We start from the raw sequence: 60,948 nt of genomic DNA, 5'->3' as shown, positions 1-60,948 counted from the left end.
GTGTGGGCGGATCACTTTGGTCAAGTCGGTGACCAAGGGTGTTGCAATATGGGGATAAAGATTGTCCGACTTGCTCCTATATGTGGACCAGTGGAAGCTGCTGAGGGAGAACGGCTCATAATAACGTCTGGAATCGAGTAAATGGAATGGTATCAAAAACATGGTTTTCATGGGCTTGATACCATTCCGTCCATTGTACTCCATTCCAGCCATTATACTCCATTCCGGTCATTATTATGAGCCGTTCTCCTCTCAGCAGCCTCCACTGATGTGGACTGCATGCACTTTACAACAACCATGTGACCAAAGGTCATGAAGTTTCGTCTGCAGTTTACTTACATTTTCTGCAGTTGCTCCTCACCTGCTGCAACCATAGCCTGCATTGAGCGAGGCACTATTTGTTAACTAATCATTGGAATGTTTGTTTGACCCACGCGAACGGGAAGACGTGAATGAGATAGGAAGCAACTTTGCCGCGATCAAAGATTATCTATTATATTGACATTATAACCGAGTGACCGCTCTAAAAATGGAAATACATGTCATCAATGATTGAAGGCAGGTGGGCGGAGGAGAGATCAGGAGGAACCACTCTAGCCAATGAGAGGGCACATAAGCATGTGAACAACAAGCACAGCTAACGTGTTTTTCTCAAAGTTGCCGGAAAGCCATGTGCATCCAGTTATATCAGTACATGTGTGCCAGCCTAAACATTACGAAACTTCTGTTCGATCAAATAAGTCTCACGTAATTCAACACTCTCTCATAGACCTCCATACAATACAGAGCTTATCTCACGTGGACAGATAATGGGTGGAGTAAATCCTCTCGCTTCACCTCTTCCTCTCTGCAGCGATTCATATGTATAAAGTGGATATGTACAAATGAATGTGATATTTGAGTCTCTCTCTCTCTCTCTCCCCAACTGAAATATTTACAGTTTGTGTGATATGGGGATTGAAGGCATGTTTAGTTTGACATTAAAAATAACTTTTATTAACAATGGCAACACTGCCATGTTGCACTGAGCCTTACTGTTGGAAAACCACATCAGTGTCCGACTTTCGTCTGTAGCAGATGCACCTCCCCCGACTTCCCTTCAGCTTATGTCTACAGTCGATTGCTTCAGCCTTACCACTCAAACGCAGCGTGTGTGTGCGTCCCCCTCACGTGTGAGGCGTCAGTGTTAAAAGAAAGATTGTCTATTATAGTGACAAGATAGTGAAGTGACAATGGAAATACATGTCCTCAAAGATGGAAGGCAGATGGGAGGAAGCGAGATCAGGTGGGACCATTCTAGTCAACGAGAGGGCAGATACATGTGTCAACAGGCCATAGAGCTAGGTTGAAGACTCATCTTTGTATCTGTGCCATGGTTTCCGTTAGCCAGTAATTGCCGGCTTCTGGCCAATAACAAAATTGCAAAGCCGATAAATAGAATTGTCCGGGCAAAGGAAAAAATACCATTGTGAAATAATGCTTTTTAGCCTATTCATTGATGTAAATACCAGTCGATGTAAATACATTTCAACGGTCATGCATCGTGTTGTGAAATTAAATTGGCGGTGTGTATATTCGTTATGTACCTTATTTATCACCACATACATATACAACATACATATACAGAGCCTTGGAGAGAGAATCTGTCAGACAGCTCAATAGCTGCTGCCACAGCTCCTCAAATAGCTATTTCTTTTCACTTGGAGTGAAAAGTGATTTTATAAGCCCAATCTTTGTGAAAAAAGTATAAATGTAATTGCTTGTTTTGATGGCCATAAAAAGAGCTACTATTTTTTTTTCTCAACTTTTAATTGAAGCATGCTTCCCCATTTGCCATTCAAATACAACGGAAGGCAGGCTTCATCAGCGCGTCACACACCACGTTGCAATAAGCTGGAGGCAGTATGCATTTGGAAAACATGTACTTAATTGTTTGAAACCTTAACTTTTTACTACATATTATGAGGCATGTTTTACATTGCTTCAAAGTAGTCTTGGCAAAATCCAAGCATATTCTTAGAAACAATTATTTTTGGAAGATACAGTGCCTTGCAAAAGCATTCAACCCCCCATTTGTTCAAATTTTGTTGCATTACAACCTGTAATTTAAACCTGTAATTTAAACCTGTAATTTAAATGGATTTTTTTGGGGATTTCATGTCATGGACTTACACAAAATAGTCCAAATTTGTGAAGTGAAATGACTTTTTTTTAAGTGGTGTGGTCATATGTATTCACACCCTTTGCTATGAACCCCCTAAATAAGATCTGGTGCAACCAATTACCTTCAGAAGTCACATAATTAGTTAAACAAAGTCCACCTGTGTGCAATCTAAGTGTCACATGATCTGTCACATGATCTCAGTATATATACACCTGTTCTGAAAGGCTCCAGAGTCTGCAACACTACTAAGCACGGGGCAGCACCAAGCAAGCGGCACCATGAAGACCAAGGAGCGCTCCAAACAGGTCAGGGACAAAGTTGTGGAGAAGTACAGATCAGGGTTGGGTTATAAAAAAATATTCAAAACTTTGAACAACCCACGAAGCACCACTAAATCCATTATTAAAAAATTGAAAAAATATGGCACCACAACAAACCTGCCAAGAGAGGGCAGCCCACCAAAACTCACAGACAAGGCAAGGAGGGTATTAATCAGAGAGGCAACAAAGTGACCAAAGATAACCTGATTGGAGTATCTGTCCATAGGACGACCACTTTAAGCCGTACACTCCACAGAGCTGGGCTTTACGGAAGTGACCAGAAAAAATGCATTGCTTAAAGAAAAAAATGAGCACGTTTGGTGTTCACCAAAAGGCATGTGGGACACTCCCCAAACATATGGAAGAAGGTACTCTGGTCAGATGAGACTAAAATTGAGCTTTTTGGCCATCAATGAAAACTTTGTCTGGCGCAAACCCAACACCTCTCATCACCCCAAGAACACCATGTTTTTATCAGCAGGGACTGGGAAACTGGTCAGAATTGAAGGAACGATGGATGGCCCTAAATACAGGGACATTCTTTTTTTTAAAATTTTTTTTTACCTTTATTTTACTAGGCAAGTCAGTTAAGAACAAATTCTTATTTTCAATGACGGCCTAGGAACAGTGGGTTAACTGCCTGTTCAGGGGCAGAACGACAGATTTGTACCTTGTCAGCTCGGGGATTTGAACAATGAGGGAAACCTGTTTCAATCTTCTAGAGATTAGAGACAGGGACGGACGTTCAACTTCCAGCAGGACAATGACCCTAAGCATACTGCTAAAGCAACACTCGAGTGGTTTAAGGGGAAACATTTAAATGTCTTTGAATTGTCCCAGACCTCAATCCAATTGAGAATCTGTGGTATGACTTAAAGATTGCTGCACACCAGCGGAATCCATCCAACTTGAAGAAGCTGGAGCAGTTTTGCCTTGAAGAATGGGCAAAAATCCCAGTGATTAGATGTCAAGCTTATAGAGACATACCCCAAGAGACTTGCAGCTGTAATTGCTGCAAAAGATGGCTCTACAAAGTATTGACTTGGGGGGGGTGAATAGTTATGCACGCTCAAGTTTTGTCTTATTTCTGGTTTGTTTCACAATAAAAAATATTTTGCATCTTCAAAGTGGTAGGCATGTTGTGTAAATAAAATGATACAACCCCCCCCCAAAAAAAAATATTTTAATTTCAGGTTATAAGGCAACAAAAATGCCAAGGAGGGTGAATACTTACGTACACCACTGTACTTCCATATGCCATTGAAACCAGTAGCCTATTTATCTCCTGTTCTATTGTTCTTTCTTTCATTGTCCAGTAGCCAAAGGCACAATCCTAGTCATATTAGCAACCCATGCTAGTTGTTGCATCTTTAAATCTCCCCTCTTTCGATATTTTTTTATCTCTGTCACATGAAACCGCTCGCATGTATGGTGCACTTTTGACAATGGTGCTTTCCCACTAATTGCATAATGGAATGAATATTCATGAGTAGCCTACTGTCTTCTGTGCATTGCTACGTTTATAATGTAAAGTAATAATAGTTTATCTTAAGCTAAACATTCTGATCTGTTGCATCAGACTCATTGCTTTTAACTTATTTTGTTTGCGTCGCCTAGGCCTACTGGTTGTATGAATTTGGGATCTATCATCCCACAACTGTCCCAGAGTCTGTTTGGAATAGACCATTTCTTTCTCGACAAGCTGACCAATAGAATATGATCCTTTTTCTACTATAGGGGGATAGTAGATTGACATAGGCTAGTGATTTTGCGGTTCGTCACTCGTCTTGTTGGCTGAGGAAAAGCACACGTGGACAGTTATTCTAGCATCTTCAAAGTGTGCATCGGAATTCAGTAAGAGGAATGCAGGACGTTGCATCCTCGACTTGCATGTTCTGTTAAGAGGCATTACCATAAAATGCATGTCATTTCTGTCATTCTGAGCGCCATTGGTGGAAGCCCTAATCAGGTCAATGCATATGGGTTGTACATTTCTAAAATATCCAGTAAATAAAACTGTTATTCTTCGTCATTGACTGATTGCTTCCAACTCATAGGAATCTCCACCCAGTTCACTAATTTAACATGTTTGAAGCCCTCAATGGCAATGCTAAAATGGGTTGTATCTGAGTCCTCTATCTATCTCTATGACAACAGGGTTGCCACGTGCTTCCATGTATATCAGTGCATGCGTAACAACCTAACCATTACGAAACTTCTATTCGATCAAATTAACTACATTTAACACTCCCTCGTTGACCTCCACACAAAAATACAATTATTTATAACTTGTTATTTGTCTGAGCCCATATTACCTTTTTCTAAACCTAGTCATAGGTCCATATAATAGAACAGACTAGATACTTTACTGACCATTTTTCAATGGAAATTAATCATTTTTCTGTCACAATACTCAACCTCACACACACAGCAATAAGGCAGTAGAAATTGTAGGGCCTAGGACATTTGTTTAAGGGCACAATGGCAGTGATTGGTGGGCTATCTTGGATGAGAGATCATCAGATTTCCTGTTGCCTGTTTAGTTTCCATTTGTACCTGTTCCAGAGGTGAAAATAAAGAACAATCTGTTGTTTAACACGTTATGAGATGATATAAAGACAGTATGGCTGTCATACATGGTTATGACAAATCACACAATATATACAGTACCAGCCAAAAGCTTGGACACATCTACTCATTCAAGGGATTTTCTTTATCTTTACTATTTTCTACATTGTGGAATTATAGTGAAGACATCAAAACTATGAAATAACACATATGGAATCACGTAGTAACCAAAGAAAGTGTTAAACAAATCAAAACATATTTTATATTTGAGATTCTTCAAAGCCTTGATGACAGCTTTGCACACTCTTGGCATTCTCTCAACCAACTTCACCTGGAATGCTTTTCCAACAGTCTTGAAGGAGTTCCCACATATGCTGAGCACTTGTTGGCTGCTTTTCCTTCACTCTGCGGTCCAACTCATCCTAAACCATCTCAATTGAGTTGGGGTCGAGTGATTGTGGAGGCCAGGTCATCTGATGCAGCAATCCATCACTCTCCTTCTTGGTCAAATAGCCCTTACACAGCATGGAGGTGTGTTGGGTCATTGTCCTGTTAAAAAACAAATGATAGTTCTACTAAGCGCAAACCAGATGGGAAGACGTACCGCTGCAGAATGCTGTGGTAGCCATGCTGGTTAAGTTTGCCTTGCATTCTAAATAAATCACTGACGTTGTCACCAGCAAAGCACCATCACACCTACTTCTCCATGCTACACGGTGGGAACCACACATGCGGAGATCATATGTTCACCTACTCTGCGTCTCACAAAGACACGGCGGTTGGAACCAAAAATCTCACATTTGGACTCCAGACCAAAGGACCGATTTCCACCGGTCTAATGTCCATTGCTCATGTTTCTTGGCTCAAGCAAGACTCTTCTTATTATTGGTGTCATTTAGTAGTGGTTTCTTAACAGCAATTTGATCATGAAGGCCTGATTCACACGGTCTCCTGAATGGTTGATATCTGTTACTTGAACTCTGAAGCATTTATTTGGGCTACAATTTCTGAGGCTGGTAACTCTAATGAACTTATCCTCCGCAGCAGAGGTAACTCTGGGCCTTCCATTTCTGTGGGGATCCCAATGAGAGCCATTTTCAACATAGCGCTTGATGGTTTTGCAACTGCACTTGAAGAAACCTTCAGATTTCTTGAAATGTTCTGGATTGACTGACTTTCATGGACTGTCGTTTCTCTTTGCTCATTTGAGCTGTTCTTGCCATAATATGGACTTGGTATTTTACCAAATAGGGCTATCTTCTGTGTACCACCCCTACCTTGTCACAACACAACTGATTGGCTCAACCCCATTAAGAATGAAGGAAATTCCACAAATTAACTTTCAACAAATCTGTTAATTGAAATGCATTCCAGGTGACTACATCATCAAGCTGGTTGAGAGAATGCCAAGAGTGTGCGAAGCTGTCATCAAGGTAAAGGTTGGCTACTTTGAAGAATCTAAAATCTAAAATATATTTTGATTAGTTTAACACTTGGTTACTATATGATTCCATATGTGTTATTTCATAGTGTTGATGTCTTCACTATTATTTTACAATGTAGAAAATAGTAAAAAAAAGAAAAAGCCTGGAATGAGTAGCAGTGTCCAAACTTTGACTGATACTGTATTACAGCATCATAATGCATTATACAGTAAAATGTTGCCAGAAAACTAAAATGGCTCTACAAATAAGAGTCTAGATTCCTGTGTAGACCTGCAACAACCCTACAGCAGCAAATGACCAAATGTTCACCCCCAGCCCAGCATGGGCTGTCAGCCTTGAATGGTGATCTAAACGTTTATTGGGCAGTTCATAAATGAAGCCGATTTGATACCACAGGGCTGAAGTAGGCTGACTGGTCATTGTAGTGGTAATAACATTGTGTCAGCAACTAACTAATGATAGGTGTTGAATGCATGACCTGGCTATGAACTTTACTCAGAAGAGATATCGATAACGTTATGACTAGTCGACTACCTTGACTTTTTAGTGTGTGCAGCGTGGCTGGTTGTGTAACGCAGGGCAGGCTTTGTGCAGGTGGAGATTGTCTGACGAGTAGAGAAACTTGAACTCGCAAATATTGGCTTTGTCCAGAAGAAGTGTGACACCCACAGCTCTGAGAATACATGAAGTACTACTCAGCCTGTCTGTGTAGAAATGGGGAAAGTATACTGCCTCTACCTCACAGTTCAACCAAGGTGTATGAATTGAAGAACAAACTGAAGGTTCAAAAGATTCGGAAAATTGAAGTTTAATATGAAGTAAACTAAAAACGTTTGGTATCAAGACTTAATCATTGATGTCTTTGGATATAACATGTCTAAGCACTCAAAAATGAGTCAGTGGTTGGAACCAGTGAATATTGGTATATTCCACATAAGACGAGGGATGTTATGCACCCCAAAATCATAGGGGGACCAAAGCACGTGAGGATGGCTGGGGGGTGGTCCACAGGGGGGCTTTGCCTCCCCTCCATAAATTGGAGAACTTAGCTTTTTTCAAACACCTGAAACAGATTTGTCCTGCAATCTAGAGCCATAATTATTCTGCTTAATTCTATGTAAAAACAATTAGATATATATGTAATTCTGCATATCTAAGCATATCTCTTGATCTTGAAACTAAATGTGCTTCTCTGCATCGTCACAAAAATCTGGGTAAAAGATTGAAAGGAATGTCTTATTCAGTATTTAATTATTGCTTGCTTTTCGAAAGTCTACCAACCTTAGCATGCTAAGATAGTTAGACAAGCTAGCTACTCTAACTTTATCGCCTGAAATGGCTTCTAGGTAGCTAGTTATGAGGTTGGGAGACTGTGAACCTATATGGAACCTATCCAAAGCCAACTTCATAAAACTGCGAAGTGGCTAGTAGCATTACAGAGTCCTTTTATTTTTCCCCCCGTTTTTTTTACAGGACAAATCTAAGGGAGTAAGGCACGCCTCTGCATAAGACAGTGCATTTATTGGGGGTGTTTTACCAGAACATTATGGTATGACATGATATACTGTCTTTGGATATCTTGAGTTCTCAGAAAGAGTCCATGGGGCCATAGCTTCCTTATCAAGACAGTACCATGAATATACATTATTGAGTCCCGTTGATTGGTAACCATCAATCATATCTTGGAAAAGGAACACTGTTTTATGGATGGGCCAGTGCAGAGAGCGTGGTGTGTCACAAAAGTACAAAGTTCCCCTGGAATGGCTATTCTGTGTCTGTGGTGAAGCAATCACTGGTGCATGTTCTAATCTAAATAATGTCTTGTGGAGACATTTCATAAATGCAAGAGTTCTGAAAGTCAAAGAATATTTAAATGAAAACAAAGCGTGAGCATTGAATTGAATGTAATGGAGGACAAATAAATATAAACTAATGTGAACAAATATGATTAATTATTTAGGTGAGTTTACCCTAGCTACGGACAGATCTGGGACCAGGCTACAGACAGATCTGGGACCAGGCTACAGACAGATCTGGGACCAGGCTACAGACAGATCTGGGACCAGGCTACAGACAGATCTGGGACCAGGCCACAGACAGATCTGGGACCAGGCTACAGACAGATCTGGGACCAGCCTACAGACAGATCTGGGACCAGGCTACAGACAGATCTGGGACCAGGCTACAGACAGATCTGGGACCAGGCTACAGACAGATCTGGGACCAGGCCACAGACAGATCTGGGACCAGGCTACAGACAGATCTGGGACCAGGCTACAGACAGATCTGGGACCAGGCTACAGACAGATCTGGGACCAGGCTACAGACAGATCTGGGACCAGGCTACAGACAGATCTGGGACCAGGCTACAGACAGATCTGGGACCAGGCTACAGACAGATCTGGGACCAGGCTACAGACAGATCTGGGACCAGGCTACAGACAGATCTGGGACCAGGCCACAGACAGATCTGGGACCAGACTACAGACAGATCTGGGACCAGGCTACAGACAGATCTAGGACCAGGCTACAGACAGATCTGGGACCAGGCTACTGACAGATCTGGGACCAGGCTACTGACAGATCTGGGACCAGGCTACAGACAGATCTGGGACAATGCTACGTTCAATACCAAACAGTTAATTTAGCCTCACTTCCAACGCATGTATCAACTGGTAACCACCACAATACCTTCAGCTACATATCCACATGGCGGCAGCACCACCACAGCTACAGATCATGCACTGAGTGGACAAAACATTAGGAACACCTCCCTAATCTCCAGTTGCACCCCCGTTTGCCCTCAGAACAACCTCAATTCGTCCGGGCATAGACTCTACAAGGTGTGGAAAGCGTTCCACAGGGATGCTGGCCCATGTTGACTCCAACGCTTTGTGTCAAGTTGGCTGGATGTCCTTTGGGTGATGGACCATTCTTGATTCACACGGGAAACTGTTGAGCGTGAAAAACTCAGCAGCCCTGCAGTTCTTGACACACTCAAACTGGTGCGCCTGGCACCTGGTACCATACCCCGTTCAAAGCGACTTCAATATTTTTTTCTTGCCCATTCACCCTCTGAATGACACACATACACAATCCATGTCTCAGTTGTCTCAAGGCTTAAAACTCCTTATTTAACCTGTCTCCTCCCCTTCATCTACTCTGATTGAAGGGGATGTAACACGTGACATCAATAAAGGATCAAAGCATTCACCTGGTCAGTCTATGTCATGAAAAGATAATGTTTTGTACACTCAGTGTAGATTACCTCCGAGCATTATCATCAGCTCACACACAATTCAACCCAGCATGCACTGCAGCATTTACGTAGACCTAGTGGTAGGCCCACACATACTTTATGAATAAAAAATACAACTATTAATATAGTAAATGTTTTCTCACACACTTTCCATCATGTTAAATATTTTATTTGATAAATAAATCATGAACTATTAACATGATATAATAATAGCAATCATATTAGGCTAATATATTAAACAGCATTGTAATTGACTTGTGGAGCTGGAACTGTGCTGACTGACACCATTGAGAATGTGTTTATGGTAACACTTGGCACTATGCAAAGTGTTGTCAAATCAACAACCACAGCTTGAAGCTGGATGCATTGGTTAATGGACATTTTGTATGTGACAGGTGGCAGTTTGCCTATTCAAATGAAGCCCATATGAAGTCATTTAGCTATGCAATGGTGTTGACATAGAGCAAGTTGGCAGGTGTTCTCTTGAAGAGTGCAAGGTGTTGTAATGGTCACATAGGTAATTGCTGGTTTAAACAAAAAGAGAAGTGTTTGCATACAGCCTAGGCCTTTAGAGACCTGTTTCAGTTCCTTTATGTGTGTGTCTCTCTCTCTCTCTCTCTCTGTGTGTGTGTGTGTGTGTGTGTGTGTATGGAATAGTTGCGTTAGAAGGGAGATACATCCGTTTAAGCCATATCCCATTGCAGATAATGAGCGCTGTAGGTTTACCCTGTAAAGCGTCCTGCCTTGATCGGGTCAATAATGTTGCCTTTTCCCTACCCGCAGCCTATGTTCATGTCGTCCAGTGGTTCTCTCAGTCTCACGCGTGATTACCCGATTTAGTAGCATCATCATCTAAACAGACAATGCCGGCCCACCCATCCCATCCATCCAGTCATGTTCAACCCCGGCAGCGTCCATGGTATGGTTCGATTGCCTCACCACCGCTGCTAGAAGCGCGCCCACGCTGGCGTGCGCCATGATTGGCCGCAGTCCCTGTCGGTCATTTTAGCATCCCCCTACCGCCCCTCTGCCCTGCACGTCTGTGGTGGCATCACAGAGCACAGACCGGCATATATGACATACCATAATTCGTGGGGTTTGTGGATGCATGCCAGAGCGAGCTAAAAGCAGATTCTGAGATACCCTGGACAGTGCACATATAGCCCACCTCTCTCTCTCCAGGGTAGCGTGCCTCACAATCTCAACGCTATTTGACCTTCGCGGTACAAATTACAGGGCTTTCTACATCCAGCAAAAAGAGATGGTAAGCACACTACACATATCGCCTATACTGTCGGCATTTTGTATGGGCGTCAACTGATGTTTGACACAGGTGACAACACGATCGAAGGGAGATAGACTACCTCTTGGGGAAATAACTCTGATTCGTGTGATTGTCTGAATTTTCAATGAATTATTGGAAGTCTTGTGTCAGACTTGAATTAGAGGCACTATCAGTGTTTTTATACTTGGGAAAGTTAAGTAACAGCAAGGAATGTGCAACTGATGATGGTCAGGCGATGGGAAAGTGCAAATTGCAAACTCAATAGTTAGCTACATAATTATTATGCCGGAATTGATTTTGTTCACTGCAGAAGGCTAAACATAGAAATATATATTATCCTATATTGTATCATGTTATTGCATGGTGCAGAGATCATATGCATTTTAATAATACATGTATTACTATGTGCAGTGTGCACACTATGATAAAACCTAGAGCTGCGCTATTAACCCGGTTATTTTTCGTTTTAAACATCTAATTGAGCAATGTAGGTTCAATTATTTGAATCTCATTTCTTTCTTTTTTTTCTGTGCACTCATTGCACAGTTTCTCTAGATCAAGCAAGAACTTTGCGATGTTGTAGGGAGTTGTAGTTTCTAACAGGCCAATATTCTACATAGTTTATTGCAGAAAACGTGGTAATTAACTACAATGATCATAATCCATTGTGTGCCTACTTATCTGGTCTGTGTTTCTTTTAGCCTGCTACATAAAAGAAACAAGAATGAGCCATCAAGAGGGATAGAGAGCAGTTGCATCGCAAGGTATCTCTACCTGAAAATACCTGATCTAAGTGATTGATAGTTGGTATTCAGCAGTCATAAAAGTATGCCTTATTTACTTTGAAGAACTACTAAAATAGTGATTTTGTCAGACAGCATAGGCAGCAGTTGTATAGAGATGAGGTGATGACTTGGAATTAAATAATTTAGTCATCAAATAAAACAAATGTAATATCAACAACAAGTGAAATATTTTAGTAAAGTAATGTGTATAAATGATGGTTAATAAGTGATAAGCAGTAATGGGCAGTCACTACCATCATGGGACTTTTATTCATTGTTTTATTCTGTGTTGTTACAGCTTTCAACCCACATAATGCGTAGTGCATTTATTAAAAAAAATTTATAATCGAAACCGAAATCGAAACTGTCATTATTTTTAAAATAATCGAACCGAAACCGAACCGACCTTAAAAAGCACTAATCGCTCAGCACCATTTAATACCTACAGTATTCAACCCTTTATTTTTTCAACGTCTATAGAGACGTTGTCTTTTTTCACTTCGTCAATACCTCGCAATGTCTGGCTTGTTGGTCCCTTTTAGTAGAGTGCTTGGGTCAGCAAGAACCAATTATGTTCTTTAAAGAGGAAATCTACAGTTGAAACAATAACAAAACAAGCTCCCCGCTACTGTTTCAGTAAAAAGCTGAGGGACGGGGCTGGAGAAATGTAACCTGTTAACAAACCCTGTTCAAACACAACAATACTTCCAAATCCATCTCAATGATTTATTGAACTTTGATAGTTAACAAGAGTCAGAGTTGCTTGAAAGATGCTGTCAGCCAGGAGCTGAGAAATCAGGAATTACAAAGCTGCTCTGGGCTATTAAGATGCACATAAACCCCACACAAAAATTCTTCCTTTTCCTCCAATCCCAGTTAATCCTAAACTGGCCCTTCTGGCTTGACCACAAATCCAGGTTTTTACCAATACCCTTGCCCATTTCATTTCTTGATCGTAAATATGAACTAACAAATGGGGCTAACGACAACCTTGTCAATGCCAATAGGGAAAATCTTAGAGGAATACTTTACTTAGTGTAGGGAGGGATACTGTACTTAGTGTAGGGATGGATACTGTACTTAGTGTAGGGAGGGATACTGCACTTAGTGTAGGGAGGGTTACTGCACTTAGTGTAGGGAGGGATACTGTACTTAGTGTAGGGAGGGATACTGTACTTAGTGTAGGGAGGGATACTGTACTTAGTGTAGGGAGGGATACTGTACTTAGTGTAGGGAGGGATACTGTACTTAGTGTAGGGAGGGATACTGTACTTAGTGTAGGGAGGGATACTGTACTTAGTGTAGGGAGGGTTACTGCACTTAGTGTAGGGAGGGATACTGTACCTAGTGTAGGGAGGGATACTGTACTTAGTGTAGGGAGGGATACTGTACTTAGTGTAGGGAGGGATACTGTACTTAGTGTAGGGAAGGATACTGACAATCTGAACCAAAAGCTAGTAGTTATAACTGAGTATCTGTTTGAAGCCAGGTAAAAGAAAGACAAAGAGTAGACTGAAGACAGCCAGGTGACGATGTAAATGATTGGAAAACAACAGAGGATAGGTTTATAACTACACCTACTACACAACAAGCTAGTTCTTTGAGGGCAACATATGCATGGGTACCAAAATGTATGAAAGTTACTTTTCTCACAGTCTTTCGAGACTACTCAGCTGATTTGGTTCTGGATGCTGAGATTACATTTCTCATTGATATATTACAGATGTAGGATCTTAATTTGAGCAAGTTTGATACAACAGGAAAATAATCCTGCAGCAGCAGGAAATGTGAATTATTATGTGGATTATAATTAATGGACATTTTTCATTGGGGAAAATCAAATCTGTAATTTCAAAGAGCAAATTACAAACTACAGAAGCCTTTTTAACCTCAAACACTACAAGTTTGACATTTCCCGCAACAGGGTGATCAAATTAAAATCCTACATCTGTATTTGAATAAAACAGATTTGTTTTTTTCCCCCATAATGCTCAAAAGTCCTTGCGGAACTGTGATATAGCTTATCAACAATATGAAAGATGGTTATCCATAGTAAATAAAAAACAATATTTCCAAGATTTGCATGTGCTCTGGCTGTCATCGCTGGCTCTCTAACTAAGTAGCCAGTCATGTATGTCTCTCTGTTGGCCCATAGACCTAAGGGATAGTTTAAACTCTCAGCTCAGTTTAATGAGATAAGGGACACAAAGTGCCCCTGGACATGTACAGGACAGGAGATGCCAATATGGTGGCACCAAAGAGCTGAGGACAGGTCACAAATTGTATTTGTCTCCTCTGCGTCAGAAACCCAACACCCCATAGCGTATCAGCTTTGGTCTGTGTCGGCCCATCTCCTAAAGAAGGTGGAGGTAGACTGAAATGTCAATATGGCCCCTACCGCTTGTTCCCCCCAGGTTGCCCTTCCGACATTTGTTACTGCAGAACGCGGTGGCCTGGATCAATAAACAGTAAAGCTCTTGGAAATGGGGGACAAATAGAGGAGAGGCATTTCCCCTAGTGACCTTTTCTCCAGTGTCCCAGTGAGAGAGAGAGAGATGGAGAGAGAACGAGAGAGAAAGAGATATAGAGAGAAAGAGAAAGACAGAGAGAGAGAGAGAGATAGAGATAGGGAGCAAAGAGCAACACACCACTCCCTGACATTATGTATAGGATACCGGTTACTGTGACTCAACAAATATTGTGTTGGCTGACCAACATATACAATATAAACATAAGCCACTTCCAACACCTTGCTTACCACCTTGCAGCAAAGGCATTTAGCCAGAGACAATAATATTTGTAAGAAATAGTCAATTTGACATTTAGCAGACACTATTATCCAGAGTGACTTACAGGAGCAAATTAGGGTTAAGTGCCATGCTCAAGCACACATCAACAAATTATTACCCCACTTAGTCTGCTCTGGGATTCAAACCAGCGACCTTTTGGTTACTGGCCCAATGCTCTTAACACGCTTAACCGCAAGGCTACCTGCCACCCAAATTTTGGCAATTGCTTAATAATAGATCGGATTTACAGTATTAAGTGCTTTTCTAAAAGCCAAAGAAGCTTGAAGAACAGGAGACGTCATTGAATCTGATATAGACCACTTCTGAGATGATTTTTGATGCATTAGAGGACCTTGTTTTATTTGTAATTCACTGCATAACTGCATCTAAAATCCAACTGTTTACATGAAAAGTGGCTCTGTAATGTGATAAATGGGCTCTATAATGTGATAAATGGGCTCTATAATGTGATTAAAAGGCTCTATAATGTCATAAATGAGCTCTATAATGTGATTAAAAGGCTCTATAATGTGATTAAAAGGCTCTATAATGTGATAAATGGGCTCTATAATGTGCTAAATGGGCTCTATAATGTGATTAAAAGGCTCTATAATGTGATAAATGAGCTCTATAATGTGATTAAAAGGCTCTATAATGTGATAAATGGGCTCTATAATGTGATAAATTGGCTCTATAGTGTGATAAATGGGCTCTATAATGTGATTAAAAGGCTCTATAATGTGATTAAAAGGCTCTATAATGTGATAAATGGGCTCTATAATGTGATAAATGGGCTCTATAATGTGATTAAAAGGCTCTACAATGTGATAAATGGGCTCTATAATGTGATGTACATTATTTTGTTAAATGGGCTCTATAATGTGATAAATGGGGTATATAATGTGATAAATGGGCTCTATAATGTGATGTACATTATTTTGTTAAATGGGCTCTATAATGTGATAAATGGGCTCTATAATGTGATACATGGGCTCTATAATGTGATTAATGGGCTCTATAATGTGATGTACATTATTTTGTTAAATGGGCTCTATAGTGTGATAAATGGGCTCTATAATGTGATGTACATTATTTTGTTAAATGGGCTCTATAGTGTGATAAATGGGCTCTATAATGTGATGTACATTATTTTGATAAATGCCATACAAATGGACATACGGTGACACACAGACACATTTATTGCAAGTGACTTCTCTTCTCTTTTTTTTTTAACTTTCAGAACCATTTAGAAAGTTTGGACGAGCGGTTAAACGCGCTTTTTTACTTCCTGTTTGAAGACAGAGGTATGTATTTTCCAATTGAAGACTGCGCAATGGTTGTTAAAACTACAAACGTGGTTGTCAAAACTACAAATATGTCTGCTCAGACGACAGAGTAGCATCAACTGATGCGTAACTGACATTACAGAGTCCTTCAAAGCTCACCTCACGCAGGAGAGTAGCGGTCTAGCTACACGTCGGTGTGTGTAATCAGATTGACCCATCTGAATACTACGAGTTCCCACAGCTTTGCCATATCCCCTTGTTAATGAACTCTTAACACATTTTACAGCACTTAGGTTATTACACCTTAATAACACAGGTATATCCCTATCTAATACCTCTGTGATGGAGTAGTAAATAGCCAGTTATGGAGTACACATTTTTTATATAAGCCTACTATGTGAATACCTATACACACATACCTGGTCCAAGGTAAGTTATGATATAATTGTTGCCTTGAGGTCGTGATAGAAAGTCATGTCTTAGGGAATTACTTTTATATGGAGTTTTAGAGAATAAACGTTGGGATTCCTTCCTGTCAAGCACTGTCATAGCCTTCTACGCCATTATAATTTGTCAACTTAGTTATCTTAGTTATCTTTTGGTATTATCAATGATTGATATTACTGATTATTGATGTTATTGATTATTGATATTGTACTATGCTGTTGAGAGAGATTGCAAGTAAGCATTTCATTGCACCGTTTATACCTGCTGTGAACTGTGGACATGACGAATACAATTTGATTTGTATTTAGTACATAAACCATATAGGCTACGACAAGGATTTGTAATCGTATGAAAATCATGAAAAACATACTATATATTTTTTCATATCAGTTCAAGCAGAGTGCAATGTTAGATCTTATTGCTTATGACAGGTTGAACAGTAATGGCTTGAATAATGGAATGGCATGATGATCCCAACACTGATTGTTCACTGTGTTCTCCCCCCTCCACGTAGACTCCAGGGTACGAGGATGGCTCCTGATGGACTCATATCTCCCCACCCTCTCCCTCACCATCCTTTACCTCCTCACAGTATACCTGGGATCAAAATACATGAGGAACAGGCCAGCATACTCACTCAAGGGGGTCTTACAAGTGTACAACTTCTCTGTGACCATGCTCTCCCTGTACATGCTGGTTGAGGTAAGTTGTTCAAAGACAAACCTCAGAGGTCAGAGAGATGTCTGAGTCGGGGATATGAGTGCCTTTATACCCTGGCTCGTGTTCATTAGGCATCAAACGGAAGAAACAGACTGACAGGGAGAGACAACCTTGACTTCTCCAATAAGAATAGTATATTTTCATTTTCTGTTGCAAAACATTTTGAAACGTTTTCCGTTGCGTACCCCAATGAACATAACCCTGGGAAAAGGCATCTGTAAATGGAGTGTCTGTTAGTGACAGTACAGTAGGTGTAAAGAGTGTCTGTTAGTGACAGTACAGTAGGTGTAAAGAGTGTCTGTTAGTGACAGTACAGTAGGTGTAAAGAGTGTCTGTTAGGGACAGTACAGTAGGTGTAAATAGTGTCTGTTAGGGACAGTACAGTAGGTGTAAAGTGTGTCTGTTAGTGACAGTACAGTAGGTGTAAAGAGCATTACTCTGTCAGACAAGTCCGAAGGCATCTGTCTTAGTAACATCCTAGTTTTATACATCTGTATTGGTAACATCCTAGTTTTATACATCTGTCTTAGTAACATCCTAGTTTTATATATCTGTCTGTCTGTCTGTCTGTCTGTCTGTCTGTCTGTCTGTCTGTCTGTCTGTCTGTCTGTCTGTCTGTCTCTCTCTCTCTCTCTCTCTCTCTCTCTCTCTCTGTCTCTCTCTCTGTCTCTCTCTCTGTCTCCCGCTCTGTCTGCCGCTCTGTCTCTGTCTCCCGCTCTCTCTCTGTCTCCCGCTCTCTCTCTGTCTCCCGCTCTGTCTCCCGCTCTCTCTCTGTCTCCCGCTCTCTCTCTGTCTCCCGCTCTCTCTCTGTCTCCCGCTCTTTCTCTGTCTCCCGCTCTCTCTCCGCCTCCCTCACCTCTGTCTCTCTCCCTCTCTCACCTCTGTCTCGCTTCTGTCTCTCTCGCCTCTCTCTCTCTCGCCTCTGTCTCTCTCTCTCCATATACCTATTTATTTCTCTTCCCTCTCCTCCTCCTCTCCTTCTCACCTCCTCTCTCTGTCTTCCTTTTTTCCCTCTCTTCCTCCTTTCTATCTTCCTCTCCTCCTCTCCTCCCCTCCTCTTCCTTTCTCTCTCACTCTCCTCCTCTCCTCTTCTCTCTGTCTCCTTCTCCCACTGTGACCTCTGGGCATGGGCCCGTCTGCTGACTCATATGACATGTTGTGCAGTGGTCCAGATGCCAGATCAGCTTAGATTCTAGGCTAGGTGAGAGGGTGAAGGACCATACAGACAGATTAACCTCACTGGAAACCCTTCAAGGCAGGCTACCACTCTCGCACAACACAGATTGACTATTTATATAGCTAGATGATACTGTTATGATTATTAGTAGGAATGTGAATCATGAAGATCTCTACAGTGTAAGCCATGTCTAATGTCTATATGATAGGCAATGTGTGAAATACAGCTTGAGGTGTAGTTTGTAGGTTGTGTTGTTAGTTCCAAAGTGGCACTGAGGTCTAAGACACTGCATCTCAGTGCTAGAAGTGTCACTACAGACCATGGTTCGATTCCAGGCTGTATCACAATTGAGTCCCATAGGGCGGCGCACAATTGGCCCAGCGTCATCCAGGTTTGGCCGGGGTAGGCTGTCATTGTAAATAAGAATTTGTTCTTGCCTAGTTAAATAAAAAAGTTCCTGGCCCCGGGATCCTTTCTATGGTTGGACTGAAGAGGAGTCTCTACTGCATTATGTGTTTCTAACATATCCTCCGTCTTAAACTGTTGGTGTGCACCACCTTTCATTTGACTTAACTTCTTACGGCTAATTTGATTTGACAACAGCCAGTGAAAGTGCAGGGCGCCAAATTCAAACAACAGAAATCTCATAATTAAAATTCCTCAAACATACAAGTATTTTACACCATTTTAAAGATAAACTTGTTGTTAATCCCACAACAGCGTCCGATTTCAAAAAGGAAGAAAGCAGACCATGCGATTATGTTAGGTCAGCGCCTAGACACAAAAAACACAGCCATTTTTCCAGCCAAAGAGAGATAAAATTAATCACTAACCTTTGATGATCTTCATCAGATGGCACTCATAGGACTTCATGTTACACAATACATGTATGTTTTGTTCGATAAAGTTCATATTTATATCCAAAAATCTCAGTTTACATTGGCGCGTTACGTTCAGTACTTTTAGATTAACTAACTTCTTAGTAATGACTCGGGACGTCGGGTTTGATACGAAAGCTTATTTTAGTAAGAATACTTGTTTACGTTACATTTAACAACAATTGTTTTGGTACAGAGCAATGCAGGTAAGATGCTGTTGGAAAGTCAGCCACAATCACCCGCACCTGCACATAATTGGCGCGTTATCACTCATTCCTCTCGCAAGGCATTCTGGGACTTGCAGTCAAAAAGCGTAATTCAACACAACCCAATACAATTACATATGCAAATAAATCTAAAGAAATATCTTTAGATACAGCTCAACGAATAAACTTAAACATTAACTCTGTAACACATTAAAGTTACAACATCCTCCCCCCCGATGAACAATTGTGTTCATCTAGATCTCTAGGCAGTATATCAACTGAATAGGTCTCCTCAACAATGTCCCTGAAGCAGTACGAACTGAACATGATCTAACTAAGCCATCTCGGCCTGGAAACAGTTCCTCAATCTTTCCTAGTTTCCAGGTTTGTCTGGGTAGGTTATCTTCTCCAATGAGTACAACGTCACCCGCTTTCAGTGGGGTGGGCTGTGGTGTGTCACAGCGGTGTGCTGACTTTAGATCCAGCAAGTAGTCCCTTCGCCAACTGTTCCAGAAACTGGTCACAAGTCTCTGCCTGTACTTCCATCTGCGTGTCATTTCCCCCTTGTTTAACGTTGGGTGCTGAGTGTCAGCTGGAAATGGCTGACGAATCTTTCCCAGAATCCGCCCCACCAGGCTGCTCGCTCTGCGATGAACCTCCAGGTGATGCCCCTTTCTGAGAAGAACGCCAAGAGTTGGGGCTCTTTGATTGCCTTCCACAGCTCTTTCAAGTCCTGATCAGCTCTCTTGAACGTTTTTGCATTGTCTGAGTAGATTACCTTGCATAATCCTCTCCTTGAGATGAATATTTTTAGAGCTAACAAGAATGTCTCTGTTGACTGATCTGAGACCAGTTCCAAATGCACTGCTCTGGTTACAGCACAAGTGAACAGTGCAATGTATGACTTCTTCACAGAACCATTTTCTTTCACATAGAGCGGTCCTGCAAAATCCACACCTGTGACTTCGAATGGTGGGGATTCAGTTATTCTGTCTTTTGGTAAAGGCGCAGTGACCTGCTGTCCGGCCCTTGCCTTGAATCTCTTGCACACTATACATCTTGCCACTGTGCTCTTGACTAGCTGCCTAGCACTCAAGATCCAGTATCGCTCTCTGATTTGTACTAGAGTGTCTCTTGCTCCAGAATGCATCACCTTCTCATGGTGGTACTGTATCAGCATTTCTGAGTATCTGGACTTATTGGGCAGAACCCATGGGTGCTGCTCTCTGAATGTGAAGTTGGACTGTTGCAGTCTTCCTCCTACACTGAGTAGTTTGTGTTCATCCAGGAAAGGTTTCAGTTCTCTGATTTTACAGTCATTGTTTAGGCTTTTTCCTGCCTTCAGTAGTTTGATCTCCTGTCCGAAACTCTGTTGTTGTGTTACCTTAATCCAGTACTTTTCTGCATCGAACAGTTTGTCAGCAGTCAGTTCACCTTGCATCTTTATGGTTGTACGAGCATTGGCTATGAATCTCTTTATCCAGGCGGTGACTCTGAACACTCTTTTCAGTTTGCTGTACCTTTCAAGCTCCAACACAGGTTCAGTGCTGTCTGTGCTGTTTGCTGCGAGTTGTACAGTAGCCTGGCAACTGGACTTGAGTTCTATATTCACCTCATCCGGAACCTTGTTATCATCAGTCTCTTCGGACTGATTGGGTGATGTCAGAATTCTGGGTCCATTCCACCATAGCTCGCTCTGTGTCAAGTTTCTAACAGTTTGTCCTCTTGTAGGGAGGTCAGCTGGATTAGTTTTCCCTTCAATATGTGACCATGACTCTGGATTGGTCAAGGACTGGATCTCCGTCACTCTGTTCGCAACAAACTGTTTCCATTTCTGAGCTGAGCTGCAAATCCAATGCAGCACGATCATCGAGTCTGTCCACATGTTAATCTGTTTTTCTTCCATTTTCAGTGTGGTCATATCCCGGGTTTCGGCACCAACTTTTAGATTAACTAACTTCTTAGTAATGACTCGGGATGTCGGGTTTGATACGAAAGCTTATTTTAGTAAGAATACTTGTTTACGTTACATTTAACAACAATTGTTTTGGTACAGAGCAATGCAGGTAAGATGCTGTTGGAAAGTCAGCCACAGTAATGTTTTGCTTCCAAAACATCCGGTGATTTTGCAGAGAGCCACATCAATTTACAGAAATACTCATCATAAACGTTGATGAAAGATGCAAGTGTTATGCATATAATTAAAGATATACTTCTCCTTAATGCAACCGCTGTGTCAGATTTCAAAAAAGCTTTACGGCAAAAGTACACCATGCAATAATCTGAGTACAGCGCTCAGCCACAAAAACAAGCCATACAGATACCTGCCATGTTGTGGAGTCAACAGAAGTCAGAAATAGCATTATAAATATTCACTTACCTTTGATGATCTTCATCAGAATGCACTCCCAGGAATCCCAGTTCCACAATAAATGTTCGATGAAGTCCATCATTTATGTCCAAATACCTCCTTTTTGTTTGCGCGTTTAGTCAAAATGCACAAGGTCCAGACGAAAAGTCAAAAAAGTTATATTACAGTTCGTAGAAACATGTCAAACGATGTATAGAATCAATCTTTAGGATGTTTTTATCATAAATCTTCAATAATGTTTCAACCGGACAATTCCTTTGTCTTTAGAAATGAAAAGGAATGGAGCTCGTACTCACGGCCGCGCGTGACTAAACTAATGGCTTTCTGCCAGACCCCTGATTCAAACAGCTCTTATTCACTCCCCCTTCACAGTAAAAGCCTGAAACAAAGTTCTGAAGACTGTTGACATCTAGTGGAAGCCTTGGGAAGTGCAATCGGACCAAATATACACTCTCTATTGGATAGGCAATAATTTATTGTTTGCGCGTTTAGTCCAGTAATCTAGGTAGTCTAGCGGTTATGGGTGTTAGGTCAGTTACCAAAAAGTTGCTGGTTCATGTCCCTTAGGCTGACTAGGTGAAAAAAAAATGTCTATTTGCCCTTGAGCAAAGTGTTTAACCCTAATTGTTTAACCCTAAAGTCACTCTGAATAACAGTGTCTGCTAAATGACTAACATGTAAGTGTAGTTGGCCTGAAGGCATATAGGGATGGTTTCACAGCTGGAGCCTAGTCCTAGACTGAAAATTATGCTCAATTGTGAATCTCCATTGAAAGTATTTTTCAATAGAGCTTGGTCTATGTATGAATCCTACACTTGTGCACTACATACATTCACTAAAACGTAGAGAGAGGGAGAGAGGGAGGAAGTATGCTGTCGTCTGAGAATAATGACCTCCAAGCAGTGAGATCTATTTAAAGAGCACTTGAGCACAGTTAGGATGCGGAGAGCAGTCATATATCCCTCTTTGTGGAAGTTTATACAGGGGTGACCGAATACCATTACAACTACTCACTGGGTTAGACTGACACGGCAGAGAAAGGCAGGGAGGGTCGGGCTACTGCCTCAGCTCAGTCAGTCCTGACAGGGATACAGATGTGCGTGTGTGTGGGGAGGGGTATGTTTGTGGAGCAGGGTGGGGTGTGTGTGTGTGTGTTACAGGGAAATGGTGCATGACTGTGTGTATGGTGGGGGGTGGTGAGAGTTATACAGTGACGTTGACCGTGGCGTTTTGGTTGCAGCTTGTCTCGGCAACCTTGTCGGCAGGCTACCGTCTGCAGTGTCAGGGACTCCACGAGGCAGGGGAGGCCGACCTCAGGGTGAGTAACACCGTGTGTGTGTGTGTGAGTGTGTGTGTGTGTGTGTGTGTGTGTGTGCTGACTCCTTCCCACCATCTATCCTTCCTCAGAAACACTTGTGTTGGGCTCTGCTGTCTACTCCATGACTGGCCTCTGAAAACCACTGACATAGAAATGCAGATGTCTGTCTAATGAATAACACAAACCTACTCTTAACATCTTGAAGAAAGGAGTCATGTCGTGTTGACTGTTGTTCCCTTACTAGTTATTAGAAAACGTTACAACCATCTAGTTAAGAAATCCAATGTCTCCTGCACTCAACTATCAAGTGTCTCAACAGATGCTATCATTGCTATGTTTGTTCATATTGGGGGCTCTCGTTAACTGACTTGCCTAGTTAAATAAAGGCTAAATAAATAAGATAAATACAAATACAGTACATACAGTATATGGAGCTTGTATAAATCAGTTATTGGTGACTCAAGTCAAATATGCTGAAGCCCTTGCTGTGTAGCCTCGGACAACCAGCCTGATCTCTGCTGTTACCTCCTACAACTTCGAAGGGAATGGGTTGTATAATATATTTCTGTCAGCTAGTATCCACAAATGGCATCCCCCCATCCCCCATCTCCTGCACCCCCCCCCCCCCCCCCAGTTTGAAAAATATATATATCTGAATGTGATAACGTAAAGCAACATATGCAAGAATAAAATTGTGTAATTAATTAACACAAAGAGTTAATTACAATGTATTACAATTAAATGAATTACAATGAATTACATAACTTAATTACTGTTACATCAGCTGTAAATTAAAGAATAATAATGAATATCCACTGCCACACAAAAATATTGAAATTACATCTTGGTCACATTTTTTTTGTGTTTTTTGTTGAGGGTCATAGTTACAGACACGATCATGAAAGGGAAGTTGATTGAGTACTCGCCATATTACTGCACAGTCCCCTACATGCTCTTCTATAAACTCACCAGGTAGCCAAGGTGCTGTGGTGGTACTACTTCTCCAAGGTGATTGAGTTCCTGGACACCATCTTCTTTGTGCTGCGGAAGAAGAACAGCCAGATCACCTTCCTGCACGTTTATCACCACGCCTCCATGTTCAACATCTGGTGGTGTGTTCTGAACTGGATCCCCTGTGGACAGAGTAGGTTACACCCACTTCCGCCTACATCACTGTTAGAATCAAAGGGACTCGATTGATGTAAGAGTGAATCGGTAGGGGGCTTTGGGCGTGGTATAGGCAGAGACGAAAGAGGGAAGCAAGACATCTCACTCGCTCCTTTTTTCTGGTTCATATACAGTCAATGAACTAAGCAGACCAGACCATAAAGATATATAGAAGACTCATCTTTGTATCTGTGCCATTATAGCTTATGTGACAGTATGGGCAACGCCATTGAGGCTACCTATATTTTAAAGGAGTCCATTTTCTTCTTCACGATTGGCTGATCCCTCCTTATGACCCGGTTGGACTCCAGATAATATGACCTTTTAGCCACTAGAGGTCTCTATCATTCTCTATGGACCAGACCCAGCTGCTAATGTATTGGTGCCTATGGGAGAGCCACCTGCTTAAGTAGACCGGGAAAAAAAAATATCAATGGCAAACGGCCTGAGTGGGACATCTTCATTTATCCACCATCTTTGATATAGGTTGACGTTAGGGTCAGATTGAGATGAGAGCTGAGGTTGATGTTCTTCCTGTGGAAATGTTCTAACACCTATTCTTCAATGTTGAAGCCCAATGGGGATAGTTGTTATTTAGCTGATTATGCCAACGTTCTTCAAGCAGGGCTAAGGCACTGCATCTCAGTGCTAGGGGTGTCACTACAGGCCCTGGTTTGATTCCAGGCTGTATCACATCCGGCCGTGATTGGGAGTCTCATAAGGCAGTGCACAATTGGCCCAGCGTCGTTAGGGTTTGGCCAGGGTAGGCCGTCATTGTAAATAAGAATTTGTTCTTAACTGACTTGCCTAGTTAAATTAAGGTTAAATAAAAATGTATTGGGGCCTCCCGGGTGGCACAGTGGTCTAAGGCTGGTTGCAAATTGCCACCAGAGACTCTGGGTTCGAGCCCAGGCTGCCACAGCCGGCCACGACCGGGAGGTCCATGGGGCGACGCACTATTGGCCTAGCGTCGTCCAGGTTAGGGAGGGATTGGCCGGTAGGTGTACGGTGTTTCCTCCGACACATTGGTGCAGCTGGCTTCCGGCTTGGATGCGCGCTGTGTTAAGAAGCAGTGCGGCTTGGTTGGGTTCTGTTTCGGAGGATGCATGGCTCTCGACCTTCGTCTCTCCCGAGCCCGTACGGGAGTTGTAGCGACAATTGGACACCACGAAATTGGGGAGAAAAAGGGGCTAAAAAAATAAAAATATATAAAAATAAAAATTTAATAAATAAAGGGATCCACCCTCCCCTCATGAGGCCGGCAGCAGTATCATCCCATCCCAGCAGGCCATATATAACTACACCAGGAGCAAACTCGAGTGAGCATGTCCTGTCCTATAATAAAAAATAAATAAAGTAAACTAGCCCAAACAACTTTAACATGTCCCTGATACAAGCAATTTGTAAAATATGTTTCATTATTTTTCTCACTGTAGTTGTGTTGCCTTGGTGACAGACCAAACTGCTGAATTTCAATGTGAAAGGTTTGTCAAGTATGTCAATCAATAATACATTTTTCCCAAATCTTTTTTTCCAAGGTTTCTTTGGGCCGACTCTTAACAGTTTCATCCATGTGTGTATGTACTCCTACTATGGCCTGTCCACAATACCCTCCATGCAGAAATACCTCTGGTGGAAGCGTTACCTGACTCAGGCTCAGTTGGTGAGTACACTGGTTGCAAATTCCTTTCATGAAACGAGCGCTCATATTCAATCAAGCCTGTATGATCTCACTTGAACAGGGAAGGGAACTACTCTTCTAGTCTAAGAGCAATGGCCTACATTAAGCATAGACATGGGACGATAAAAGCCACACATGTTAGAGGAGTTATACGACCCCTGACGGAGGGGTTCCCCCTTTTTGTTCTCTGTCTCAGATCCAGTTTATACTGACCATCACACACACCCTGTCTGCAATCGTCGTCCCTTGTGGTTTCCCCGTTGGATGCCTGCTCTTCCAGTTCTCCTACATGGCCACCCTCGTCATCCTTTTTGTCAACTTCTACGTCCAGGTACAGTAGCGCCTTGGGGTAACCTTCCCATGAACACTGGATTCAAACTGTGCTCTGTATAATAGGACACGGTAAAAAAAAAATTGTCTTTCTAAAAATTATTGGAAAAGTCCACAAATACGACAATGTTCTTTGTTACGCTAGGGATTCATTTAAAGGCATGTCTGAATGTTTATGTTGGTTTTTCAATGGTCGAAAGTTGACTGATTTTATCCCAGACCTACAGAAAAAGACGGCCAGAAGAATCCATCAAGTCCAGTCGCCCAAATGGCCACTCTGTCTCCACCAATGGCACCAGCTTCAAGAAGAGAAAGTAGTATTTGGACCTGGTTGTCAAGACAACGACCTACTTCAACAACCACCAGAATCTATACATGTCGTGACACTACTGCTAAAATGCTCCAAAACAGGGATAAGTTTCAGTATGCATGTTGCGTTTTTGTATAGAATACTTTGTACTTAATTTTTGTATTAAATTCTTTATTTGGTTTCCTTGGAGCTTGACAACGTATGTGTAACACACTGTACGTACAGGAGTGATGCGCTCATTTCCTTTGCACTTTCAATTGCTGAAATGCAAGTGTGAAAACTCCATCCATTCCTGACCACGCAGTAATCTATGCAATTCATAGTTTATATTCTCATAGTGTAAAAACCTGAATACAATCAGCAATTTCCACAATACTTTGACATAATTTACTTTGCTGTTGCTTTATTGAATATAGCCCATGTGTACAGTGTGTACAAAAAATATCAGTCCAGAGCATTCACTGAAATCATTGTTAAACTAAAGATGCCTTCGAAACACTGCAGATCCTTATACCTGATGTATCACAATGTATTTGAATGTCTTCATTTACGGGTACAAAATGTGCTGGTAAACCTGACTGGGTGACTGGATCTTTAGAAAAAGCAATATTGAACAGGCTTTCCTGACGACTTTGGTAGACTTTATACATTGAGAAATGCAACCACTGATCAATATCTTTGAATGGCTATCTGCAAACAGACAAAATAAAAGTACTTCAAAAAAATAAATAAGCATGGTCTGTCTTGCTCTATGGCGACGAACCACGTCCCTGAAATTCATCAGCCATGATCTTTTAGCTATTGGTGTGTTAGCTATTAGCTATGGATGTGGTAGCTGTTAGCTATGGATGTGTTAGCTATTAGCTATGGATGTGTTAGCTATTAGCTATGGATGTGTTAGCTATTAGCTATGGATGTGTTAGCTATTAGCTATGGATGTGGTAGCTATTAGCTATAGATGTGTTAACTATTAGCTATTATTGTGTGTATTTTGAAGAATGCCAGAAAAAAAGATGAGCAAGATTGCTTGTGTGAGAACTGTGATCACGGTCTATGATCCATTATGTGAGAACTGTGATCACGGTCTATGATCCATTATGTGAGAACTGTGATCACGGTCTATGATCCATTATGTGAGAACTGTGATCACGGTCTATGATCCATTATGTGAGAACTGTGATCACGGTCTATGATCCATTATGTGAGAACTGTGATCACGGTCTATGATCCATTATGTGAGAACTGTGATCACGGTCTATGATCCATTATGTGAGAACTGTGATCACGGTCTATGATCCATTATGCGTATCTGTATGACGTCACCGTCAGGATCCAAGGTGGTGAGTGTTTCAACAGGAAGTGGAGGGTCGTGTCCTCTCTTTCCTTTGTCACCAACTCATTGGCGGTTCCTGTGGAGAGGAAGAGAGGGCAGGTAATCTTAAAAAGAGATAGTTTACTTACTTTTATTTTGGACTTACCGATGATGTGGTTGTCGTTTCATAAAAAATATTTTAAAATGAGTTCATTGGTTGATTATGAAGCCACATCCAGAATCTCCTAACAAGAAAAAAAATCCCTTTATTCCAACTTGATCCCATATATTGTTACCTGCATACTGCCAGACCTAGAAATCCGAACAGCCATATTTACACTGACGTCACTCGGGTTGGAAAAATCATGTGGATTATGAAGTGTCGCTGCTGGCTCAGATCTTGGTTCTGTGTGGTCCGTAGCTCCTAAGGGGGGAGACTAAGTACATCCCCGAAGCCCACTAACACAGTACCTCTCTGTGACCATGGTTCACACCACAACCCTACCAGGAACACTGGATGCCCTGCTTCACCCTGGATATATTTACAGATATATTATATTTGTATATTATATTTGAACTTTCTCTTCAAATCCCTCGTTTTCACGAACCGACTCACAAAATAAAGATAACGTTTCGGTCTTAATACAACAGAAAATCTAATTTTCCATTTTAAAAAGAAGACGGGAACGAGATCCAAGGGCAGGCTGGACTGTTTATTCCACAGTGACCTACTATGTGGAATACAGTGTGTGGGTCAGAGGGGTACCAGTGGTCCTGCAACCTGATCCCTCTGTGCCGAGCTGCTCTCTGGGCTCTCCTAGTGACTCGAACCTGGAAGGAGATAGATGTGGAGAAGGAGAGGATGACTTTACATCAGACATGGCTATTATAATCATTATTACATACAGTACATGTGATCTGCCATGTGCATTATCCATAGAGGTTAGGTCAGGCCAGTTGGCTGTTCAGTATTTACTTACCTCTGCTGCTTTCTGTCACAGAACGACTTCACCAACTGACACTCGCTCTGCCAAAAGTCCAGAAAAATGAAAGGAGTTTTTGCCAAAGCAATGTTAAGAATCAGATGTTACAGAATTGATTTCATAGCAAGGTAGCGAGGCAAGGTATAATATCACAAATAGAGGTACAGTTGAAGTCAGAAGTTTACATACACTTAGGTTGGAGTCATTTAAACTCATTTTTCAACCACTCCACAAATTTCTTGTTAACAAACTATAGTTTTGGCAAGTTGGTTAGGACATGTACTTTGTGCACGACACAAGTAATTTTTCCAACAATTGTTTACAGACATATTATTTCACTTATAATTCACTGGATCACAATTCCAGTGGGTCAGAAGTTTACATGCACTAAGTTGACTGTGCCTTTAAACAGCTTGGAAAATTACAGAAAGTTATGTCATGGCTTTAGAAGCTTCTGATAGATTAATTGACATAATTTGAGTCAATTGGAGGTGTACCTGTGGATGTATTTCAAGGCCTACCTTCAAACTCAGTGCCTCGTTGCTTGACATCATTGGAAAATCAAAAGAAATCAGCCAAGACCTCAGAAAACAAATTGTCCACAATTCTGGTTCATCCTTGGGAGGAATTTCCAAACACCTAAAGGTACAATGTTCATCTGTACAAACAATAGTATGCAAGTATAAACACCATGGGACCACGCAGCCATCATACAGCTCAGGAAGGAGACGCATTCTGTCTCCTAGAGATGAACGTACTTGGTGTGAAAAGTGCAAATCAATCCCAGAACAACAGCAAAAGGACCTTGTGAAGATGCTGGAGGAAACAGGTACAAAAGTATCTATATCCACAGTAAAACGAGTCCTATATGGGCATAACCTGAAAGGCCACTCAGCAAGGAAGAAGCCACTGCTCCAAAACCGCCATAAAAAAGCCAGACTACAGTTTGCAACTGCACATGGGGACAAAGATCGTACTTTTTGGAGAAATGTCCTCTGGTCTGATGAAACAAAAACAAACTGTTTGGCCATAATGACCATCGTTATGTTTGGAGGAAAAAGGGGGAGGCTTGCAAGCCGAAGAACACCATCCCAACCGTGAAGCACGGAGGTGGCAGCATCATGTTGTGGGGGTGCTTTGCTGCAGGAGGGACTGGTGCACGTCACAAAATAGATGGCATCATGAGGCAGGCAAATTATGTGGATATGTTGAAGCAACATCAAGACATCAGTCCTGAAGTTAAAGCTTGGTCGCAAATGGATCTTCCAAACGAACAACGACCCCAAGCATACTTCCAAAGTTGTGGCAAAATGGCTTAAGGACAATAAAGTCAAGGTATTGGAGTGGTCATCACAAAGCCCTGATCTCAATCCTATAGAAAATGTGTAGGCAGAACTGAAAAAGCGTAGGTGAGCAAGGAGCACTACAAACTATCCTCAGTTACACCAGCTCTGTCAGGAAGAATGGGCCAAAATTATCCCCACGTATTGTGGGAAGCTTATGGAAGGCTACCCAAAAGGTTTGACCCAAATTAAACAATTTAAAGGCAAGTTTCAAGAATTTTGAAAGTTTCTTCAAGTGCAGTCACAAAAACCATCAAGCACTATGATGAAACTGGATCTCATGACCGCCACAGGAAAGGAAGACCCAGAGTTACCTCTGCTGCAGAGGATAAGTTCATTAGAGTTACCAGCCTCAGAAATTGCAGGCTAAATAAATGTTTCACAGAGTTCAAGTAACAGACGCATCTCAACATCAACTGTTCAGAGGAGACTGCATGAATCAGGCCTTCATGTTCGAATTGCTGCAAAGACCACTTCTAAAGGAACTTGCTTGGGCCAAGAAACACGAGCAATGGACATTAGACCGGTGGAAATCGGTCCTTTTGTCTAAGGAGTCCAAATTTGAGATTTTTGGTTCCAACCGTCATCTTTGTGAGAGGCAGAGTAGGTGAACGGATGATCTCCATATGTTTGGTTATTTTATATATTTATATATTTATATACTCTGCCAACCCGGATGTTCTAGCTGTGTCTGAATCCTGGCTTAGGAAGACCACCAAAAATTCAGAAATTTTAATTCCAAACTACAACATTTTCAGACAAGATAGAACTGCCAAAGGGGGCGGTGTTGCGATCTACTGCAAAGATAGCCTGCAGAGTTCTGTCCTACTATCCAGGTCTGTTCCCAAACAATTTGAACTTCTACTTTTAAAAATCCACCTCTCTAAAAACAAGTCTCTCACTGTTGCCGCCTGCTATAGACCACCCTCTGCCCCCAGCTGTGCTCTGGACACCATATGTGAACTGATTGCCCCCCATCTATCTTCAGAGCTCGTGCTGCTAGGCGACCTAAACTGGAACATGCTTAACACCCCAGCCATCCTACAATCTAAACTTGATGCCCTCAATCTCACACAAATTATCAATGAACCTACCAGGTACCTCCCCAAAGCCTTAAACACGGGCACCCTCATAGATATCATCCTAACCAACTTGCCCTCTAAATACACCTATGCTGTCTTCAACCAAGATCTCAGCGATCCCTGCATCATTGCCTGCATCCGTAATGGGTCAGCGGTCAAACAACCTCCACACGTCACTGTAAAACGCTCCCTGAAACACTTCAGCGAGCAGGCCTTTCTAATCGACCTGGCCGGGGTATCCTGGAAGGATATTGATCTCATCCCGTCAGTAGAGGATGCCTGGATATTTTTTTTAAATGCCTTCCTAACCATCTTAAATAAACATGCCCCATTCAAGAAATTTAGAACCAGGAACAGATATAGCCCTTGGTTCTCCCCAGACCTGACTGCCCTTAACCAACACAAAAACATCCTATGGCGTTCTGCATTAGCATCGAACAGCCCCCGTGATATGCAGCTGTTCAGGGAAGCTAGAAACCATTATACACAGGCAGTTAGAAAAGCCAAGGCTAGCTTTTTCAAGCAGAAATTTGCTTCCTGCAACACTAACTCAAAAAAGTTCTGGGACACTGTAAAGTCCATGGAGAATAAGAACACCTCCTCCCAGCTGCCCACTGCACTGAAGATAGGAAACACTGTCACCACTGATAAATCCACCATAATTGAGAATTTCAATAAGCATTTTTCTACAGCTGGCCATGCTTTCCACCTGGCTACTCCTACCCCGGTCAACAGCACTGCACCCCCCACAGCAACTCGCCCAAGCCTTCCCCATTTCTCCTTCTCCCAAATCCGTTCAGCTGATGTTCTGAAAGAGCTGCAAAATCTGGACCCCTACAAATCAGCCGGGCTAGACAATCTGGACCCTTTCTTTCTAAAATTATCTGCCGAAATTGTTGCCACCCCTATTACTAGCCTGTTCAACCTCTCTTTCGTGTCGTCTGAGATTCCCAAAGATTGGAAAGCAGCTGCGGTCATCCCCCTCTTCAAAGGGGGGGACACTCTTGACCCAAACTGCTACAGACCTATATCTATCCTACCATGCCTTTCTAAGGTCTTCGAAAGCCAAGTCAACAAACAGATTGCCGATCATTTCGAATCTCACCATACCTTCTCTGCTATGCAATCTGGTTTCAGAGCTGGTCATGGGTGCACCTCAGCCACGCTCAAGGTCCTAAACGATATCTTAACCGCCATCGATAAGAAACATTACTGTGCAGCCGTATTCATTGATCTGGCCAAGGATTTCGACTCTGTCAATCACCACATCCTCATCGGCAGACTCGACAGCCTTGGTTTCTCAAATGATTGCCTCGCCTGGTTCACCAATTACTTCTCTGATAGAGTTCAGTGTGTCAAATCGGAGGGTCTGCTGTCCGGACCTCTGGCAGTCTCTATGGGGGTGCCACAGGGTTCAATTCTTGGACCGACTCTCTTCTCTGTATACATCAATGAGGTCGCTCTTGCTGCTGGTGAGTCTCTGATCCACCTCTACGCAGACGACACCATTCTGTATACTTCTGGCCCTTCTTTGGACACTGTGTTAACAACCCTCCAGGCAAGCTTCAATGCCATACAACTCTCCTTCCGTGGCCTCCAATTGCTCTTAAATACAAGTAAAACTAAATGCATGCTCTTCAACCGATCTCTATCTGCACCTGCCCGCCTGTCCAACATCACTACTCCGGACGGCTCTGACTTAGAATACGTGGACAACTACAAATACTTAGGTGTCTGGTTAGACTGTAAACTCTCCTTCCAGACCCATATCAAACATCTCCAATCCAAAGTTAAATCTAGAATTGGCTTCCTATTTCGCAACAAAACATCCTTCACTCATGCTGCCAAACATGTAAAACTGACCATCCTACCAATCCTCGACTTTGGCGATGTCATTTACAAAATAGCCTCCAATACCCTACTCAACAAATTGGATGCAGTCTATCACAGTGCAATCCGTTTTGTCACCAAAGCCCCATATACTACCCATCATTGCGACCTGTACGCTCTCGTTGGCTGGCCCTCGCTTCATACTCGTCGCCAAACCCACTGGCTCCATGTCATCTACAAGACCCTGTTAGGTAAAGTCCCCCCTTATCTCAGCTCGCTGGTCACCATAGCATCTCCCACCTGTAGCACACGCTCCAGCAAGTATATCTCTCTAGTCACCCCCAAAACCAATTCTTTCTTTGGCCGCCTCTCCTTCCAGTTCTCTGCTGCCAATGACTGGAATGAACTACAAAAATCTCTGAAACTGGAAACACTTATCTCCCTCACTAGCTTTAAGCACCAACTGTCAGAGCAGCTCACAGATTACTGCACCTGTACATAGCCCACCTATAATTTACCCCAAACAACTACCTCTTTCCCTACTGTATTTAATTAATTTATTTATTTTGCTCCTTTGCACCCCATTATTTTTATTTCTATTTGCACATTCTTCCATTGCAAATCTACCATTCCAGTGTTTTACTTGCTATATTGTATTCAATTTGCCACCAGGGCCTTTTTTTGCCTTTACCTCCCTTCTCACCTCATTTGCTCACATCGTATATTGTTTATACTGTATTATTGACTGTATGTTTGTTTTACTCCATGTGTAACTCTGTGTCGTTGTATGTGTCTAACTGCTTTGCTTTATCTTGGCCAGGTCGCAATTGTAAATGAGAACTTGTTCTCAACTTGCCTACCTGGTTAAATAAAGGTGAAATAAAAAATAAAGAAAAAATTATATATTTGCACAAATTTCTAAAATGCTGTTTTTGCTTCGTCATTATGAGGTATTGTGTGTAGATTGATGAGTGAAAAAATTATTCAATCTGTTTTAGAAGGCTGTAAAGTAACAACTTGCAGAAAAAAATCAAGGGGTCTGAATACTTTCCGAATGCACTGTACATATTGCTCCTCTTATGTGCATTTAACGTGTCTATTTTCAAGGATAAAGCTAAAAACAATATAACAATATGGAAAGAAATTTAACAAATCCTTCAAGAACCGATATCACTCCCTAAAACCACAACCCTATGGAACAATCCTTGGATATCTTTTCAGAATTCACTGATAAATTGGCCCACATGGAAAACCTCAGGCATAGAAACCGTAAAAACATGTATTTATTTTTTTTATTAAAACAAAAAACTTTATTTAACTTGGCAAGTAAGTTAAGAACAAATTCTTCTTTACAATGACGGCCTACCCCGGCCAAACCCGGACAACGCTGGGCCAATGGGACTCCCAATCACGGCCGGATGTGATACATCCTGGATGTAAATGACTTGTTAATAGACAATACAATTATTTCCATGACAGAATTAAGAAGCAATTTTCAACTGACCAATGCAGACATCAATCTGAAATCTTTTGGACATCAAAGCAATATTGAGGGGATCCTATTTGAGTCAGAAAATGATACTCATATGATAGATAAGATATACAAAACCTTCAAGATAGCCTATCCAACTAAGTCTCATTGAAAAAAATATAAACTATTGGAACTAAGACCTAAAAATAACTGATATTGGCAAAAGATGGAGTTTTGGAACATAACTAACAAAATGACAGTTAACTAAAATGTATGCTTGATCCAGTACAAACCAATATACAGAATTCATTATACAAGTGACACAATTCACAAATTCTACAACCCTACGGCCAAGTCATGTCTTACGTGTAAAACAATCAATGAATCAATCATTTATGCCTTCTGTGAGGGATGAAGTCCAAAAGTTATGGGCGGAGTTAGAAAGTTGTCTTTCAGAAGCTTTGAAATGCAAGTTACCTTTTAATCCATCTATCTGCATATTTAAAGGCACGGTACATGAAGGTGAGGTGAGATACCTTATGGGTTGGACCATTATTTTCTCGTAAAAAAAAAATAGAAAAAAACTTTGACTTTACTGGAAATCAATTGATCCTCCATCGTTAAGACAGTGGATGAATCAAAGGGATTATTATTTCAAAAAAATTAGGGCTACCGATTTGAAGCCTGTGGTATAAAGTATTACAAACCCTATAAATATGCAAAGGATAAAACATTTTTTTTAATGTTTTTTAATTATGAGACCAAACAAGATGAGTTTGGCTACTGAGGGAACATGTAGGTTTGAGCAAGTATGATGTCATCAATGTTTGTTGAAATTCATGTACTTCTTAGTTGGGTGTTTTTCTCGTCATTCATCTTTTGAGTTGAAGCCAACGTCATGTCTAGATTCTCAGATTCCATACCGTAGCATTAAATCTATGGCATACACATTTTGACACTCACTGCCCAACAGGCTAACGGCATAGTTATGAGCCCCAGTTGACCATTTCAAAATGGCCTGGTAGTCAGTCTGTGGTAAGGGCAGTCAGTCTGTGGTAAGGGCGCCCTCTACTGTTCATAACTATGGAGACTGTTTGGTAGCCTAGGTGCAATAGGGCTATGGCTGCGACTAGCCATAGAGTTCTAAACCTAAAGTGTAAGAGAGACGTGTGTTATCGCAACGACAGAGGCCTCGTTTGCGCTGCTGGGAGAGGACTGGGAGAACTGTATAAGAGAGTGATGAGGGGCGGACTACAGCAGAGTGTCTACTAGATGGGGTACAGCAGGGTGTCTACTAGACAGGTACAGCAGGGTGTCTACTAGACGGGGTACAGTGGGGTGTGGTCTATACCAATGTAGTTCAGAGCACTCAGACACAATCAATGGGTGTAAGGGGAGGAGGGACAGGACAGGCCATGCTCACTCGAGTTTGCTCCTGGTTTTGGGCTTCTTCCTGGTGTAGTTACAGTAGGGCAAAAAAGTATTTAGTCAGCCACCAATTGTGCAAGTTCTCCACTTAAAAAGATGAGAGAGGCCTGTCATTTTCATCATAGGTACACTTCAACTATGACAGACAAAATGAGAAAAAAAAAAATCCAGAAAATCACATTGTAGGATTTTTTATGAATTTATTTGGAAATTATGGTGGAAAATAAGTATTTGGTCACCTACAAACAAGCAAGATTTCTGGCTCTCACAGACCTGTAACTTCTTCTTTAAGAGGCTCCTCTGTCCTCTACTCGTTAGCTGTATTAATGGCACCTGTTTGAACTTGTTATCAGTATAAAAGACACCTGTCCACAACCCCCTTTATTTATTACATTTTTATTTAACTAGGCAAGTGAGATGCAGTGCATTAGACTGCTGCGCCACTCTTTACATTTACACTGTAAAGGAGATCAGTAAAATTAAATTCCTTATTCATGCCTACGAAGAGTAATGTTTCAAAACAACTGCAAGGGCTACAGTATGAATGCAATTGGTGGAAAAGAGTTACGATATCACAAATCACAAATTGTTAGCAGTGAATCCCATTCAGAGTGCAATACCCATATACTCCTCACACTAATTTCTGGACCTCGAAACTAGTTCCACTGCATTTTGTCATTCTTCCCCCCTAATCAGGGACAGATTTACACCTGGGACACTAGGTGGGAGTCATTTAATTATCAGGTAGAATAGAAAACCAGCAGGCTCTGGACCTCGTAGGGTCAGAGTTGAGTACCCCTGCCTCATACAGAACTTTGATCAAATAGTGAAAATTGTTTAGAAAACATTTAGCTTCTTTTTGTCCTTTGTTAGTTGGGATGGAGTGTGTTGATGTAGAGCAGTAGTGGGCACATTAGGACATGGAAACTTATAATAAACTATCACGAGACTAATACTCTGAAACTAGTAGAAAACTCAAAGGGTTTTCATTTTAGGTGTTGCTGTTTGTGAGACAACAACTACACGTACAGTTTCAACATCAGAATCAACAACTACACGTACAGTTTCAACATCAGAATCATCAACTACACATCCAGTTTCAACATCAGAATCAGCAGACAGAACCACAGAAACTGTGACTAATATAACCGAATGAACATTTAACTGGTTTGTGAGTCAGAGGAACAGACAGAGCAGTGAGGTGTCCTGTAGAGGTCTCACAGACAAGACCGTGTTTGGGACTATGACCTTACCCACCAGAGGAGAGACTGCTGAAGAGCCTGGTTTTGTCCCTGGCCACCTGGAAAACAAACAGACTGAACAGACAGCACAAAGCACAAGGATGTTTATATTTAGTGGGAAATATAGCCAAAAACAGTTGCCCTTGAGAGGAAAGTGGTTTAGTACTTGACCCACTAAACATGCTATACAATAGTATTCAATACTAAACAGTGTATACACTAAACATTCTATACAATATACAGTCTACACCAAACAGTGTACTGTATACACTAAACATTCTATACAATATACACCAAACAGTGTACTGTTTACACTAAACATTCTATACAGTCTAAAGTTGTCTAGAAGGAATACAGCCTTTTCCAAAATTGACTTTTCATAGCAGTTTTAGAACAATTACGCTGCAGGTTAGGAGAATTAGCATATGGTTAGGAAAAAGGTTAGCTAAAATCAACTTTTGACATCCATTTGGACAAAAACTGTATACCATGTAGACATGACCCTAGTCTACAGTGAACAGTATATACAATAGGAATGGAATCAAGCTCAACAAATGCATGGTTTCATGTGTTTGATACCATTCTGTCCTATGGTCTTCACACAATAAACAGTATATATGCAGTACTCTGTCCACAAATTGACCTGGTACCTCTTCAAAGCGGTCAAGAATGTAACATTCTCTGACTTCCTGACATGTGACAAGTCTGTATACGTGGCACCAATAGTCTCAGTGACTTCGACAGTGACCTGAGGCAGTCAGACCTTAACACACATGCGGTGATGCCGAGACTCGAGGCAGCGCACACGTTTTCAGCGACAGGATCTGACCTCACAGGCAGTGGTTCCTTTGATCTCCAGAAGGTGGCAGGATTCCATCCTGATCTTGGACATGATCACCACATAACCAACAGTCAGTAGAGCCAAGGTCTTAATTATTACTACTCGTTGTCTCATTGAAAGCATTGCTCGAATAGCATTACAGAAGACATTGGGGGAAGGCTGTGACATATGACAACAACCAAATAGCCAACCTCAGTGTCAGAGCTGCCACCCAGTTTGAATAAATTTACACCTGTGAGGTTCCACTTCTTTCCCTATGATATGAGAACAAACAACAACTTTTCTGTATTTGATGGCAATATGGTATACTGGACCTATATAAAGAGTACAGTATTGGTGAACCATTGAAACAGAGCATTTTGTTTTGATCACCGAGACAGATGTCAGATTGGTCTGTTTTACAGCAGAGATCTACAGAACAATCATTATTACTCCCATACTATGTGTAACGCATTCAACTCTCCTACTGCCACGTGCCATGTAATGATATAGCTTGACAGAGTTGGCTACAGTACATAGAGCATGGGACCAGGCTAAAGGAAGCCCACACTAGGGTTACGTTACCCCTTTGTGTGTGGTAAGGCTTACCTCTGCGCTGTCTGCAGTTGCCAGAATAGGGGACCTTGGCAGAAACAATCAGATGCTCATTTAAAAAAAATACTATGTGGTCCAATGTACCAGAAATAACCATAGTGTCAGTGATTGGGTGTAGAGTGAAAGCGGAGTCAGGCGCAGGACACAGGTATAGAGTAATCCAACTGAGTTTACTCAAAGAATAAAGCAAAATTCCAAATAGGAACATACAACACAACTCAAACACAACCACTAACGACATGAACAATCACGGACAGAACAGAAATGTATGTCAGATGGTTAAATAGGGAATGTAATGAGGGAATGTAAAACAGGTGTGTGTGTAATCAGACAAAACAAAACTAAACAGAAAAATGGATCGGTCGTGACTAGAAAGCCGGTGACGTCGACCGCCGAACACCACCCGAACAAGGAGAAGGGCCGACTTCGGCGGACGGCGTGACACATAGACTGCCACATATATCACAGGTCTCCATTGCAGCTAGCACATCGAGATCTACAGTGGCGAAATACATTTCATAAATTCATACATTCTTTTACAGTGGAAACGAATCCAGTATTCTGCAGTATAACCTGTATATTCTGTATCTGATCAGATCACAGTCTGTGATTAAAGAGCTGAACATATCTGAATGTAAGGTTTCCATGACATGCTGTATCAATGGCTGATTTTCTGAAGATACTCTTTGCTGGGGGAAATAGAAGACTAGGGTGTAGCCTACATTCATAAGCCCTTTTCATTGGCTTCTCGTAAAGGAATTTGTAAAGCATTGTTCTAATAATTCAACTGTCACGTTAGGGGTTACCAGCAGTCATTTGCTTTCAAAGACCCTGTGGGTAGCGGCCAAGATGCCATGCTTGGAATCTTAGATGATCTGGCCCATGTTTCTCTTGGTCATGTGGTGAGTGATAGGGTTGGACAGGTGAACAGTCAGAATGGTCTGATCATCACAGTCTAGAGAGAATCATGTCAAAGAATACTAATAATGTACTTCTCAGACAAAAGAAAGGCATCAAACTGATGGAGAAAACATCCAGGGGTAATGATTCACTCACCACGCACGCTGTACCTAAAGACGTCCGCTCTGATCAAATGGATTGACTCCCACAGTGAATCCTGTAACACCAGAGGACATGGCAAGGGCGTAAAACACAAACTCAGAAGTCTCATTTGTGACATTGTCATTTTGTAATGACCCATTAAAGTAAACACCAATGACATTAGCGCTGATGTACAGTGTTAGGGAGCAGTAAACTACATGTAATTCAACTAGTAATGTAACTACATTTTTTCATACGTTTTTGTCTTTTTCTAGGGTGTTTGTACTGTCTAGGGTTTTTTGTAGATTTATGGGGTTGTTTTCATCTGTTTATGTTGGTCTATGGTTGCCTAGATTGGTTCTCAATTAGAGGCAGGTGTTTATCGTTGTCTCTGATTGGGAACCATATTTAGGCAGCCATCTTCTTTGGGTATTTCGTGGGTTATTGTCTATGTTATGTTGCATGTTAGCACATTGTTTATATAGCGGTCACGGTCGTTTTTTTGTTTAAGTGTTCTTCATTAATTAAAGAAGAATGTATTCTAACCATGCTGCGCTTTGGTCTACTCCATACGACGATCGTGACAAAAGTGTCCGATTTCAAATAGGCTTTACAGCGAAAGCACCACAAACAATTATGTTAGGTCATCGCCTAGTCACAGAAAAATTCAGCCATTTTTCCAGCCAAAGAGAGGAGTCATAAAAAGCACAAATAGAGATAAAATTAATCACTAACCTTTGATGATCTTCATCAGATGACATAGGACTTCATGTTACACAATACATGTATGTTTTGTTCGATAAAGTTCATATTTATATACAAAAATCTCAGTATACATTGGCGCGTTATGTTCACTAGTTCCAAAAACATCCGGTCATATTGCAGAGCCACATCATTTTACAGAAATACTCGTTATAAATATAGATGAAAATACAAGTGTTAGACATGGAAATATAGATACACTTCTCCTTAATGCAACAGCTGTGTCAGATTTCAAAAATGCTTTACGGAAAAAGCAAACCATGCAATAATCTGAGAACAGCACTCAGAAAACAAATAGAGATATCCGCCATGTTGGAGTCAACAGAAATAACATAAATATTCACTTACCTTTGATGATCTTCATCAGACTGCACTCCCAGGAATCCCAGTTCCACATGAAATGTTTGATTTGTTCGATAATGTCCATCCTTTACGTCCAAAGAGCTACTTTTGTTAGCACGTTTCGTAAATAAATCCAAAGTCATGAAGCGCGTTCCCTAGTTGCAGACTAAATGTCAAAAAGTTCTGTTACTGTCCGTAGAAACATGTCAAACGATGTATGGAATCAATCTTTAGGATGTTTTTAACATAAAACTTCAATAATATTCCAACCGGAGAATTCCTTTGTCTTCAGAAAAGCAAAGTAGCGCGAGCTACCTCTCATGTGAAATGCGCGTGACCAGCGCGTGACTGCTGCCAGACCTCTGACTCAATCTTCTCTCATTCTCTCCCCCTTCACAGTAGAATCCTCAAACAAGTTTCTAAAGATGGTTGACATCTAGTGGAAGCCTTAGGAAGTGCAACATAACCAATATCCCACTGTATTCAATAGGGGCTGGATTGAAAATTGATCAACCTCAGATTTCCCACTTCCTGTTTGGATTTCTTCTCAGGTTTTTGCTTGCCATATGAGTTATGTTATACTCATAGACATCATTCAAACAGTTTTAGAAACTTCAGAGTATTTTCTACCCAATACTAATAATAATATGCTTATATTAGCAACTGGGACTGAGGAGCAGGCAGTTTACTCTGGGCACCTTTTCATCCAAGCTACTCAATACTGCCCCTGCAGCCATAAGACATTTCAATAAGCTAAATTAGACATTCTGTAAACATCTGACTCCAGAGTGATCTTTTCACAAAATTATTTGGATGTAGTAAACTACTTTTTCAAAGTTACTTAGTTAAGTAAGTTAACTATATTTTTCTGAAGGGTAGCTTCCAGTGTACAGTTTGTTAAACTACATTTTCAGAGTAGCCTCCCAATTGCTGCTGGTGTAGTCACATTTTGTCGGGTCAGTCTCACCTCTGGTTCTTTTGACAAAAAAGCTAGTGCAGGACGTTCCCAGGTTGAAGTCCTTCAGTTTCTCATCCTCTGACATTAACATCTGAATCTATAGACGCATATTAATTTATGTGTTATATACATAATTGGCTGAGAGGAATATCAGACCCAGTCAAACCCCACTGGGGAAGTACCCATGACTGAGAGGAATATCAGACCCAGTCAAACCCCATTGGTGAAGTACTTATGGCTGAGAGGAATATCAGACCCAGTCAAACCCCAGTGGTGAAGTACTTATGGCTGAGAGGAATATCAGACCCAGTCAAACCCCATTGGTGAAGTACTTGTGGCTGAGAGGAATATCAGACCCAGTCAAACCCCATTGGTGAAGTACTTGTGGCTGAGAGGAATATCAGACCCAGTCAAACCCCATTGGGGAAGTACTTATGGCTGAGAGGAATATCAGACCCAGTTAAACCCCATTGGGGAAGTACTTATGGCTGACATGAGATGGACACTGAGTTAGCTTTAGAATAAGACGCATGTGTCATAACTGCCACACATGTGTCTTTATCTTACCTGGGGTTTCATCCATATGTCGACGTATGTCATCTTAAAGCTGGGATCTGCATAAGGTGAAAAACTGTTTGCTCCAGCCCCTTTGTTAATGTTTACATTTTTTTGATGACAGCATGGTAAAAAAAATGTGCACTACCTATTCTGGTGTTCTAGCATGCGTGCAATGATGTCATAGAGGGGAAAAATACTGTGATCATTGTTTTAAGTAACTTCTTTGTTGTTGTAAAATTCTAAACAGACGTGGCTGTACAGATTCCAGCTTTAAGTTATCCATATGTCCACCTATGTCACCTTAAAGTGACTGCCCAATGAAAATCTCACTTTTAAAAGTTAATATTCTGTTAACTCATATGATGACAATAACCAGCTGACAAAATGTCATGACCGGTACAGCCCTACTCATACCCAAATAATGATGTTGACTCGTCCTATGCTCATATTTATGGCCAAAGCATAAATACATTGGAGAAGAAACGCTTCAAAAATCCCACCTCAAAATTGTATCTCAAACTGATTGTTTAAAAAAATACTTGCTATTTTCTCATAGAACATGATGTAATTTCCCTGAGATGGCCAATCAGCGGTCTATTTGTGTGAATATTTTTCCTGCGTGGTATACGCTCACACCATTCTTTTCTTGGGGAGTGTCCACACCATTCCAACACAGAAAATCTGTTTTTTAACATAATTTTTTTTAAATTGAAAGGAAAACTATTTTATTCATATTGTTAATAATTATAGGCAATATATCATATAAATTGGAAACACTGGGCAGGTACTGTCACGTCTGCTCCCGCTCCCCCTCTCTGGCGCTCGAGGCTGCTCATCATTACGCAAACCTGTCACCATCGTTACGCGCGCAATCGCATCATCGAACTCACCTGGACTCCATCACGTCATTGATTGCCTCCCCTATATCTGTCACTTCCTCAGTTTCATTCCCGTGTCTGCATTGATGTTGTTTTGTTTCTCTTGTCCAGATGCTGGTCTTGTTTAGGTTCATGGCTATTTATTATTAAATCCTCACCCTGTACTTGATTCCCATCTCCCAGCTTCTGTAGTTACGGAATTGTTATAGGTACTTTGAGTCATCCATATGACAGCATCTACTGACTTTGGATCAATGACTCAGGAACTGCTGCTGTGCTTGTTTCAGTGGTATCCAGAAACACTCTGATGCAGGGGAATGTGACATCACCACAAGGGAGAAGGATCATTATCTAACCATGTGGGAGACAGATCATTATCTAACCATGAGGGAGACGGATCATTATCTAACCATGTGGGAGACAGATCATTATCTAACCATGAGGGAGAAGGATCATTATCTAACCATGTGGGAGACAGATCATTATCTAACCATGTGGGAGACAGATCATTATCTAACCATGAGGGAGACGGATCATTATCTAATCATGTGGGAGAACGATCATTATCTAACCATGAGGGAGAACGATCATTATCTAACCATGAGGGAGACGGATCATTATCTAACCATGAGGGAGACGGATCATTATCTAACCATGAGGGAGACGGATCATTATCTAACCATGAGGGAGACAGATCATTATCTAACCATGAGGGAGACGGATCATTATCTAACCATGAGGGAGACGGATCATTATCTAACCATGAGGGAGACGGATCATTATCTAACCATGAGGGAGACGGATCATTATCTAACCATGAGGGAGACAGATCATTATCTAACCATGAGTGAGACAGATCATTATCTAACCATGAGGGAGACGGATCATTATCTAACCATGAGGGAGACAGATCATTATCTAACCATGAGGGAGACCGATCATTATCTAATCATGTGGGAGAACGATCATTATCTAACCATGAGGGAGACGGATCATTATCTAACCATGAGGGGGACGGATCATTATCTAACCATGAGGGAGACGGATCATTATCTAACCATGAGGGAGATGGATCATTATCTAACCATGTGGGAGACGGATCATTATCTAACCATGAGTGAGACAGATCATTATCTAACCATGAGGGAGACAGATCATTATCTAACCATGAGGGAGACCGATCATTATCTAACCATGAGGGAGACAAATCATTATCTAACCATGAGGGAGACCGATCATTATCTAACCATGAGGGAGACGGATCATTATCTAACCATGAGGGAGACGGATCATTATCTAACCATGAGTGAGACAGATCATTATCTAACCATGAGGGAGACGGATCATTATCTAACCATGAGGGAGATGGATCATTATCTAACCATGAGGGAGACAGATCATTATCTAACCATGAGGGAGATGGATCATTATCTAACCATGAGGGAGACGGATCATTATCTAACCATGAGGGAGACGGATCATTATCTAACCATGAGGGAGACAGATCATTATCTAACCATGAGGGAGACAGATCATTATCTAACCATGAGTGAGACAGGTCATTATCTAACCATCAGAAACTGTTGTTCTGTGTGATATATTCTTTACAGAAATAGTCAATAGTAGTTTCTTCGTGGGCTAGTGAAGAACTCAAAGTCTACACAGTATGAGAAACATTATGTCTCTATCGTTTATTGCGTTGAAGCTCTCTGCAAATGCTGGGTTGGTGAACCACTTGTTGGCCAGCTCATTCCTGGACCTCGTTATGCTCATTCGACAGAATGCTTCAGAGAGGACCACCTGCATCTCATAGTCTGAACAAAACCACTGCCTAAGTCACATTCCCAGACAACTATCCATTTTTCATAAAATGAGTTGTTTGCCATAAAAACAATAACTGAAACATTTGTGTGATTCACCGCCCACGTTGAATTACTTTTGTGAATTGCTCGCTGAAAAAAAGACAAACTGCACCACAATTCTGAGGATGTGGGTGAGTGATGTCATGACTGTATTGGTAAATCCTGATGTGAAAACTAAATGAAAGGAGGAAGATGATGAAACGAGTTGTCTGCATCTATCCATACAAGGTTGGCGAATTCAGATCCATAGTCAATGTGGACATAACCTACTGGGTCGTGTTCATTAGGGCATGCAACGGAAAACACTTTGAAGCGGTTTGCAAAGGAAGTCCAGATACAGCAGTCCCTCCCTTTTTCCCGTCTATTTTCTTTCGCTTGGTGCCTAATGAACATGACCCTGCTGAGGAAAAGAAAATGCAGACAGTGTAGACAATCTATCCGCTAGGGGGCAGGCAATACATTCTCAGACATCACAGTCAATGTTGGAATGGTCTCTCGTCCTCTCCATCATAGTATACCTTCTAATCACAGGAATCTGACATGACTGAAAACGTACAGGAGTAGACAATGATCTTTGGCCAGGTTTGGTTTCCGCCTCTTCTTTTCTAGTATTGTTGAGGATCGAGTGAATCGACCTTATAGCTTGAATGGATAAAAAAAGGTATATTATGGTGGAGTATTAGTTTCATCATTTTGGAGACGAGACCAAGTTAACATCAATAGAACTGCAGGGATGTTAATTATTCTTTTCGAAAATATATTCTGTTCTTTAGAAAGCATCATCAAATGTGACATCATTGATGAACAGACTGTAAAACAAACTTTTTCCCTGCTTTTCTATTAGAGTCTCACTTCGTAGTGAACGTTGTCTCTCTCAACAGTTAACTGTACTGCCTTACCTCTTAAACTCAGACCAAATGTGACTTCTGGGTCAGTCCCAACCACTCCCAACATGCAGCAGGAAGATGCTGGTGAGCTGACCTCAGTCTTTCCCCAAATATCAAACAGCATGACTGTAGCTACCAGCATAAACAAAGCAAGGGAAGCAAATCGTGGAATGATGAAAATGATGGAAAAAAAACTCAACTTCCACAGGAGGAGAAAAACGCTGGAAAACTAGGAAATACAGTGCCTTGCGAAAGTATTCGGCCCCCTTGAACTTTGCGACCTTTTGCCACATTTCAGGCTTCAAACATAAAGATATAAAACTGTATTTTTTTGTGAAGAATCAACAACAAGTGGGACACAATCATGAAGTGGAACGACATTTATTGGATATTTCAAACTTTTTTAACAAATCAAAAACTGAAAAATTGGGCGTGCAAAATTTTTCAGCCCCCTTAAGTTAATACTTTGTAGCGCCACCTTTTGCTGCTGTAAGTCGGCTGTAAGTCGCTTGGGGTATGTCTCTATCAGTTTTGCACATCGAGAGACTGAATTTTTTTCCCATTCCTCCTTGCAAAACAGCTCGAGCTCAGTGAGGTTGGATGGAGAGCATTTGTGAACAGCAGTTTTCAGTTCTTTCCACAGATTCTCGATTGGATTCAGGTCTGGACTTTGACTTGGCCATTCTAACACCTGGATATGTTTATTTTTGAACCATTCCATTGTAGATTTTGCTTTATGTTTTGGATCATTGTCTTGTTGGAAGACAAATCTCTGTCCCAGTCTCAGGTCTTTTGCAGACTCCATCAGGTTTTCTTCCAGAATGGTCCTGTATTTGGCTCCATCCATCTTCCCATCAATTTTAACCATCTTCCCTGTCCCTGCTGAAGAAAAGCAAGCCCAAACCATGATGCTGCCACCACCATGTTTGACAGTGGGGATGGTGTGTTCAGCAGTGTTGCTTTTACGCCAAACATAACATTTTGCATTGTTGCCAAAAAGTTCAATTTTGGTTTCATCTGACCAGAGCACCTTCTTCCACATGTTTGGTGTGTCTCCCAGGTGGCTTGTGGCAAACTTTAAGACACTTTTTATGGATATCTTTAAGAAATGGCTTTCTTCTTGCCACTCTTCCATAAAGGCCAGATTTGTGCAATATTACGACTGATTGTTGTCCTATGGACAGAGTCTCCCACCTCAGCTGTAGATCTCTGCAGTTCATCCAGAGTGATCATGGGCCTCTTGGCTGCATCTCTGATCAGTCTTCTCCTTGTATGAGCTGAAAGTTTAGAGGGACGGCCATATCTTGGTAGATTTGCAGGGGTCTGATACTCCTTCCATTTCAATATTATCGCTTGCACAGTGCTCCTTGGGATGTTTAAAGCTTGGGAAATCTCTTTGTATCCAAATCCGGCTTTAAACTTCTTCACAACAGTATCTCGGACCTGCCTGGTGTGTTCCTTGTTCTTCATGATGCTCTCTGCGCTTTTAACGGACCTCTGAGACTATCACAGTGCAGGTGCATTTATACGGAGACTTGATTACACACAGGTGGATTGTATTTATCATCATTAGTCATTTAGGTCAACATTGGATCATTCAGAGATCCTCACTGAACTTCTGGAGAGAGTTTGCTGCACTGAAAGTAAAGGGGCTGAATAATTTTGCACGCCCAATTTTTCAGTTTTTGATTTGTTAAAAAAGTTTGAAATATCCAATAAATGTCGTTCCACTTCATGATTGTGTCCCACTTGTTGTTGATTCTTCACAAAAAAAAATACAGTTTTATATCTTTATGTTTGAAGCCTGAAATGTGGCAAAAGGTCGCAAAGTTCAAGGGGGGCGAATACTTTCGCAAGGCACTGTATTAGTATTTAATCCAAAACGATTATAAGACCGGTACCACCTAGACGAGGGATGGGCAACGTGCGGCCCCCACCCCCATCAAAGTTTCACATCCCTGCCCTAGACCCAGCCTGGTCTCATACACTAGACGTAACATAGTAACTGTAAATCCGGGACGCTCAAATTAGTATGATATGTTATGTTTGGTATGGTTACATAAGATAGATGGTTACTTAAGACAAATGGAAAGCAGGGTGGTTGAATGGGCTGGATGGGTGGGCGTATAACGCGACTGTCTGGCAACCCAAAGTTGCAAGTTAGAATCTCATCATGGACAACCTTAGCATTTTAGCAACATTTAAATTACTTTCCTCTTTTTAGCTACTTTGCAACTACTTAGCATGTTAGCTAACCCTTCCTCTAACCCTAACCTCAACCCTTTTAGCTAACCCTTCTCCTAACCCTAACTCTAACCTTAACCATTTAACAAAATTCCTAAATCTTAACCCTAACCCCTAGCCTAGCAAACGTTAGCCAGCTAGCTAACATTAGCAACCTAGCCACTTAGCTAGAATTGGTAACATATCATACGTTTTTCTAATTTGTAACATATTATACTTTAACAAATTTGTTAAATATTGTACGTTCACAAATATGTAACATATTGTATGTTTTGCAAATTCAAAACATATAATACAAATTGTAATTTGTAACATGGGTGATGGACATACACAAATTAATACATACCATACAAAGCATGTCTTACTAAATGGAGTCTCTTGGATTTACGTACAGAAAAATAAGAAATGCTTTGGGACCAGGTTGCTAGACCAGGGCTCTTCCAACCCTGTTCTTGGAGAGCTACCCTCCTGTAGCAAAAACCTACGGGACGGTAGCTCTCCAGGAACAGGGTTGGAGAGCCCTGCCTCAGATCTGAAATGACATTAGGTAAGCACTTCGGTAAACAGACCATCCAGCCTATCATAAGGCAAGGTGAAGTCATTGATATATTGCTTAAACATATCCAACATTTTCAGATGTACATGAGTGCCTAGGGAGTAGGGGCTAGGGGTTGATTTAATATTCAGACACACAGGCTGGTACAGGAGGTAGGCTGGAACCTCACACGCTTGTGAAGAACAGGAAGCTCCCAGTTAACCACTTTATTGACAACGTTTCGATCCGAACCGGATCTTCGTCAGGTCAAACAGTAACAATAAAAAAGATGAAGTTGGAAATGGTTGGAATAACCACACTTATGACCAGGATGTGCGTGGCAGTAGATATAATTACAGCAGCGTTTCCCAAACTCAGTCCTCTGGACCCCAAGGGGTGCACATTTTGGTTTTAGGCCCCAACACTATAAAGCTGTTTCAAATAATCAAATTTTGATGATGAGTTGATTATTTGAATCAGCTGTGTAGTGCTAGAGTAACAACCAAATGTACACCCCTTGGGGACCCAAGCGACGAGTTTAGGAAACCCTGAATTACAGTGACCTATTTCCAGAACCAATCAAATTCATTCAAATGTATTTATAAAGCCCTTTTTTTACAGCAGATGTCACAAAGTGTTAATACAGAAACACAGCTTAAAACCTCAAACAGCAAGCAATGCAGATGTAGAAGCACGGTGGCTAGGAAAAACTCACTAGATAGGCAGGAACCTAGAAGAAACCGAGACAGGGACCAGTCCTCTTCTGGCTGTGCTGGGTGTATATTACAAGAGTACATCGCCCATTAAGGCCAGATCATTCTTCAAGATGTTCAAACATTCAGAGATGACCAGCAGGGTCAAATAATAATCACAGTGGTTGTAGAGGGTGCAACAGGTCAGCACCTCAGGAGTAAATGTCAGTTGGCTTTTCATGGCCAGAGGTCGAGACAGCAGGTGCAGTAGAGAGGGAGGGAGAGTGATATCAATGAGATGGGCAAATGTAGTAGTTACAGAAAATATGTTATATAGTCGTATGAAAAAGTTTGGGAACCCCTGACAATTTCCATGATTTCCATTTATAAATAATTGGGTGTTTGGATCAGCAATTTCATTTTGATCTATCAAATAACTGATGGACACAGTAATATTTCAGTAGTGAAATGAGGTTTATTGGATTAACAGAAAATGTGCAATATGCATCAAAACAAAATTAGACAGGTGCATAAATTTGGGCACCCCAATAGAAAAATCACATCAATATTTAGTAGAGCCTCCTTTTGCTAAAATAACAGCCTCTAGATAGTTCCCATAGCCTCTAATGAGTGTCTAGATTCTGGATGAAGGTATTTTGGATCACTCCTCCTTACAAAACATCTCCAGTTCAGTTAGGTTTGATGGTTGCCGAGCATGGACAGCCCGCTTCAAATCATCCCACAGATTCTCAATGATATTCAGGTCTTGGGACTGGAATGGCCATTCCAGAACACTGTACTTGTTCCTCTGCATAAATTCCAGGGTAGATTTTGAGCAGTGTTTTGGGTCGTTGTCTTGTTGAAATATCCAGCCCCGGCGTAACTTCAACTTTGTGACTGATTCTTCAACATTATTCCCAAGAATCTGCTGATATTGAGTGGAATCCATGCGACCCTCAACTTTAACAAGATTCCCAGTACCGGCACTGGCCACACAGCCCCACAGCATGATGGAACCACCACCAAATTCTACTGTGGGTAGCAAGTGTTTATGACCAAATAACTCAATCTTTGTTTAATCAGTCCACAGCACCTTATTCCAAAATGAATCTGGCTTGTCCAAATGTGAGTTTGCACACCTCAAGTGACTCTGTTTGTGGCGTGTGTGCAGAAAAGACTTCTTCCGCATCCCTCTCCCATACAGCTTCTCCTTGTGCAAAGTGTGCTGAATTGTTGAACGATGCACAGTGACACCATCTGCAGCAAGATGATGTTGTAGGTCTTTGGAGGTGGTCTGTGGGCTGTTTTTGACCGTTCTCACCATCCTTCGCCTTTGCCTCTCCGATATTTTACTTGGCCTGCCACTTCTGGCCTTAACAAGAACTGTGCCTGTGGTCTTCCATTTCCTCACTATGTTCCTCACAGTGGACACTGACAGTTTAAATCTCTCCAATAGCTTTTTGTAGCTTTCCTCTAAACCATAATGTTGAACAATCTTTGTTTTCAGGTCATTTGAGAGTTGTTTTGAGGCCCCCATGTTGCCACTCTTCAGAGGAGAGTCAAAGAGAACAACAACTTGCAATTGGCCACCTTAATAAATACCTTTTTCCATGATTGGGATGCACATGTCTATGAAGTTCAAGGCTTAATGAGCTCACCAAACCAATTGTGTGTTCCAATTAATCAGTGCTAAGTAGTTACAGGTATTCAAATCAACAGAATGACAAGGGTGCCCACATTTTTGCATAGCCTATTTTTTACATCTGATTTAATTTCAAACAACTTAATATTGCTACACTAAAAATATTTGTCTGGACAATACCCCAGTACTCAGCTTTTATTAGAAAATGAATGGCATGCCACTATGATCATTTTCTGTGACGACAGAGTAAATTATTATGCAGCCTCAGAGGGGTGCCCAAACATTTTCATACAATTGTACATAGGGTATGTACAAAATGACACCTCACATGCTTATCAGGAAAAACAATCATAGACGCCTCAATAAGGCTTGGCAGGTCCTTCATGCCGTTGTATTCCTCAATTGTCATGAAGTCTACAGCCCTTTCAAACCACGTCAACACGTGGACATGAGCAAACACACAGGAAAACATACAGCCAAACAGACACAGAACCCAATAGATGACTAAATGTACGAATGTTAAATACATTTCTTTAGATTAAAAAATAAAAATGTTGCTGGGTTAGATACTTAATGAGACCTTTCCTGGGAAGGCGGGTAAAGCAGTTTTCATCCGTCTGGCATGCATCATCAATGCTGAGTGACGCTGTTGATCACTTCTATCAAGTTCCTGCAATTCACAAAAAGGAGATAGTGGGAGAGAAAATTTAAAAATAATTCTAACAGAACTGTTCAACAGATTTCTCGTGGAACCAAGATAAGGTTGTTGAAATTAGGCTATGCTACTTCTGGCAAGAATGTCATACCCACAAAGGGTTAACTATAATTGAATGAATATGTGGATGTGAGAAAATAAACCTGTTAACCAACGACTTGGGAGGCTTTCTCCCTCAGAAGTGACGCTGTGATGGCTACAACAGTATTACTGACGAAAGCCTCCTCCAAAAATGATTTCGAAATGATAGAAAATGTTAAATATGCATGGTTTTGATAAATATAGACGCAATACATAGGAGGCTAGTTATTGCTTTACACTGCAGGTCTCGTCAATGGGGTCCTTTTCACGAAGGTGTTTTTTGTGTTTAATTAAACCCATAGTTTAATAATATAAACATATTTTAATAATTTACCATGTTTTACGATAGCCGTTTTTTCGGCTACTTTAATTATTAAATAAACTATTTGATTTCATTGTTAAAAAAATGAAAACATTTACGATCATAATTTGCAGTGTGCAAGTGTAGCTATAGAGACAATTTTGCCACAGGTAAATCTAATTAGTGAACCGCTTGAAAAGACTACAAGACCATGATCAGTCAAAATAAATAAATAATGTTGTAATCATTGTTATTCCTATTTGTTAAAGACAGCAATTTTAATTCATTATTGTATTCGAAGTATTTTTTGGGGGGAAATATGATTTTTTTCCTGTGTGGAGGCATTCGATCATTTGCATATAATAGCAAACACAAACATCTAAAGATGTTGATAACGTTATAATTTTGATAAATTAAAATTGAACTTTCACAGTTATGATACATTTCACTTCAACTGCCTTATTTACGGTTATGCAATGTAATAGCTAATAACGTACTTCAATAACAAATGGCACGCTTGGTTGTTTGATCTACAAACAGTGACAGATACAATCTATTCATTTATTATTGTGTCGTGTGCTTTGCCATTTGTAGGTAAATATAACAACAACTGTTAAGCGATAGCCTAATGATTACACCACTTAGACCTTCTGTGAGAAGGGAATGTACTCAATGAATAATGGACAGCAAATATGTTAAGATTTCACTTGAGGGAAAATAATAATCGTTTTTTTTTTGTATAAAATCGTATACAGTAACGTAAGCCTATGTTTTGATCAGTCTCGTAACAGTGCCAATTTGGCTAATGGAAACATGCTGACATGCTTCAAATGTAAAATAATGTCGGGAAAAAAATCCAAACTATGGCCATGCCTGATCAGATTCCCGAATAAAAGAAAAGAGAACAACATTCCACAATAAAACAAAAAGGTAAATTCGTAAAGACATGGGTGTAGCCTACGAAAATCTATCCGCTGAAACATGAAATTCGTTAACATCGCCGCATGACTGATGCTTTGTTTGTTGTTAATGTGCAGCCCTGGTAGTTTTGATGTTTATGCGTCAGTGCGGCTTAAGGTTTACATACAACAACTCCTAATGATCTCAGATAGATCACTTGACACCTGTCACTGTAGGCTACTTGTGTAACCGTTGAATGTGGTTATTTCACATTCAGATTACTCATATAAATATTTGCTGATTTATGAGCTAATCGTTATTCCTAAACCAACAGGTTTGACATTTACAACACATATACTTTTCCTGTCAGAACTGCAAGCATAATCGAAATAGGCCTATTCACATTGTATTCCAGTTTCAAGTTTCAAAGTTTATTTGCCACTTGCACAGGATAAAACAGTTTTAAAACCAAACAGTGAAATTCTTATCTTGGAAGAATGAAGCTCTTTCCCAACAATGCATTGATAATACTACTATTACTACTACTACTAATGATAATAATAACAATAATACAAATATAGAGAGTAATAATAATAGAAAATCTAATGAAACAATTCAAATAAGCGTAAAACCCACACAAGAACTACGAGGGTTTGTTAGCGGCCTTGTGTAACTTCATGACGTCTAAGTGTATTCAAGATCAACATAGATAGATATAGGTTAAAGCATAGTTAATTGCATTTGGTGTTTCATACATACACAGTGCTTGGAAGGAATGCTCGGGGAAACCGCCATGCAGTAGGATAAGTGGAGGTCAGTGCCACGGGTCAGGTGAACTGAAAGTGCACAGTGCTCAGCCTCAACAGAGCTGAGGCTAGACATATTTTCTAGTCCTGCCTCCTCCTCCTTTACATAGACGAGACAGCGTACCTGTAGTCATTCACCTTGCTACTCCCGTGGCTTCGCGTAACACTACTCAGTAAGCAAAGGGAGCATTGGATTGAGATAAAAGACAGGGGATACAAGGTGCGCGGGTAGGGGACGCTAGCTGTAGGCCTATTGATGAATCCTGCTATGAGTCAAGTTCAAAAACCGTCAAATTGAGAGAATCTTACAAGATGGCAAAGTCCTCGGAACAGTTTGATGACCCCGACTGTGTTTGTTCCTTCGGTATGAAGTTAACGTGGGATATCAACGACCCAAAACTGCCTCAGGTATGTCAAAATCTCTCATATCACAGTTTACGCTATGCTTTAGACTATAGGCTATTCAATGAGAGATATTTACATTTCCAAAGTATATATCACTTGACACTCTATTAAATCAAAATATGTCAAGGTTGAATTTAAATAAATCATTGTTTCAATTTGTAGCCTAAAGATATACAAAGTTCAGGATAAATTAGTTTGCACTCAGATTGTCATGATTTGCCTAATATGCTTCCACAACTCAGCTTTCAGATACTCATTTGCGCGTTGTGACCATATCTTCGGGTCTCTCCACAATCAAAACGTATTGCAGCAAGCCAGGCATATTCTAATCATTGGCCTGTACCTTTCGTGTGTAGCCTTATTATCCATTTAGAAAGCAACTATAAAGTAAGGAATGTATATTTCCCCCTAATTCTGACAGGACACAAAGCAGTATGACGCTTTTCAGGAGTGGACGGATGGTTATGTGCGTTACATCTACAATGGCGAGGACAAGAACGCACAGCGCCACCTGAGCGGATGGGCTATGCGGAACACCAACAACCACAACTGTCAGATTCTCAAGAAGTCCTGCCTGGGTGTCGTAGTATGCGGTCGAAACTGCACGCTGGCTGATGGAAGCAAACTCCAGCTCAGACCGGCGATTTGCGACAAAGCACGACAAAAACAACAAAGTGAGTAAATGCATTATGCACATCTGTATTGCATGGTGTACACTTGCCGACGAGTCTCATTGGGAAAAAAGGATGAAAACATCGTCTTTTTAACATTAACAATGCAGCTGTTGATGCTGTATCAAATTAATCATAATGATAGCCTACTTACTGGGCCTGTCGACTATGTAGACTGTTTTTGAGAATATAACCCCACTCTGGATCGAGATATTCAACTTTTGATCTGGTCTAAACACTTGGTAGGTTTCCTGTGACTCCTTCATTCAGTCATCATCTTGACACACTATAGGAAATGTGGCACTGGCTTCATCATAATAATAATATCCTCACTTATGTGGTAGTAAAAAAATAACGAAGTTGGCTACAGTCGAGGATAGCCCACAGGAGCAGCCAAAATGTATGGAAAACATTCTTGGTTGTATTTTGAAAAAGCAATTCGGTTCTTAGTGTGCTCAGATTGTAATAATCATAATAACATAATACACAGCTTTATATACAGAACACCTAGTCAAACAACTTCAATTAAACAATATTGTTGGTCTGAATGAAAAAAAATATATTTAACATTTAAAATAATGTTTATTTTATATATATTTTTTTGTATTAATTTCCTTAAATCATTGTTTCACTTGTGACCACTCCCCACACTATGATCTTCCTCTCACATCCAGAAAAGTAGAATAGTTAAGAAATAAATGGACAATACCTGAATACAAAGGTTGCTTTTATACAATCAGCCCAGAGGGAAAGCAAAATCAAATAATATGGCCTTGTTTAAAACTGTGTGGTTGTTTAAAACTGTGTGGTTGTTTAAAACTGTGTGTTTGTTTAAAACTGTGTGCTTGTTTAAAACTGTGTGGTTGTTAAAAACTGTGTGGTTGTTTAAAACTGTGTGGTTGTTTAAAACTGTGTGGTTGTTGAAAACTGTGTGTTTGTTTAAAACTGTGTGTTTGTTTAAAACTGTGTGTTTGTTTAAAACTGTGTGGTTGTTTAAAACTGTGTGGCTGTGTGTACTGGTGGTTGTTTAAAACTGTGTGGTTGTTTAAAACTGTGTGGTTGTGTGTACTGGTGGTTGTTTAAAACTGTGTGGTTGTTTAAAACTGTGTGGTTGTTGAAAACTGTGTGGTTGTTGAAAACTGTGTGGTTGTTGAAAACTGTGTGGTTGTTTAAAACTGTGTGGTTGTTTAAAACTGTGTGTTTGTTTAAAACTGTGTGGTTGTTTAAAACTGTGTGGTTGTTTAAAACTGTGTGTTTGTTTAAAACTGTGTGGTTGTTTAAAACTGTGTGTTTGTTTAAAACTGTGTGGTTGTTAAAAACTGTGTGGTTGTTTAAAACTGTGTGGTTGTTTAAAACTGTGTGGTTGTTAAAAACTGTGTGGTTGTTTAAAACTGTGTGTTTGTTTAAAACTGTGTGTTTGTTTAAAACTGTGTGTTTGTTTAAAACTGTGTGTTTGTTTAAAACTGTGTGGTTGTTTAAAACTGTGTGGTTGTGTGTACTGGTGGTTGTTTAAAACTGTGTGGTTGTGTGTACTGGTGGTTGTTTAGAACTGTGTGGTGGTTTAAAACTGTGTGTTTGTTTAAAACTGTGTGGTTGTTTAAAACTGTGTGTTTGTTTAAAACTGTGTGGTTGTTTAAAACTGTGTGGTTGTGTGTACTGGTGGTTGTTCTCCAGAGAAGCTGTGCCCCAGCTGTAACTCTGCCCTGGAGCTGATGCCATGTAGAGGACACAGTGGCTACCCCGTCACCAACTTCTGGAGAATAGATGGAAAAGTCATATTCTTCCAGGTTTGTGGGCTCATATTCTCAACTGAGATTCTGGTAACAGTTTATTTAACAGTCTTCTTTCCTCATAAACCATTAATAACCTGTTTGTTGATCATCATATATAAAGCATTTATTACCTACGAAGACCACGTACAATAGCTGTTTTCTACTTACTTCATACTACAGATGTTTAGTTGTTTATAAGCAAACCTTCAAATAAAGTGTTCAGATTTCAGTACAAAGAAAAATGGACAATGAATTAGGAATTGGCGTGGGTTCATCAATTTGGATGTTTGATTAATAATATCTGAAGGCAAATAATTTGAATTCACGATAAAGTAGAAAACAAGAAACACAGTGTTTTTGGTTACGAGCTTCGGCGCAAAAAAAATCTAAGTGTGTGACTAAAGATTTTCTAAATTATTTCAAGAAAGTAACAATCGTAGTATGTGTTGATGTGATTGCAGGCCAAGGGAGTCCATGACCATGCCAGACCGGAGAGTAAGTCTGAGACGGAGGCCCGGAGAAGTGCAGTGAAGAGGAAAATGTCCTCTCCACACTTCTCCCAGAAGAGGAGGCTGATAGAGTCAGATGTAAGAACATTTACCCTCCATGGTCATATGCAGTTGAAGTCTGAAGTTTACATACACTTAGGTTGGAGTCACTAAAACTCGTTTTTCAACCACTCCACAAATTTCTTGTTAACAAACTATAGTTTTGGCAAGTCGGTTAGGACATCTACACTGTGCATGACACAAGTAATTATTAAAGATACAGAAGTATCTATATCCACAGTAAAACAAGTCCTCTATCGACATAACCTGAAAGGCCGCCCAGCAAGGAAGAAGCCACTGATCCAAAACCGCCATAAAAAAGAAGCCAGACTACGGTTTGCAACTGTACATTGGGGACAAAGATCCTACTTTTTGGAGAAATGTCCTCTGGTCTGATGAAACAAAAAATAATACTGTTTGGCCATAATGACCAGCGTTATGTTTGGAGGAAAAAGGGGGAAGCTTGCAAGCCGAAGAACACCATCCCAACCTTGAAGCACGGGGGTGGCAGCGTCATGTTGTGAGGGTGCTTTGCTGCAGGAGGGACCGGTGAAATTCACAAAATAGATGGCATCATAAGGGAGGAAGATAATGTGGATATATCGAAGCAACATCTCAAGACATCAGTCAGGAAGTTAAAGCTCGGTCGCAAATGGGCCTTCCAAATGGACAATGACCCCAAGCATACTTCCAAAGTTGTGGCAAAATGGCTTAAGGACCACAAAGTCAAGGTATTGGAGTGGTCATCACAAAGCCCTGACCTCAATGCTATAGAAAATATGTGGTCAGAACTGAAAAAGCGTGTGCGAGCAAGCAGGACTACAAACCGGACCCAGTTACACCAGCTCTGTCAGGAGGAATGGGCAAAAATTCACCCAAGGTATTGTGGGAAGCTTATGGAAGGCTTCCAGAATCATTTGACCCAAGTTAAACAATCTAAAAGCAATGCTACCAAATACTAATTGAGTGTATGTAAACTTCTGACCCACTAGGAATGTGATGAAAGAAATAAAAGCTGAAATAAATCATTCTCTCTACTATTATTCTGACATTTGACATTCTTAAAATAAAGTGGTGATCCAAACTGACCTAAGAAAAGGGAACTTTTACTAGGATTAAATGTCAGAATTGTGAAAAACTGAGTTTAAATGTATTTGGCTAAGGTGTATGTAAACTTCAGACTTCAACTGTATGTACTCTGAATTATGTCTACCTGCTTAGCCAGAGGTGGATGGTTCCTGTCAATTGTTTTCCTGTAGGAAAATTTGTCTTGCCACTGTTGCCTTTGCTTTCTGTATAAGCCCTGTGCACCTACAAGGACATTGAAATATGTACTGTTGTGTACTGTTACTTGTTCAGACTGGGAGATACCATGACCTGGGTGCTCCTTTCCCCAACCTGCACCAGCTGTCCTGCATGGAGGGCCCTGACCGCTTCAGCATCATCGCTGAGTCCAACTTCCCCTTCCAGAACCCTGAGCCCTACAAGACCCAGCACTACCCGCCCTTCCAGAATCCTGAGCCCTACAAGTTTGCCTACGACTCCCATGCCACCCTGGGTGAGGCCCCCTCCACACTCCAGAAGCCGGCAAACCACCGTCTGTACATGCCCAGGCCTCCATGTAGCTACGACTTTGCTGTGCCTGGCTATTTAGGCTCTGGCTCCTACACAGCCCTCTACAAGGACCCCAGTAGCCACCAGGCAGAGGCCCCTGAGCCCAGCAAGGTGAGCTTAGGCCTGGGTACCAGCACCACCACACCCCACACTACCGGCACCCTCTCGGGCCATGACCGCAGCAGCTACGACACTCCCAGCAGCAAGCATCACGGCTGGAAGCAGATCCTGGGCAAGGGGACATACGGGGAGCGGGGTGAATATGGGCAGCTCCCTGGCAACGCCAACCACCACTACTACAACAGTGAGTATCCATGCAGGACCCTGACGGGCCCAGTGCCAGCCACGCCCGCCTCCCTGCAGACCATCATCACCACCACCACCAAGGTGTCCTACCAGCCCTGCCCCAAGCCATCCGTGGTCAAATACGGCGATAACATGTACGACGTTAAGGGCCTGCCCAACTGCAGCTCCTTGCTCGAGGACACCTCACCCTCCTCCTACTCTGATCTAAAGATTACAGAAGATTCCGGGGTCATCAAGTCGCCGCTGTCGTACCAACCGGAAACCCTGCCAGCCAAAATCGAGAGGGCAGAGAACTTTGACACTTACCGATACAGCAACTACGCGTCCAACAGCTATCCCGACAGGGTTTCTCATCCGCTTAGGTATGACGGAGTAGGGTACTAATAGCTCACACCAACAGAGCAGAGAATAGGGAGATATGACAGAGGAGTACATTTTATAGTTGTAACCTGTATACAAATGGTCAGAAAGAACACTTGGAACAGACTTAATGACACCTTTTATCAGGTTTGTGAATATCTACTGTTATTTATATATTTGAGGTGTTGGAATGCGTTTGGACTGCTAGTGATGACAGTCATCTAGGACATTCACAACATTTCCCAATTTGCATTTAATGCATAAGGAAAAGCCACAAATGAGTTATTATGCAGGTTGATCTTTATTGTCATGAGTCTTGCCCTGGGGGCAGAACTGAACAGTTTCTGCTAGATGGGCCAGCTGCAAAGTCAAAATTGGCAATATCTTAAAAATTCATGAAAACAAAAAATGTGCTTTTTAGTCTTAAAGGGATACTTTGGGATTTTGGCAAGGAGGCCATTTATGTACTCCCCCAAAGTCAGATTGACTCGTGGATACCAATTTTATGTCTCTTGAGTCCAGTATGAAGGAAGTTAGAGGTAGTTTTGTGAGCTAATGCTAAATAGTATTAACGCAATGACTGGAAGTCGATGGGTATCTGCTAGCATGCTAGGCTCTAGGGTTATCAGTGTGGTTAGGATTAAGGGTAGGGTTAAAATCAGATTTTTTGACGTTGTGGCTGTGGCAGCTAGTGACCACTCTGCAGAGCTGCCTCCAGTACACGAGTCATCCCAATAAATGCCAACCTGCTGTTATTATTGCCTTTGGATAAAATAAAATAAAATAAATCAGTTCATTGTGTTTGTAGAACATGAATAGGTATTTTGTCTGTGTTACGTTATATTCCTATGGCACTGGAATAAATGTTGTATAGATTGGGATGAGCTACAAAAGCATAATGAATGTGCTCTTGCTACCAGTGCAACTGTAGATACAGTCTTGAACTGTACAGTCTCTGAACATAATTATGTGACATTAAAATTCAATAAGCTCCCACTATAGATTTGACACATTCTGAAGTTGTGGTTATGGCTTTTGTTTTGGTCCAATTATCATTCACCTCCAGCCTTTTGAAAGGGCCCCCTCCATTTTGGGGTAGGGACAGGAGAGAGAGAGAGAGAGAGAGAGATGTCTTTGTCCCTCCCTTCGAGAATGCCGGTAACACACGCCGCTGACAGTATCTCTCCTCGCGGCCGGATCAGCAGGGAAGCAGCGCCGCTTCATTCGTTGACCCCGCCGGGGAGTTTTCCTCTGATGTCCCGTCTAGATAAACAAATTACTCACTATTATTGTAATGAAAGAGGTGGTGTGAGCCATGAATCAATTTGCCCATATGTGGATGACTAGGTAACACCAGAGGGGATTTAATCCTCTGTAGGGTAACTGTGTGCAGACAGGAGACAACTGTACCCCTGTCAGACAGACAGATTACAGACT

General features: G+C 41.2%; 2 protein-coding genes and 1 long non-coding RNA gene across 4 annotated transcripts; 2 read left to right on the top strand and 1 right to left on the bottom strand.

Annotated features, from left to right (window-relative positions):
• Positions 1-10,799: 10,799 nt before the first annotated feature.
• On the top strand, positions 10,800-27,218 carry LOC101268971 (elongation of very long chain fatty acids protein 2). 2 transcript variants are annotated; one of them, XM_021620134.2, is made up of 9 exons: positions 10,800-11,020; positions 11,743-11,805; positions 15,856-15,919; positions 16,863-17,050; positions 22,941-23,018; positions 23,991-24,162; positions 25,724-25,848; positions 26,063-26,197; positions 26,416-27,215. In XM_021620134.2, exons 4-9 carry the CDS (start codon positions 16,889-16,891, stop codon positions 26,512-26,514), a joined length of 771 nt encoding a protein of 256 aa, XP_021475809.1. In that variant the 5' UTR covers positions 10,800-11,020; positions 11,743-11,805; positions 15,856-15,919; positions 16,863-16,888; the 3' UTR covers positions 26,515-27,215. The 2 variants fall into 2 exon arrangements, with proteins under 2 accessions (XP_021475809.1, XP_021475808.1); XM_021620133.2 differs by lacking the exon at positions 11,743-11,805 and having other exon boundaries at positions 10,897-11,020; positions 26,416-27,218.
• Positions 26,691-28,846, bottom strand: LOC118937312. The gene is made up of 3 exons (XR_005034554.1): positions 28,799-28,846; positions 28,585-28,649; positions 26,691-27,915 (listed from the first exon to the last, which is right to left on the bottom strand). It is a non-coding gene; the product is annotated as an uncharacterized LOC118937312 (long non-coding RNA).
• A 24,993-nt stretch (positions 28,847-53,839) lies between these two features.
• Positions 53,840-60,324, top strand: LOC110535247 (chorion-specific transcription factor GCMb). Its single transcript, XM_021620132.2, has 5 exons — positions 53,840-54,243; positions 54,662-54,914; positions 56,586-56,698; positions 57,145-57,270; positions 58,591-60,324. The coding sequence occupies exons 1-5, from the start codon at positions 54,148-54,150 to the stop codon at positions 59,533-59,535; spliced, it is 1,533 nt and encodes a 510-aa protein (XP_021475807.1). The 5' UTR covers positions 53,840-54,147; the 3' UTR covers positions 59,536-60,324.
• The last annotated feature ends 624 nt before the right edge of the window (positions 60,325-60,948 follow it).

The sequence above is a fragment of the Oncorhynchus mykiss genome, chromosome 11, assembly GCF_013265735.2.
Source record: "Oncorhynchus mykiss isolate Arlee chromosome 11, USDA_OmykA_1.1, whole genome shotgun sequence".
Taxonomy (NCBI): Eukaryota; Metazoa; Chordata; class Actinopteri; order Salmoniformes; family Salmonidae; genus Oncorhynchus; species Oncorhynchus mykiss.
This window is presented reverse-complemented; position numbering and strand designations above follow the sequence as displayed.

Bases quoted from the DNA above. Each gene is read 5' to 3' on its own strand.
- LOC110535247 (XM_021620132.2), top strand. From the start codon at position 54,148: ATGGCAAAGTCCTCGGAACAGTTTGATGACCCCGACTGTGTTTGTTCC. The intron at 54,244-54,661 runs GTATGTCAAAAT...TAATTCTGACAG, and splicing joins ACGACCCAAAACTGCCTCAG to GACACAAAGCAGTATGACGC. The intron at 54,915-56,585 runs GTGAGTAAATGC...GTTGTTCTCCAG, and splicing joins AGCACGACAAAAACAACAAA to AGAAGCTGTGCCCCAGCTGT.
- LOC101268971 (XM_021620133.2), top strand. The intron at 17,051-22,940 runs GTAAGTTGTTCA...TTTTGGTTGCAG, and splicing joins CCCTGTACATGCTGGTTGAG to CTTGTCTCGGCAACCTTGTC. The intron at 24,163-25,723 runs GTAGGTTACACC...TTTTTTTCCAAG, and splicing joins CTGGATCCCCTGTGGACAGA to GTTTCTTTGGGCCGACTCTT.